Source organism: Passer montanus, unplaced genomic scaffold (genome assembly GCF_014805655.1).
Source record: "Passer montanus isolate IOZ18808 unplaced genomic scaffold, ASM1480565v1 scaffold6, whole genome shotgun sequence".
Lineage (NCBI taxonomy): Eukaryota > Metazoa > Chordata > Aves > Passeriformes > Passeridae > Passer > Passer montanus.
This window is the reverse complement of record NW_024371037.1, coordinates 14,826,802-14,898,709: the sequence shown is the minus strand read 5'-3', so window position 1 is coordinate 14,898,709 and position 71,908 is coordinate 14,826,802. Positions and strand designations below refer to the sequence as shown.

The 71,908-nt window shown below is 42.4% G+C and overlaps 1 protein-coding gene across 3 annotated transcripts; it reads left to right on the top strand.

Moving 5' to 3' along the window:
- The first annotated feature begins 16,064 nt into the window (after nt 1-16,064).
- Nucleotides 16,065-58,832, top strand: SLC38A1 (solute carrier family 38 member 1). Of its 3 annotated transcripts, XR_005629568.1 has the most exons (18): nt 16,065-16,277; nt 24,963-25,168; nt 33,035-33,110; nt 33,675-33,790; nt 38,684-38,757; nt 40,370-40,462; nt 40,770-40,851; nt 42,032-42,114; nt 43,014-43,072; nt 43,785-43,904; nt 46,083-46,162; nt 47,322-47,422; nt 50,578-50,696; nt 51,251-51,392; nt 51,502-51,599; nt 52,640-52,827; nt 55,952-56,701; nt 56,743-58,832. XR_005629568.1 is itself a non-coding variant. In XM_039726849.1 (16 exons), exons 2-16 carry the CDS (start codon nt 25,050-25,052, stop codon nt 52,739-52,741), a joined length of 1,464 nt encoding a protein of 487 aa, XP_039582783.1. In that variant the 5' UTR covers nt 16,065-16,277; nt 24,963-25,049; the 3' UTR covers nt 52,742-58,832. The 3 variants fall into 3 exon arrangements, 1 of the variants encoding a protein (XP_039582783.1); XR_005629567.1 differs by having other exon boundaries at nt 52,640-56,701; XM_039726849.1 differs by having other exon boundaries at nt 52,640-58,832.
- The last annotated feature ends 13,076 nt before the right edge of the window (nt 58,833-71,908 follow it).

Genomic DNA, 71,908 nt, shown 5'->3' with positions numbered 1-71,908 from the left:
AGAGGTGATCAGGCCACAGAGCTGGCTGCTGCCCAAAAGAGAAAGGTGTCCAAGACAAAAAACTCAAGTGTGTACTACCGAAAGGGCTGCTTGATCATGGTGGTTGAAGGGTGGGACGAGAGCTGCCAGCAGCCAGTTATCCCACACAGGCAAAAGATCTGCCACCATTCACCAAGTGCCCATCACAGTGGGGTCTGCTGGTCCCTCAGGTCTTCTTCTCACCCTCCCCAGCATGTTCACAGTCAGGTCAGTGCCACTGAGGGCTCCCACAAGCAGGAGTGAAAATGTAGACAACAACTGCATTTTTGGAGTTGGCAACGGGAGTCACTGAAGCACAAGTCACAGGGGAGGAAACCAAGCCAGAAGAAACACAGGAGAGAAAAGAGGCCTGGAGAGAAACAGAAAAGGAGAATGATTTCATAATGGTGAAGAAGACAGAAAGTAGACTAACTAACAAATGACAAAGGAGATGAGAAGAATGCCTGTGCAAAATATCAGAAAGATTTAATGGTTATTTGTTTGTGTCCTTGCCTTCCTTGAACAGAAAGGGGAATAGGACTTTGTGGACATAATCCTGGAAAAGGTACATATAACAGAAAGTGTGAAAAACTGAAAATCAGGCACCCCAGCCTGTAAAGCAGCTCAGTTAATAAGTATTCATAATAATTTGGAATTATTTCGAAACCATGTGAAAAAAATAGTGGAGAAAACTGTATGTGTTGACAGTCTCCAAGGGCAACCTGAATCATTACTTAACTGTTGTTACTTTGTGCCCACAAGGCTATCTTCTATCCCACTGGCACATTAACATAAGCAATAAAATAAATCACTGTAAGCCAGAACCTTTCCTGCTGACTGTGAGCAATTACCAGTATTTATATGCTCAGTGAAATCAAGGGGGTAGCTTATTGGAGTAGCATGGAGGTCCACATCACCATTTAAGCACAGATTCTTAGGGTAGATAACTCACAAATAAGCCAAAAATTGCTGACTAAGTTTTTTCAGACTTTACTCGTTTCTAACTGTTAGACAAATAATACATAAACCTTTTCCTGTCCTGGTTTTCAAGATGGCAATGAGGAAACCAATCCTGGAAAACAAAGAAGCACTGGTTCCTGGCACAGCCAGGTGTCTCAGGGTGGACAAGATGTGCTGGGCAGCAACAGCTGGTGGGTGCAGCCCCAAAACAGCCCTACAAGCAAACTGCAGGCAGAGCATTCCTCCTTCTCCTAAGCAGCTGCAGTGCAAATACACGGCCATGTGTGTGCCTCCCTCCAGAAAAGGGCTCTCTCGCTTTGTAAAAAGCTTTTATACTGCTGAGTTTTGGTGCTAGAAACATTAAATGTATTTTCCCTGGGGAAATATTGAGCCTGATCCATATATTTGAGGGATCCTAGGATTGTCACTCTGTACCAAAACATACCAGTGATGCTGCAGGCTTTTCTACTCACAGTCAATTACAATATTTTGAATCACAAGGATGTCATAAAAATTGCAAAGTCGTAAACAAGGTTCTGGCCTTGAGTTAGAAACGTCACTTCCTGAAGTTGTTTTTTTTTAATGGTAGAAATGATGCAATTTTCCAGGAACCAGATAGGAAGGAAAAGAGAGTAAGTATTTTTTCTGGCCAAAAGATTGATGGTGATACTCACATTTGAAGGGAGGAATTTGCCTTTCCTGACTCATAGGAAATTATCTTTGTTCTTGGGGATTTAAAAACAGCCTTTGTGGAACAAAACAGATGGCCTGAACTATGCCTGCGTTTTGAGGAAGGATAACTTTGCCTATTGAAAAGAATAACAAGGTGAAGAAGTATGTTAATGGAATGTGAGGCCATTTTCATTTTTCTTTATAGCTGGCTGCATCAAAGGCACATGACAGCGGTGAATTATTTTAAAGATCATAGCAACAGAGAAATTGCAAGAAGTTTAGATTTTTAATAATTAATTTGGATCATGTTGTTGTTGCCAAATTGTACACTTACCTGGAAGACACAAAAAATGGATAAATTCTTTGCTTTGAAGAGATTTATAGTTTTAACAATGGTGATCTCATGTGGTGTTGGTACTTGCTATGACACATTTACCTTCATTTTTTTTTTAAACCAACCACAAAGTTAACAAGGATTAATTGAGGCACAAGCAGAAAGAGAGCTGCAAATCCACTCCAAAATCCAGTGAAGGTCTTTACTTATCATCTAACCAAATTTTCTACACAGAAGAATGACTGGAAATTATTGAAACCATCTTCAAACCTGACAGCATCATTATTACAGTCCTAAGGTTGCTTTTATTGCAGGATCACAAGCAGCTGTACTCCACATCCAACAGTGCTGCTGGAGGAGAGAAGCAGCACTTTCTCCAGCCTTGCCTGAACATAAAGACAAAGTTGGTCTTCCCTGCACGGTGCCTGGGGCCCTGGGGACCCAAATTAAGTATATGCTTTAAGTAGCTGGAACGGTCTCACTTACTAATGCTTATTTTAAAGAAGGTTTGGACTCAAGCCTAAAACAAGATATTTTTTTTTCTCAAGACCTCCTATACAGAATTAATTTGGAAACTAAAGAAAGAAATTGGAGCTCAAACTTTGCACTGAAACAAAGAAGTAACTGGGACATGTGCTGAGAAAGGTGACAGGGAGAATCCCTGCAGCATGGGAATAGTTACCCCAGCTCCCGGGCCTGCTGTGGATACCTAATCCTGTTACAAAGTCTGCTGAACCCTTACCAAAACTGTTCTCATGATATTTTCCAGTCTGAAATACCTGGGTGTGTTTCATCAGACATGGCACCCCTAAGAGAGGGTATGGCATCAGCATGGCCAGGAAGGCCCAGCATGGCAACAACAAACTGTGCCACTGGGATGCATTTTCCAGCCATCTGGCCTTTGAAGACACCGTTTTTTTCAGCTTAATGAGCTCTTACAAATATTCCCAGACATTCCTTCAGCTGCACCAGTCAAGGAATTTCTCACAGATGTCCTTCAGAGTACATGTTTCAAGGAACTTCTCAGCTAATGGACCTGAAGGTGTTTCGGGGAAGCCATGGCCACTTTTTGGAAGGAGACTTCTCAGCAGGAGAATTAGGCAGATGACGATAGCCGGATCAAGGTGGCTGCTGTTGGAATGCTGTGTTGCTGTGGGAATGCTGTGCTGCTGCGGTGGGAATGCTGTGCTGCTGCGGTGGGAATGCTGTGCTGCTGTGGGAATGCTGTGTTGCTGTGGGAATGCTGTGTTGCTGCGGTGGGAATGCTGTGCTGCGGTGGGAATGCTGTGCTGCTGCGGTGGGAATGCTGTGCAGCCGCCCGTGCTGCGCTGCCGGAGCGGCGCTGGAGCAGAGGGCAGCGGCGATGCTGCGGACGCCGGAGCTTCCCCCGGCCCCTCAGGCGGGCGGGCAAAGCCGCCGTTTTCCGCTGGGCTGAGTCATATGAGAGCACACAGAACAATATTGCTGTGTTTCCTTCCCACTGACTGCTTAGGGACCCACACTTCGGGGGAAATTAGGAAAACTCCTGCCTGCTGCTGTTAAGTAGCAGAGTTATGAAAAAGCAACTATTTCCTTTAAATTCACTTCTCATTCTCTTCTTGTTACAATTATTTATTTATTTATTTTTCATTCTGATGTAATACAAGACCTTTTAACCTTATGTTCTGTCTCTTAAGTTTCCTGCATAGGAAGCGCCATCCTGATGTATTGTATCAATACTTAAAGAGGATCAAAGGAATAAAGATAAAAATACTCAAATTTGGAGATTATTAGGATCCTCTTAAGGATGATTTTCTTGTTTTCCATTTCCTGTCAGAATTTGATTTTGCAAATGAAGCTGACATACTCAAACTCTGATCACATCTCGCTATTAGTTTTATATTTAGATTTATGAGCTCGATTCAGATTTAGCTGGGGATTATCAGAATTTCAGCTGCTCATTTCTTTAACACAGAAAACAGTTCTGCAAGGAAAGCACATCTGAGGATAACAGCATGATAGATCAATAAGAGCATTTTATGTAATACCATATTTCTATCAAAGATAAATCACTTCCCACTTGTCTGAAAGGTGCACACCTATCTCCTGGAACAGCAAAAGAGAAAAGAGACAAATCTATATATCCAAAACCAAATACAGGGGAAACAGAAGTAATCTGAAGACTGTTCAATTTAGATGTCAAAGAAGTAACATTGAAATCTTTCTGTACATTGCAAACAGGACTGTGGAAAAACTGCAATGTAGCCAAGGAACACATATTCTCAGCAAAGTCCATTTTAAAATCATAGGAATCACAATTTAATTTTGTGACTTCACTCCATAAACCTTTTCACAAGAATATAATGTCTCCTTTGAATGATGTAAAATGAATTATGAGAATATGCTGCTATATATATCAAAATAAGTTGTATTCGATACATATTTGTATCAAAAAGACGTAGCATCAGTGTAGCCAAAAGGCATAAGAAATAAACAAGACAGGTTTGGTAAGTAGGGATTACATCTTTTGTTAGATGAATTGGTGTAATTAAAAAAAATTAGAAATAAAAAAGCTGGCATGAACACAAGCTCTTGTATAGATCTGAAATAGAAGCAGCAAACCAAAGTTTGCTATGAAACAAAGTTTCACTGCACATCACTGACTGCTCCTTTCCCATTCTCACATCTGGCAGGTGATACATTACCCTTCCCCACACTTCAAGGGATAAACTCAGCAAATCTTTCCATTTTGCTGAGCAAGTACCAGCTACCTTTTCTGCTGTGTGGCCAAACTTGCGTACACCCAATTTGTCTTAGAGCTGCTTCCCTCTACTTCTGCCAAGCTTTGAAGTTTACTTCTATGTCCTACCAGAGATGGCCATGCATACTCAAAAGTTTGCCTTACTCAGTGTGCAAACCTCCTCTTGCCAGAGTGTGTTAGTGCACCCCATCTCCATGAATTGTGTCCTGGTTTGTTGCCATCTCTCATGATGTGCTAACACAGAATAATCCAGATGAGAAGAAAAACAAGGGCAAGTTTTACTGCAGCAGCATGACGACGACATAAACACTTCAAGCACTAGCGTCATTGGCATAGGAGAAAATAAACACTTCCACAGCAAGAAATAAATTCTTAGAGAAAATTATAGACTCACTAATGAAATATGAGTGAATTCTGTATGACAGAGTATTTTTAGACCAGATGAATGCAGGGAGATGGCAGTCACTTTTGTTAGTAGATGAATATTTTCCAAGAACAGTTCAACACTAGATGTTATTTATAACTATATATATAAATAGTTATATAAATAAATAATTAAATAGTTATATATAAAAAATTATATATCTAATTATTTTTTAAATTTTAATTTCATTATCCAAATATGCAGTGTGGACTCCAAAAATTTAGGAGAGCATGCAATAAGTATCCATACTCAAAAAGCCCCAGACAGACCACCTAGATTTTGCATATTATCACAAAAATGAGGGAAGGTACAGGGTGTGCTTACTGTCCCTGTGTCCATGGGACATGCTGGGATGAGGTCTGGATCAGCATATGGGGCAATTCAGGTAAGCTGGAAGTGTGGTCTTTTAATTAGCAAAGAGATATGGACTGAAGGTATTGAAATAGGGAAAGTTCTGTCTGTCCCTAATTAATGACATTGGTTCTCCACCTTTCTCATTATGTAATATGCCATAATATTATTTATGGTGCAAGTTAGCCTAAATAAAAGGAGACAGGGTAAAGAAAAGGGCAGGGGGAAAAACATAAATTTCAATTAAAAAATTTTCCAAGCATGAGATTAAAATGATGAGGAAAAAATCCATCCACTTTTAGAAGTCCCAACACAGCACTGCTGTGTGCAAAAGGCCTGAAGAAGGCAGCCCTTGGTTGTGTTACCCTCGTTTTCACATTACACAGGTCATCAACTCTGTTGTCACAACATTTTCAGGCAATTGATTACCTGGTTAGAAAGCACAACTTAATGAGTCAGGAGCAGAAAGGTTTGTTGTGAGTGGCACATGGTTGTTTAATCCACATGAGAAATTAAATATTTGTTTAATCCATGTGAGAAATTACATTAAAAGCCTCAGTAGCCATTTCAAACTAGATGAACGTCAGAGAAGAGCAAATAATTTTGTATTTCTAATACTACACGTTGGCACCAAACCCTTCTTCTGACAGAAAACCAAAAGGCAAACAATGAGCCAGTGAGTGCTTGTGCCCATAGAGGCCACGTGTGTCGCCAGCAACAGCTAGCCGTGAAATTGAAAGCAAATATTTGTTCTGCTTAAAAAATGCTCAGACTGTAATAACTGCATAGTGCTGTAAGCTTCGAGAGCTTCTTGATCATTTACGGACACTGCCTCTCTGCCTGCAGAATATTTACTGAGCACGGGGTGAGGTTCTCAGCAACTGACAATCAGTCACTCCCCTGGTTAAACCCAAAACATTTTCAAACAGAATTATGCACGTGAGTCAAGTTCTGATATACCATATTTTTAGTTTCCTGGTTCCCTGTAATACAGGCTGCTGGTTGTGTTTGGGGCAGGGGCATGCCTCAAAGTCCAACCCCTCTTTCATTTAAGGTCCTGATTTGGGTCTCTTAAAATTGCAATCAAAATCTTGGCATTTCCTATGCCAGGCATGCTCTGAGCTCTAGGTGGCTTGGGGGGCAGTTGTGGGACTGGATTTGTCCTGTCTCAACCAAAAGGACAGAAGAGTTTGTGGCTGGGCTTGGCTACCTTTTTCTGTCATAAGTCTGTCTCTAGGCATCCAGATTTTCCCAATTCTTGACTTTGCACTAAGACACAGACTTTAATGAAAAAAAACCAAAAAGTGCAAAACCCAAGGAAAATTGCAGAACAGTGCCATTTACCTGGAATGCAGGAATAAACACAGTTTTATAACTCAGAGAGCTGTGTAGCTCCTGTAGGGCTGTGATTGCTGCTGCAGGGAGCTGCAGTGAGCTACCATGCTCCCTCCAGGTCAGCACACAGAGCATCCTTTCTGAGTCTTACCCAAGGCTATCATCACCAGCCTGTTCCCCCATGTTACGAGGCAGCCCTCACCAGGTCTGACAGCACTTTTCCCTGCTCTGATCCCAAGCACCCTGGTGCTGGCCCAGCCATGGTGTGCCCCCTGAGGCTGCCTGGGGCCCAGGGAGGGTCCTGCTCTGAGGAAGGGAAACAGCAGAGCAGTGGAGACTCCTAAACACCCAGTCTGGGAAGGGGACAGAAGAGGTGGGACTAAAAATCTCTTGTTTTAACTCTTCCAGTGGTAAGTCAGGTCCCAGACAGACAAGTTGTTGTGGACAGCTCTCATGAGTTACAAGTGCTAGCTCAGGCTTCAGGGAAGCAAAGATGCCTGTGCACCACCTGCCCATTTCTGCCTTTGCAATGGCTCTTCTGTGAACAGATCTGAGCTCAAGGCTCAGGATGATGTTGTTGCTGACAAGGATGTGTGCCCCAGCCTGGCTGGAAGGAAATGAGATGGCTCTGGAACCACAGCCTAGTAGGGAGGCAAGCTCCTGCACGGACTGCTCCCTGCCCCTGGGCCCTTGTAATTTCCGAGAAATTATTTACAGCATTACATCCTGGACTCCCCATTATGGACCAAATTTCAGAAAGTGCTTCAGCACAGCATTTGTTTTATGCATCTCCCTGCCTTCATTATCTTCAGGAAGCTTCTGGCCAGCCCTACCCCTAACTGAGATTGCCTAAGAGGCCACTTCTCACAGTCCCCCTGCCTATGCATAGAGGGGTGGTGGATCTGCAAAACTGGCACCACAGACTCTTTTTGAAAACAGCAGTTTTGGACTACAATCTTCTAGAAAACCATCCACAACCTGAACCAGGTAGCATTTGTGATGAACATGAATATTTCAGAACACATTTGCAAAATGCAGTTATGCCTTCCTTTTATATCTGCATTAAGCCATGATGATAATACTAAAAACACATTGGGCTTTGTACACTAGCCCATAACAATATTTCCAATGTGACTTCAGTACCTGAATGCACAAAATTTGCAGGATCAGGCTATGGCTTTCTGCCAAGGCAAGGCTTTAGGAAGACAGCATTTTCAAATGGCTGTTTTGAACTAGGTATACTTAGCAAACTACAGTCAAGCTTGGACATGAAATACAAATTCTAAACCCATACTCAGGATTTTTTTTAAAAATATATTTGCTATAAGAGCTATAGTAGCATCAGATAATATATGTTATACATTAGATACCTCTAAATTTTAGCTATAAAATAATAATATAAATTTATATATCCTACATACTGTAATATATCTTTTGTCTTCTGGTTACTCAGAACTTTATACACCAGATCTACTGGCAAAGCGTTTGTTGCACTCTGACCTTCTAAGAACTTTTTCTACTATCAGTTTCCCCAGGACACATTTTTTTAAACCAACATTTAGACTCTTACATGAGTCTTTGAAATTTTATTGCACTTTACCTCTGACACAGTCTTGTTGAAATGCTACTGCTACCTGTTTCCTTCATCTTCTGACTAAGCAACATGAAACAGATGGTGAAGCAGGAGGGACCTGTAGATGAGTGAAAGCAGTGGGAATCAAAACTACTGAATCCCTTTTCCAGTGTGAAGAGCCTCTGCCAAAGCTTGAGTTGTGTATGTTCCACTGACAATGATCATCTTGTTTCTGTAAGAGGGTACACACTTAGTTGTAAGCATTGCTAAGTGAACAGCATCTTCTGTGAGTACACATTTGTTGGAAGAGGCTGCAGGTAGTCTTCAGACAAATGAGGTAGACAAGGCAGGTAGTCTTCACTCAAATGTTCAACTTCTGGTCACACCAACTGTCCCACACAGGACACTGAGGGATGTAAGCCCAGTCAGGAGAGGGATTTAAGCCCACAGTGTTGAGATACATTTTAAGTGGGCAAATATACAGCTGCTGGAAGGCAATAAAACAGATGCTGGTAAGGACCAGGTTTAGTTTTCCATCCCAAAGATGTCAGGAGCTGGTATGAAGGCAGCCTTTCTGAGAGGCAAATATCAGTAATTAAGGCAGACATTTGAAGTCTTTTCTCTTGTAACACTGTGCTTCTATCATTAATACGACTCTATAGAAGTGTATGAAGAGTGGGGAACTGTTCTGGGAAATAAAAGTTGCTGGTGCTGTATCTAGCTGGAGTCTGTGAGCAGTCTCATTTTGTACCCAAAACCTATAGCACCAGGACCTGCACGGAAGATCCTTTTATCCAAAAGAAATGCAAGAAAAGGTCTCTTATATGCTCTTGAGGACATTAAAGAAAAGGGTATCTAGTCTTGAACTAGCTTGTCTTGCTGTAACATTTGATGGGAATCCTAAATGAATAATGTATTCTCCTTTTTTCCACCAAGTTTTCAATTTGCAATGGGACTAATAATACTTGCTCCTTGTAGCAAAATACTAAGAGATGCTGAGATGAAAAACACTGTGTAAGTTCAAAGTACTTAATGTAATCAATAATTCTACAATATGATAGACTCCTCACTTCAATCAAGTGCACTTTAAAAAAAAATTATGTGCTCTAAAGATAATTTCCCAAACACTATCCTTGAAATCAGAGGATTCAGATATAGAGTACTTAACTAGATTGCAGGAATGCATGCCATTTCTAGTCCTGTAATTAGGCAACAGAGCAGATCTAATCACTTCATTACTGTAATGACAGCTGCTACACGAAGCCCAAAACCAGAGAATAGGTTACCACACAGGTACCTCAGAATGCGTTTAAGCATGACTGCTAATAAAGCTGCATACTTTGACGTTTTTGTGTGCTATTTGCCTTTTCTGCTCATCTGCAGCTCGAGCTCAATAGCCTGTCTGTGAGCCACCACAGTGTTGCCCTGCTGCAGGGGAGGCTCAGGGGAAGCAGCCACACCAGCAAGACTTGAAACTTCCCTGTCTTGGGCAGATCAAGAAATCTTGCTATATTTATAACATGAAATTTCAGTGTGTTTAATTTTATTAGTTTAATGCTTTTTCTATGGAACTTTACTCCTCCATAAACACGTAATTAAAGACACACACACTTAAAAACCACTGAACATATATGCACATGGCATGCCCTTGGCCTATGGCACTGTCACAATCTAGGACTTGCATGGAATACGCAATACCCAAAGCCTTGTAAATGATGGGATAAATTCTGCTTTCACTGATTTAATTTATGTTTAATGAATATTGAATTTGTTTGTATTTTACAGAATTGCAAAAGGTAATGTAATTACCCAAAGAAGTCTGGGATGGGTCTTGAGTACCACATGAGGCATCTGTCTGGTCTTACAGATGTGTTAACAACATCAGATTTTAAACAAACTGACTACTTCTGCCAGATTCCAGCCACACTTCCTGAAATGCCCTCAGGCATGTCAATAGCTTTGTTTTGGTTTTTTCTTTTAAAAAATATTGGCCATCAAGGTGTTCTTAATGGACTTCATTTTAGCCTAGTCCTCTTCTCCCTGAGTCTGAATTTCTTGTGTGTAAATCTAAGCTTTATTTGTTGTTTGTTTACTGTGGTGATTTAAAGAATTCATCATTTTTCCACCATCCTGAAAATCTTACATCATCTTATTGCATAGGAATTGTCAAAAAAATTCTTTCTTTTTTTCCAAATTCTCCCATTTCATGATGTTTCATGATACCATGAGGTCAGCAGATCACATTATTGCAGGGTTACACTAAGATCAGTACGTACAACATGGATACTTACAAGTCAGCACCTAATTTCACACATAGTCGGGTAAATGAGCACTCTGCTTTCTAAAGAAACCGATTTCCCTCAATGCCCATGGATTTAAGCAGCAGTGAGATTTGCTCATCAACTTCAAAAGCTTTTTATTAATGTTATAGATTCAGATATATAATATTTGGTATCTAAATTCTCAACTATGTTTTCAATTTTTTCTTTCATATATATACATATATCTGTATCTATCTATCTATCTATCTACCTTTTAATCTATCTTCTTTAAAAGAGGAGAATTCAATTACTGGGCTCTGCACTAGCAGGCCAGTCCTAGATTAAACAAATTATATTTAGTATAATTTAATACAATACATAACTAAGTATTTTTAGTATAATTTAATTCGCAACAGTTATCAATTATCTCATGTTTCTACACACATCCCATTCTCAATAGCTATACTGTAGATGCTGCAATTTGCCAGGACATTTTCTGACAACATGACATCCCAGGTATCATCTCTCAAAATGCTAAGCAAGCCCCTGAAGTTACTCTATACAAATGGAATGGCAAACCCCTTTCTTTCCAGGGAAAAAGAAGAGAGAATATCATCTTTATGCTGTAACACAACTCAGCATTCTGGTCACCACAAAATCTGAATTTACTCATTTCAAAAAGATCAAAGTTTTATGGTCTATTCAGACCATATAAATTGGTCTATAGTGCTATAAACTGACGTCAAGAACCAACACCTTAAAGGCAAATAAATAAAAGAGCATCTTGTTACACCTAGTTTTAAAATGTGTTTAAATGAAACTTCTACTATCACTGCAGGCATCTATCATATCGTAAATCTCTTTTATTTTAGCCACTGCTATTTCCTTAGCCTCATGCAAGAAGTTTGAAAACTTCGTATTGCAGTAAAACATTTGTTCTGACCAAAAAAAAGAGTTAGAGCAGATGATCAGGAGTTAAGGAGAAAAAGCACAACTACCTGGTTCGTTGTGTGAATTCCTGAATCTAAAGAGGAAGAGCAGAGGACAACTCCTATTAAACCAGGATTACTCATCATCAGTCCTATACCATACTTTGGCCAGGAAACTAACGAGTGATAACATCTCACGGTCACAGCATTACAGACATGTATGCAAGATTCCACAGCCCTGGAAAACTGATTGTCTCAACATGCAGAGTTGGAGGCAGCTGAACACGTTTAAACACAGTTGATGCTATCAGTGTTCACGAAATCTGTGACAAGTGTGGGCAGCTCTTTTCAGAGTATCACACAAGACCAGTCATGTAGAGATCGTACATTATGCATCACAGTCAATGATGCTCTGCCTTGCCCAGCTGCTAGGCAAAATATCCTCCTCTGCTAATGTCACAGACTCAGTGTCAGGACCCTGCTAGCACCAGAAGGCTTTTAATATGGTGACAGATATCCCCAAAACCTATATTTTTGTTTGCTAGCAAATCCTGGCACAGCAGCTCTAGAGAATCCACAGATATTTGTTGAAACCTTTTGTTTATTTCCAAGAATAAACTTGTACTGTGAAGTCAATAGCTTACTGTTTCACCTTGAAAGCCTTCACGCACTTCAGCAAGCCCCATGGTGTGTTTGGGCTTGAACCACACCCTGCCCAAGTAGGTGCCGGTATTGTGTTTGTCCTTCCAGAACATCTCCAAGACTTTTCGAGCACACAGTCTCTGTGAAGCCTTGGTGAGAAAGGGATCTCCGTCTAATTACTTCCTTTAAGAGGACCAGTACTGCCCCCTCCTGTGAGCAGCCCCACGGCTAAGATGCTGTGTTATCAAACCTAAGCTTCTTGTCTTTCTGCAGAAAATGGACACAAATCCCTCTTTCCAAAAAAAAACAAAACAGTGGAAAAAAAAAAGTCACGAAATTCTATGTGCATTTTAGTTCAACTTGATTTAGATGTAGTACTGAGGTGCAAAAAATAGCCATTGCTTACATCCTTTGCTTCATCACTATTCTTGAACTGCAGTCAGAGACTTTAAAGAGGTTCAAGGTCACTTTCTGGCAGCAAGCACCTTCTCTGAAAAACACAGGATTTTCTCCTTCAGCTGGCTTTACACTTCTGATCTGTTCCCTTTTATTCTCCTCTCTTTCACACAAGCACTAACACATGAGTTCAAGCATGCCAATGTCGGATGTACTAAAATAGAGGTGAAGAGAACTCAGTAAGCACCTCCAGCTCCACCTGTCAGCCTCATCACATCAGCCGTGAATTTCTCTGCCCCAGGCACAGCCACCTCCAGCTCCAGCAACTCCATTCCCCTGGGCTGTAGCCACATATTGGCCTGAGGGTAAAATAGTTGAACGGATAATCATACAAAATTAATGATGCTCTGTCATCAGCTTTGTTTCAGGTGCAAGAATTGTGTCTGGAATGTCTGGTAGGCTTTGTTGCAATTTGGAAGCAAAAGACAACAAAGAAGCCAAACAAGCCCACTTTCAATGAAATGCATGCCAAATCAAACAGCATTCTGAAACTGCATGAAGAAAATTGCCAAATGTTCACAGATGCAATAATTTAGTCAACCAAAGAAGTATTTGGTGTCTTTTGATTTAAGATCACTTTTATTATGTAGATATGGTGTTTTGTTGCATACCAGCAGTTTTCTTTAGTAAGTATAAGTTAGTCAATAAGCATAAATTTTTGAAGGACAGTACAGAAGGGAATTTTCCAGACTCTGGAAGAACATTGCACTTCAGAGGGTAGTTCTGAAAATGAACATGGCTGTTGATTCATTTTAGGCAGGCAAAATATAATCTAAAGGATATTTGGAAGTTGCAAGTCTGAACAAAAGCAGAATGAGAATGGTGATACCACAAACAGAGAAAGGCTCAGGAAAGAAAAGAGGATCCATTTTGACTAGATAAAAGTGCATTGAAAGGCATCCAAGAAGAGATTTGAGATGGATTCCCATCTCATCGCAGTTTAATATGGGCAACATAAAGAAAAATATTACAGTAAATTCCTGAATCTTTGTGGTATATCTCTAAACCAGAAATAGGGACAAGATAATGAATGAAAAGAATAAAGAGAAAGATACAAGAGGAGTGAATAGGGTCAATAAGGAGTGACTGCCATGAAAATCTGTTGGAAAAAAGCTTACAAGAAACAATAAAACTAGAACTAGAAGATGCTTGCCACAAGCATCAAAGTTTCACAACATATCAAGGCAAGCAGAACCAACAGTGATTAAAAAAATAACCAAAAACAAAAACAAACAAAAAAAACACCCCAGAGAGATATTGAGAGGGAGATTGGAGAAATTTGGTATACTAAGGATGCAAAATAAAATAGTTTCCATTCCTGAGAAGTACTATAATTTTTTGGAGCTCGTAAAAATATATGAAAAAGACTTTCTTTGAAATTCTATGAAAAATAATTACCTCCATTCTAAGAAAGCACATGACAAGGTAAGAATCAAATAGCCTGCCTTTGTAACTATGAAAGGAAAGGAGGCAACAGAACACATCAAATGAATGATCATTCACCTGATAGCCTGATAGATATTTCATTTTAAAGAAACAAAGTATTTTCCTCCTATTCCCTACAGTAACATCACCTGACCTCATCCACTATATAACACACATTTTTATTCAGTAATCTGGGGGAGGGATTGATTTTCAGTTTACCATATATAAATCTAATTGAGTCAGAGTGAATTGCAAATACCCGCTTCTCTGCTTTCAGGCATGGTACCTTGCACCGAGGGCTGGGTGGGGAGTGAAGCCTCTGAAACAGTCCCACATGTTTTTTCAATCCTAAATTTCTCTGGAACTGTGTATGATTCTGAAGTGAGAGGTAAGTAAGAGGTAACCTCACATGAGTAAGGCTGAAAGATCAGCCCTTGCCTTAACGCCCTTGTTCAGCCAGCTCTTCCTCAGGCCTCACTCTCAATACTGGGATGACATGGCTCTTGTCCTAGCAGGGTGTCATAGGTGTTAATTAAATTACTGTTTGCACAGCACTTCACATTCAGGGAGCCCTGGGGTCCTCAGCACAGGAGACACACGGGGCTGTTTGAGCAGTAGGGTCATGGTGATGATCACGGGTATGGAGCCTCTCTCCTGTGAGAAAAGGGTGAAAGAGTTGGTGTTTTTCAGCCTGGGGAAAAGAAGGCTCCAAGGAGACCTTATTGTGGCCTTTCAGTACCTCAAGGGAGCCTATAAGACAGAGAGTGACAACCTTTTTAGCAGGGCCTGTTGCAATAGGACAAGGGTCTAAACTAAGGAAGGTCAATTTAGATTAGATATAAGGAAAATGAGAGTGGTGAAACACTGAACGAGGTTGCCCAAAGGGGTGGTGGATCCCTGAAAACATCCAAGGCTCGATGGGGCTCTGAGAACTTGATGTAGTTGAGGATGTCCCTGTTCATTGCTGGGGGTTGCACTAGATGACTTTTAAAGGTCCTTCCAACCAAACTGTTCTATGATTCTGTGAACTGCCCTACCGGAAAAAAAAAAAAAAAAAGTGATGAAAGCACCAAAACAGGAATCCAATTTATATATACAAACTCAGTAATTTCAAAACCACAGTTCTTCATGTGTGTCATCTGCCTTTTTGGCTTGACATTTAGGAGACCCAGTAGTGGAAATTCTAGAGCAAGCACCTAAAGAAGCTTCTGAAAGAGTGGCCATGAAAGCTTCCCAGAAGCTATCACCCTCCGTGGGTAGCCAGGCAAACTGCACCCAAGCCCACAGGCTCCATCACCCTTTCATTCTTTGCCTTGTGATATCCCATGCAAGTCATGTGTTCGGGGGTGGGGGGGGAAGCCAAGGACAGCTGCAATACCATCAGGTTCGTTCTTGAAAAGTTTTTTCCAAGCCAAAACCTCATGCAATGCTTTCTAGATATTAGGATGGAAATAACAAGCTACAGCAATTGAATTCCCCATTCATTTTGAGGAAGGTATCTTGCCCCAGCAGGAAATGCTCCAACCTCTTGCGCAAATTGCAGCATTTTCAGCATATATACCTTTGCATGACAGAACAGGAAATCGGCTAACACAATAGCGCCAGATCTTCCGATTTCAAGTCACAAAAATCCATCCTGCTTGCCAGGAGGGGGGTTCTCCTGTGGCGTGAAAAAAAATTATTGTCTGTTGTAAAAAGAGTAAAAAATTACTTGGGTTTTTTGGGTAGTTTTTTTTTGGTGTTCTGTTGGGTTTTTTTTTTTTCAAAGGAAAGGTGCTGAACGTCCATGCGGCCGGGAGCTGGGCGTGTCGGGGGCCGTGTGTCCCCCGCCCGGACACGTGGAGTCCCCGCAGCACCTGGTGGCGCGGCCCCGGCGCCGGGCGCGCGCGCCGAGCGCGCTCCCGCCATCCCGCCCACCTCCACATGCACACACCCGCGGCGGGAGCAGGAAGGACATCTTTCTCGTCGTTTTCCTTTCGCCAGTTTCATTTATCCCTCTTCTCGCCCCCCCCCTTTTTTTTTTTTTTCTTCTTCTTCTTCTAATTTTTTAATTACATTTTATTTTTATCACTGTAAATATTTGTCGGCGTTCTCCAGTCGGATCCCGGCGGAAAAGGTGGATCGCTTCGCGGAGGGTTCCCGCGGCTCCTGGGGAAGGTAGGCAGCAGCAGCAGCTACCGCAGGCGGAGGGATGGGGCCGCGGCTCCCCGCGCACCCTTTGTCTCGGCGCGGCGCGGGCCGGAGCCCGGAGCCCGCCGCCGCCGCCGCCCGCGCTTTGTCCCCGCCGTCTGCGCAGCCCTCCCCCCATCCCCCGCAAAACGTGTCTGCTCCCCCCGGTGCTGCCCAGCGCAAACCCTCAAAATGCTAGCAGCGAGCCGGGCGGGGCTGGGGACCCGGCGGGGCCGTGGGGACGGGGCGGCCATGCGGCATCTCCCGGGCTGGGGCGCGCTGCCGCGCCGGAGGCGGGAGGCGAGCATCGCCGGCTGCCGAGCCGGGCATGGAAAAAAACCACAAACTAACAAAACCCGCAGAAATAAAACAAAAACGTGGCAGTCTGCGGCTACGGGCTTCCGCTGGCAGCGAAAAAAATGTAGCAATAATAAATGAGTTTGCCCCTGCTGACGGCCGGGTCGCGGTGCCGCAGCCCCCGCGGGGTGCGCGGCCGCGGTGTAGCCGTGCTCGGGGAATGTTCCTGCCTTTCCCTTAAGCCCAGCACTGCCATGGGGTCAGTGCAAGTTTGACGGTATTCGGAAAATGCAGGCTGGGCCCGCGGCGCGCACGCGTGTGCGTGGTGCCCGTAAATACATAGTAACAGCTGAGGTGGTCGCTTTTCCTGAGCGAAGGCGAGAACAAAAAGAGGCCCGAGAATGCCCGGGGCTGCACTGGCTCACGTGTGTCCACGTCCAGCTCGCTGCTGTGGCAGGGGGCTTGTTCCATTGTTTTGCAGAGTTCGTAATGCAACCTGTAGCTAGGATGTGTCTGTTTCCTTGTGAGGGGGGAGACGGTGAGGTGTGTAAAGCCGTGCTTTGTTTATGTGACATTGCAAGAACTGAAATAAACCCTGGACCTGGCAGCTGGTTTTATGGAAGGAGAAGCTATAGTTTTCCTGTGCCACCAGCTGAACTCGCCTCGTGTCCGTAGGCTATTCAGTCCCAGACTGCTGTGGGGCATTTCTGCCAACCTCTAGTCCAATTTATAAATAGGAACCTGTGCTGTTCTTCGTTCACCTTCAGGTTTGTTTGGATTTTACTTGTGCTTGAAAGGCAAAATAACATAGAACAGACATTGTCCTAGAAGCAAAGTGTAACAAAAGATATGTGTTAATAAAATATATTTCAGGAATAAAAAAACAAAAGAAAGCAAAAATCCCCTACATTCTGAGACTAGCCTTCATAGATCAGAAGTAAAAACAGCTGCAGGGGGAGAAAGAAACAGCATCCTCCATTTAAATTTTACTTTATTTGCTACTAAAACACCAACTTTGTTAAAAATGCCTCTAAAAGGAAATACCATCTGTTGTTGAAAGCTATAGGTATCAATAACTGTCCTTTCCAGGCTAGGAGTCCCTGCCGAAATGGCGCTGAAATCCGCTTTGCAAAACCTGCGTGAAATCTCTGAACTGCCATATTGCTGGTGAGCAGAGGCCTTCTGCTGAGGCTCGGTGGAAATTCACTGACTAAAATGGGATCTGCTCCACTGTCATGCACAGTGACTCCTATTTGACTTTGCCTTTTCGGAAGGTCGGGTTTTTTCTTTTCAAGAGGCACCACAGAGAGAGCACTTCACTGAAGCACACTGCAGCATCCTCTGTCTTGTCACTTGAGACTATTTATGCTGTAGCTGGACCAACTGGGCTCTCCAGGCTGGGTGAGGATGGGAGACGGTTGTTGGCAGTGAGCGCCAAGCTGCACATACCCATGTGAAGAGGCTTATCCCCTGAGCTTGAGGCTTTCTGCAGACTGCTGTAAAACGTGGAGGATCAATTGTCCTTCGTGCCCAAATGCTGCTTTTTACAAGGGTTTTAGGGGAGGCAGTGCTCTCTCGGCCTTCCTGCTTGGAGGCTGCTCATCCTGGGTCTCTGTCCTACATTTTGTCTGTGTTTGCTGTTTTGGGAGCTTGTTCTTAACAGTGTAAGAGTGGTGACCGAGCAGAAATGGGACTCTCTCCTGTGCTCTTCTCTCTCTTTTTAGCATCTTGCTCATTTCTGTTGGGATCTGCATAGCAAGTAACATGATAATAACAACCATCACTCACAAGTTTGTATTGTGAAGACAAGTGGATGTTGTGGAAATATTTAAATAGCCTGAATTCAGTTTTCTTTTTTCTTTCACTGCTGTGACCTTAAAACAATCCAAGAAGTTTCAGCAGCTGCTCTTGGGAAAAATGGCAGCTTTTACATGTTTTGCAGTTAGCTTTTACATTATTTGCCCAAGCTTATCAGGTTGTTGCTTTGAGTCTTATAGTCAAGAAAACTGAGGCAGAGAAATTACTTGTAAACTGGGGCAGAGGAAAAGTGAGTTACACATTAATTTATACAAAGGGTTCTTCCTTCTGTAGTACAAAAGTTTATTTAAATGGGAATTTTAGAGCTGCTGTTTAACTCTTAGAAATACATCTGGATAGTGTATTTTGTTGCAGTGACCCATAAAGCCCCACTCATACAGCATTTCCACTTTCTGTGGAAGACAAGAGCGCATTTATTTGTGGCGGTGTGTTGTGGGATCTCTTCTGAAAACCAAGACTGTCGAGAGGATTTCACAAAGAAATATAATTAGGAAAAAATGTGACTATATTCCTCTGCCAAATGCCTTTCCTAATTTGACTGGGAAGGGCTCAAAACAAAAATGTACTTAAAACCATTTTCCTTTATGGCTCATCTTTAAGTGTTTTGCCTAAAGTAATGAATCACTTGGTGAATCAGACTGGGATTTTATGGTTTCTTATTTGCCTGCCTTTGATCAGCTGAGTAGCCTGTCGAGACTTAATTTGGGACTGTCTTCCCTTTCTTCATGGCAGCATGGAAGGGCAGTGTGGAGAGTGATGGGGCAGAGCAGGAACATTTTCCTGTTGCAGCACAAGGTCATGCACTGATGATCCACATTTGTTCTCATCTCTTCTGTTTTATGGCACTGCAGTGTGGAGAGTGATGGGGCAGAGCAGGAACATTTTCCTGTTGCAGCACAAGGTCATGCACTACCAAGAGAAAGGCTGATGATCCACATTTGTTCTCATCTCTTCTGTTTTATGGCAGAGCTTCCATAGGAAGCTTTTCTGAGCTTCCTTCCCAAGACTTCTGCCACTTGTTTTCCCACCCCCCATCTTATCTTGTAACTGTTTCCATCCTGCATGCCGTGGGGCTGTGAGAGAGAGGAGCCTGGGGATGAGAGGTGGTGGCTTGCAGACACCAAGCAAGTGGCTGCAGCAGCGCCAAGGCCTTCTGGGCACCACGCTGCCCTCATTCTGGCACCGCCCCAGTGGGCAGGACAGGCGTGTGCCAGCATCCTGATGGTTCTCTGTGGCACCTGAGCCCAGCTGGGACACCACTGGGGCTAGGATGAATCCGCTTCCTTGCACTGCTCCTGTGGCTGCAGCCTGCTGCAGAGGGGCAGAGCTGAGGAGCTGGAGGCAATGACATTTCAAGCACTGCAGATGTTTGCTCAGTGGATGTGAGTCAGTCTAATTTCCAAGCTCTTTGTTATCTCAGTGGCTCTTCTCTAATCTCTCCATTTTGTCCTTTCTGTAGATGAGGAGCAAGTCTGGAGCTTTATGTTCCTCCTGTCAGGTGTCACCAATGCAGAACAAAAAGGTGATAGTTTCTTCCCTGCCTCCCAGTGTGATACTGTTACGTATAAAGCCTATTCTTGCTTTCTGTCATTTACGTGAATAGTCTGTACACAGAGTTTCAGTCTCCGTGTTTCATTATTTATATCCATGGTGTCTTACTGGTCACATTGCTCTTCTTTGAAAGAGCTTTCAAAAGTATGAGCAAAGAAAGATGTATCCTATCTCAGGCTTTGCAGGAATAAAAACAGCTTGTATGAAACTCAAGTGCAGAGTTCTAATGACTTATAACCAACCAAGTTTTTCTTGGCAAAACTCTCTTTGAGAAGAAAGTTGAGTCACATTTTCTCTTGTGAGCAAATTATCTTAATTTCCATAGTTAAAAGTGCTTAGTGTGTCTTGGATATTTACCAGCCCCAAGACCGTTTGACTGCGGGAAGTGCGCAGTGAATGAAGTGCCCAGTGAAAGGGCATATTGCAAAAAACAATACCCAGAGGTGGACTAGGTGTTGTCCAGATTGACCACTTGCCCAAATGCCTCTCACATACTGAGTCAGCTCTTGAGCAGCCATGTGCCTTAAGATGACACTTTTGGAACTGTGTCATTTATAGGATATGAAAAAAATATGGCACATGAATTAAGCCGTTGTGATTACTATCAGGAGTGATGGTGTTCTTTTTAGAAACACAGCTTCTGGCAAAGTGTTTTCTGAGATTATACATCTTCCATGTACGGCCTAGAAAGGATTCATGCATGAGCCAGAAGAAATAGATTTTCTGTGTTACCATATTTTTTTTCAAACATAAAGTTTTTGATCCCATTACTGCTCTTGTGGAATTTTAACAGTTCAGTAAACTGGAATTGCAGGGATTTATTTTTTTTTATGTTTCATAAGTCAGCAGAAAAAATTACTACAGTTCTTGGAATATGTTTGAATGGCTTGTGAAGGTCTCAGTGTCCTTGAAAATAATAAACTCATTTTATCTTCTTGTGTCATCTCATAGTCCTCCTCAAGTTGTGACCAGTTGTAATCTTTCCCATATTCTTCAAGGAGCACAAAACGAACAGATTATCTGTAATGGCTTTTACAAGACATGTAATGGGATATTTAAGGAGAAAGTTAAGCTGCTAGGCCAGAGCAATGCTTTTTCTACTAAGCAGAGGAGCTGGGTCAGCTACCAAACACAGATCCTTGAGATTTGTTTTGAAGAGTCTTTGCTGGTTTTCTCTTGGGGTGATGCCTTCTTTAAGAAGGAGTGCTTGCCCATCTGAATAGAAAAATTTGAAGCAAGAACAAAATTCTGATTTGTCCTTTATGATTTACTAAGTGTGTGTCTGGAAGGAGAGGTTTGATGGCACATCTCTGGAAGTTTTCCTTTTGAGAGGTTTAAGGCTGAGTAGTAGGACAGAGTAGCAGGCACAGTGACTGAGGTGATTGGAATTTTTACAGTGACTATTCGCATGATTATTTACTGTCTTTCAATGTGAATTGGGAGTAAAGCTCGGCCTAAGAACTCTCGCCAACATAGCATTTCTATTTGCGCATCTTTTAAGACATTTCTTGAATGAAAAGGCCGTAAAAGTACAAATATTACCCTGCTGCTTCCAATGTAGCTCAGTATCAACATATGGTGAATTTTTATTAGTTAAAGCAATTTGGGAGTTTTTTTTCTCACAGCACTAGTGGCACATACACCTGAGGTGGCAACTTGCTCAGCTATCCCAGCATTGATTCTCCTTTTGGGAGCAAGGCTATTGCAGTTGCAGGGAACAGCTCAGTGTGACTGCAGACCCTTCCCATGGGTCAGGGGATGTCCTCCAGCAGCACCAGGCTCTGCTGTAGAGGCCAAGTGACAGGTCTGGAGTGGACACTTGATTTGTAGGGAATTAAGCTATTTGACATGAACCCTAACCTTGTGGGATTTTAGATTTTATTTAGACTCTGTGATTTGTCACATGGGTGAACTTGAAGTTTAGTAGGTGATTTGGGGGTGAAATTCATGTGACCACCTATACTCCATTGACTGTGGAGAGTGCCCAGAGTAATTAGCAGTGACAAAAGGTTTTCTCTATATATCTCTGAGATAATGTTATCATTGCAAAAATTTTGTGATTTGCATAGTGTTTTTTTATTCCAGGTATCACACTTGTACTACCCTTTGTCTCTGAATCTTCAAGTACTTCACAAACTGAGTGTTAGTGTCCCTATTATCACCTTAATTTTATAGGTGGAGATGCAGAGGTCATGTTGGTTTTACTTTGCCAAAGATCTGTGATGAGTTCATGCCATGACAATGAAAACTTCAGTTCCCAGCCCCATCACTCTCTCCTCACCCACCTCATGTTTTGATGCTGAGATCAGGTTTTGGAAGTGCTATGCATTATGTCATTCCAAATTTTTTTTGTTTGTTTGTTTCAGGATTTTGTTTTGGTGTTTTTTTAATAAATCACTTCCCCTAGCAAGAGCCTGACCCATATTCAGAGGCGTGCCCACTGTCATGATGCTTCAGGAGCCACTTGTCTGTCTGAAACATGGAGTCTGCTGAAATAAGTGCTGGTGCTTCAGCTTGCCCTAAGATTTTGCTCTGTCCTATAGAATCATAGAAGGGCTTGGGTTGGAAAAGACCTTCAAGATCATCTTGTTCCAACCCCTCTGCCATGGGCAAGGACACCTTCCACTACACCGGGTTGTACAAAGCCCTATCCAACCTGACCTTGAACAGCTCCAGAGATGGGGCATCCACAGTTTCTCTGGGCAACCTGTTCCAGTGCCTCACCACCCTCACAATGAAGACCTGCTTCCTAATATCTAACTTAAACCTGTCTTCTTTCAGTTTAAAGCCATTCTCCCTTGTTTTGTCGCTACATGCCCTTGTGAAGAGTCTTTATTGAATTAGTTTTCTGTAGAAGCAGGGTTTTGGTTGGAACAGACAAAGCTTGTCACTTTTGTGCTGCAGATTCCTTGGGAATGAGCAGGGAGCTGTGTTCCTGCCAGTCTGGAGCTGTAGCGTTTCAGTGACAGAGGGACAGAGGGTGAAGCTGCAGCCACACATCAGTGAGCTGTGCAGCGGCTCTCCAGCGCGCTGCTTACCTCACACTGCTGCTAATTTCAGCACCTGCTTTTGAAACACTTAGTGGGGAATTTTTTAAGCACAATGTCAAGGCAGTTCTGAAAATCCTCCTGGGCATCATGATGCAAAACAGTGCCCAAAGGAAAAGCTTTTCTGCTTGAATCTCAGCTGAACCTTTACACATGCTTTGAAATGCCAGGGGACCCAGATCCTGATACAGAGGTTGCCAGGTCTCTTAAGAAATTGTTTATTTTAGGAACTCATGGTCACAAGAAACTTCAGAATTCAGTGGGCTTGGTCCTTGCTACCTCAGCAGTCGCTGTCTCCTGTGGCTTTATCCTTTTATAAAAAGATTGTGCTTCTCTTCCAAAATAGGTAGACTGTTTTATCCCTGCAGCCTCCGGGAAGACTGTTCCAGAATGCTAAAACCACCCTCTGCTTGCCAGTCTGCATTTATTTATCAGCAGCCTAAATCAATTTTTTTTTTTTTTTTATATTTTATTGTGCCAACATTTACTGAGCAGTTTTCTCCTGGTATCTGTAGTGGAAATCTCTTTTGCAGAGGAGTTGAAAAGTACCCAGCTCACACACCCCAAATTCTACCCTTGCACCAGGCAGTGTTTACCACTGTAATCACATGCTTAGCTGCTGCTTCAGTTGAAGAGAAGGGATCCTGCTGTTAGCTTCGAGGGTAGCTTTTAAACTTGGCACCTGAACTTTGGACAGGGTGGGCTCTTGAGGAATTGAAAATGGCATTTCTGAGAAAGTATTTACAGGGAAAAAACTGCTCATTTGCAAAGCTATCTTCTGTGTGGTGGGGATGTGGTATAAAACAGAAGTACTGGCTTCTGTAAACTTAATTTGAAACAGGCAGATGTCATAACTGAACAAGTGAACTACATCCTCCTGTCTCGCCCTACAAGAGCCTGGGGATGCTCGTGCCTCTTTGGTTGCATGCAGTTTGGTGGCTTTGAGGTAGCCCTGAGAATTTTAAAACATCCCCAAATTAATCTGGTGTCTGAGGGTTCGCCACGTACCCCAGGCTGAATAGTTATTTGGCAATACTGCAGGAAATTCATTCACAAAATGGGAATTGAGAGAGCTGTGGTGCAGGGGCTTGTTTGTGAGTAACATACTGTTGCCTCACTACCACGCTGGAGTTGTAGCTCAGCCGGGAGTGGTTGGACTCCGGAAAATATTGGTGTTTCAGTTGATTTGCATTGCTGATAAGGAAGTATGGCACTGTAGCAGACTTCTCTGATCTGCCTTTGGTGTTCCTCTCTGTGCTTTTATGGAACACATCTATCGGAAGAGAGATCACCTGGTCTCCAGATAGTAACTGCTTGACACAAGGTATACGTGGCTCTTTCTTTCTGTGATGCATGAGCTTAGGGATTTTGGTTTGTTCTGTTTCTTTCCTGGTTTATAACAAGTTTAACCATCCAAAAATTTAAACAAAGTATCCACTGCACCTGTGCTTTCCCAAAAATCTTTAACAGGTTGGAATATATGTATTAGTAGAACGGAGTACTGGGATAACTATCCCTCTTTGTATCCCACTTATATCAGCATGGACATGTATTTTATATTTTTAAGTAAGAATGGAGACCATACAGAAGACAAACACCAGATATTGAATTAGGACTTGGATAAGCAAATAGTTTTTATTCCTTAATTTGAGGTCAATCTTTTTTCCTGAAACAAACAGGCTGGGTTTGCTCACAAGTTTAAAAAAAATTACTGTCTTCAGCAATAGATTGCAGGACAGGGTAAATTTATAAGGTTAGTGAGGTTGATCTCAATACGACATACAAGGTTACTACTGTTCTGCAGTGTATTTATATTTAGATAATAACCTGAGGTCCATCTAACAGTACAAAATTGGTTGGTATGGATGTCCCTGCTGTACAGGTTTCTCTGGTTTCTCCTGGTGATGTTGCCTGCTGTTGGTGGTATACATCTTGGATTTTTTCCTTTTGTTTTATTTAGGCACTGTGGCTGCAGTTTACTCACAAGATACCAACCAAACACTAGTATTTGAAGAACCCCTTGGATAGGCACAGCTCCTCACCCAGCATGCCTTTCAAAGCTGGATTAGAACTGACCGAATTGCAAAATATGACTGTCCCTGAAGATGATAACATCAGCAATGATTCAAATGATTTCACAGAGGTGGAAAATGGCCAGATAAATAGGTGAGTATTTTTCCACTGACGTTGCCTCTGCTAAGAAACACACTGTTTAAAAACAGCATTCTAATTTTCAGTATGTATCTTGAATTATTCATTACCAAGTCATGCTCCATTTGAAGATGTAATTTGAATTTCATACATTACATCTGTTGGGCATAGGCTGCAGTAGCAGATAAAGCAAACGGAGTAGCAATTTAGTCATCATTTTGAATCCTGCAAATTAGTCTAATGAAATCCATAAACATATAATGCAGCAAAAAGCCAAAATTTTTAGAAGTCTGCTTCCACACAGCAAAGAAGTAATAACAATACAGTGGCATAATTTTGGGGAAGTCTCTTAGTTGACTTTTAATCTCTGGTATGACAATTTTAGCTTGTCTGGCCACCTCCATGTATCCAAAGTTCTGGGGAGTTACAGCTGGCGTGGTTGGCAGCAGTTGTAGTTCCAGTCTGTATTTGCAATTTGACAAGATAAACTGGGCAGCGGTTTGCTCCCTTGAGGCAGAGATGGCAAGAAGATGGTAAAACAGTGTCTTACACCTAACTCAGATCAAGGTTAAAAAAATGCATCAATATTGTGGAAATTATTAGTTACAATTATTATCAATACAATTGTTAGGCTGTTGGGTTTTTCTATAAGCTTACAGTCATTTCTGAAGGGCTGCCTTTTCTCCAGAGAGCAGCCCTTCTCCAGCCCTTCCTGCCAGCCTCCAACAGGTGCTGAGCCATCCAGTTTACAGCAAAGACCTGCTGACAGACCCTGTTTGTATTTTGTGAGCTGTAAAATAGGAAGCTCTGTTTTGATCAAACTTCCTGTTCAAATATTGCAAACCAAGGTGGAGCACAGGGCCAGTCAGTGCCTGCATAGGGATCCAGCCCTGCTGGGAAGCCTGTGCCAGCACATCTTGTGATCCCTTCTGCGGGGCTGCCACCACCTATTTTATGATCCTTAAAATCTTCTTCTCTTGCCTTTTCTTCCTGTTGGCAGCATCCTCTCCAGCTACGTGAGAAATTCACTTTCTAGTGTTAAAATGAAATTCAGAGCTGTTTTTTCCCAGGTGAGGTTAGAATCAGTTGTGAGACTCGCAACTGCATGGGTGGACAAGGATCTTGGTGACAGGTGTGGGAACAAGCACCCAGCATTGCCCACACCATTCAGATAGCAAAAGCAGCCAGCCGTACCGTGGGACAGAGCAGGGGCCCGGCTGGTGGCGGGGGTGGGGGCAGGAGGGTGCCAGCCCGTCCCTGCCACCAGCCCTGGGGAAGTCCTGGGGCCGTCACCAGCAGGGTGGGAGGTGCCGTGACCGCAGCGCAGCTGCGCTGATGAAGATTAGAGCTGGTCAGGAATTTTCTGATGCAACTGCTTTGATGGAAAGTGCCAAAACTAAACACAAACCACTTCTGTTACCAAAAAAAAAAAAAAAAAGGAAAAAAAAAAGAAAGAAAGGCAAGAGAAAGACAAAAAACCCTCCAAGTGTGCCAAAACAAAACAGTTCCAGTATGAACCTGCTTGCTTTCCTGCTGGTTCATGTTGTAAGGAGAGGAGCTTAGAGGCTGACAGTGGTAAATTCACTCCCTGGAGGCTGTTGAGGATTTATATCCTTGAGACAAGGAGTGGCTATACCGGACTGGCTGTGCCTCCCCAGCACTTTGGCTGATGCCATCAGTAACTGTTATGGGGAAAAACCCTGCTGGCGCTTCATTGTCAGTGGATGTTTATGGAGGGTGGGGAGGGAGCGTGCTGTATGTGCCTGGTCCTCTGTGGTCACAACGTGCTCTGTGGAGTTAGGGCATAGTAAGTGTGGCAAGATCTGGGCTGGGTCCAGACTGCCTGCAAAAGGAGGAAGAAAAGCTGAGTGAGGAAAGAGAGTCAGAAACTCAGAGGCAGAATTTCTGATTACTGTTCTGGCTCTTAGGGCAGGTTAACATATTTCACAATTTTCTTTTCCTTTCTGGAGAGCTTTCTTCTTCTGCTGAAGTAAGATCTATCATTTGGCTGTAGGATATAGCCTATTATAGTTCTCTTAGCCCTCTGCCTATGGGACAGCTACTTGCATCCCATGCATGACTATTTTGCCCTGTATATCCCAGTTTGTTCATGTCCAAACCAAGGGTTTCAAAGCAGCTTGCACTGACCAGAGCTTCCAGCGCAGCCCTGCCAGCATGCCCTGGGGCTGAGGCTGTCACTGAGCCACCCACAGCTGCTGCCCTGTGCAAGCACCACCATGCCATCCCCTGTGACGAGCAGGCAGGGATATCCTGCTCTGCACCCGTGCATCCTGAAAGGATGTGGTTAGTCCCTTCCTATAACTATTTTGGCAAACACCTTTTTTTCCATGGAGTAAGAGGTTAACAGGCATAGGGAACAACACATTTTGTGCTCCCTGGCACGTGATGTGAGGCCTTGTAAAATGCCCAAGTCCATCAAAATCAGTGGGACTTTTTCTGTTGATTTCACTTGAGCTTTAGATTAGATCTGTAATTTTCAACCAACTTACTTTTTTGTTGTTTCAACCTGTTTGATTTTGCACTCTGTATTTAATTTAATTTTATTTTTCTCTCAGGATGTAGTTTTGTCAAGCTCAATGTAGAGCAAATTTTAAGGGTCTTTTGGAGATGGTACACCAGGCACAAGCTGATTCCAAAGCTGGCTGTAAACTCCAAATATTTGTTGATCTTGGAAAAGAATCTTCTATGTTCCTTTAGCTTTCCAGCCTTTTCTGGGCCTAAATACATCTAGAGAGGGATGTTGATTTGAAGAGGCTGTACTAAGAGGGGTTTTTCTTTGTATGCAGATGTTGAATGGGAATGTCTTCTGAAAATGTCAGTTCAGAGATTTGCATGAAACCCAGACATGGATTTTGTGACTTTTAACTATGTCTTCTGGCTATAGAACTCTGCCATCTCTGCATATAATTGTAAATATAAAAAAAAAAAAGTAATTGTAAATAAAAAAAAATATTTAGATAACTTACTCCTTAACTGTAACTATGACAATGCTCTCAGGAAGCTGATGTCTGAATGACTGTCTTGGTTTACATCTGCTAGTAAGACATCAGCACCCCTTGTTCAGTTGTTGAGGTTGTTGGTAGGTAGGCTAAGATCTGGTCCAAGTTTCATAGTGTAAGTCAGATCAAACTTTCCTCTGCGTTTCTTGTTCATGCCTGCCCTGGAAATCTTTGCCACTGCTCAAGTTAGCAGTTAGCAGTTTAAGAAGCTGCCTAAGGATAAAGTTCTGTTATCTTGGCAAAACTAGCTTTCCTTAACAAATGTTTAAGGCATTGTAAAATACCATTTTAATTTAATTATGTTTAAACGTATCTGAGATGGCTAAATGGTTTTTGGCTAACTCTGCTTAGCCAAAGTGGTTAGCTTGGGGGTATCACCTTAATCAAACATTTCTCATTGAAGTCCTTAAATAAATTAAATTTGGAAACCGTAGTTAAACATCATCCTTTTTAAACCACGTTATCAATAAGGCTAAGTTTCTACTTTGCACTAAATCAAACCAGGAAAATAATTAGATTAAGATATTCTTTCCAGGCCAGCTGTGAGGCTTCATGCATCACGAGGAGAAGCTCATTATATCTTGGCCAGGATATTTCATTAATGTATCAGAAAAGTTTTGCATAGTCTGTTCATACTCACCTATGATACAGGAAACACAACAGGAAAGCAGAAATATGTAAGAACAAGTTATGTCTTTCAGTGGTGGGTAGAGCATTTGAAATGAAGACAGCAAAAGGATGCAAATGGATTTCATGCTTGTCAAGAGTCTCTAGGCTTTGATGGCACAGACAGTCCTACAGTGCATTGCCACAGCACCTCTCACAGCTGGCCTCTGATCCTTGGGAGGGCTGGGAGAGGCTGGCCTAAACAGGCATTTCACTTAATTTGTGTCATATTCGTAAAGGTCAAAAATACAACATTCTGTGACAATGAATGGCTTGTTTTCTAAGCACGTCTATTAAGCAGAGCGGATGCATGGCACAGTTTAACTAGAAATTCTGGTACTCCAGCATATGTTTCCTTTCATATGCTCTAAGGGAGAAAAACCACCCTGAAATTAAAAAAAAAAGTTTATAAAAAGCAATAACTTGATAAAATTTGTTTCTGCTGAATTCATTGGATTACCTTCCACCCTACTTTTTTTTTTTTCTTTCCTTTTTATTTAATCTAAGATCAGTAATATTTTTCCTTTGTGGAAAACGTGTCTGGCGTATGGTATGGCTGCACCAAGCGTTGTCCCAAGGCAGACCTCTGCTCTGGACTTGCAGGTTAAGTTGCCTGCAACAGCAAATACAGCACAGGCAGAGCCCCCAGCCTCCCGAGCTGCTTCACTGCTGGGCTGTCTGGGCAAGCCATCCTGGGGCAGGGGCTGGGGAGTCCCCCATAAGAAAGCTGGGCTCAGTGCTATGTTACCTCATGGTTTGGGTGCCAGTACCCTCATTCCCATGACTGACTGCTCTCCTGTACACATCACACAGCATAAATGGAAAAAAGTGCAGTGTGACGTGGGGAACGTGGGTTGGATGAGGAGCCCATCTGGGCAGCAAGCCAACTCCATTCTTACTCTGAAACTAACTCAGAAGAAAGTAGTTTGGATCAATTCATCAAATCAGACTAGTTCTCTCAAAGTCGCATTCAGAAGGAAATAACATGTTTGTTGCTGTGGAAGATACCAGCTTTGCAAAAGCTGTTTGTTCTGTCAGAAGTATTCTAATGGAAAGTCCCGTGGTCACTTTTATATTCAAGCAATGTTACTCAAGTGTTGTCTTTATCCCGTATTAGTTTTTTAACAATAATTTTCATGGAGGTTTAATACCAGAAGGGAACAATAATAGTGTGCACAAATCTGTTATTTTTGTAATTATTAAGGGGGAACTGGCTGCAGGGGGATGAGCAGAACTGGGGGGAGCAGACTAGTGACTTCTATCATAGCTCTTGACAAAATCTAAAATGACACATGGTCTCCATAAATGACAGAAGAAGGCAAAGTCCGCAGATGTTCCCAGCAGCAGTTACAAATCCAAAAGAGACAAAACTTTTCTCTGTGCTCCTGCCTGTACAAATTGCCTGCAGGGTGTTTCGAGAGAGAGCTGGAATTTCTTTTTCAAGCCGTTCACACTCTGCTGCCTGTGTTCAAGAGATGGGCTTTAAACAGACATGAAAGAGAAAGCACATGCTCTGAATCAGGTTGAGATTTTATTCCACAAGGATGAAATACCTGCAAGGTGAGCTTTGGAAAGTTAATTTCAGATCAGTCTATCTTAGAAGTGGTTGCTTTTCACTTCATAAAATGGTGGGGGAGGTTCAGACATCTATTCCAACTGTGTTAGACCTGCTAAATCTGACATTATGTCTATATTTTGCAGCAAATTAGTTGCTGAAGTTAGTATTTAGAAAATGCAGGAGAAGCCTATAGTTCTTTTTTATTGATTTAGAGGAAATCAAAGCAGACGAATGGGCAGGAGTCAAAATTGCAAAAAACCCAGTTAAAATAGTACTTACATTTTGCCATCTATGCCTGGATTTAAGGCATAAACACAGAATGTAAATGACACAAGGCCCCAGTGTGTCAGCTGTGGAAGCCAAGGCAGCATTATAGCTGCATGATTTTTGCATAGCCTTAGAAGCTGTGCTAGCATACATATCACTAGTAATTAGGCCACAACTGGGGCAGTAGGGAAGTTTGCTCAAGCTCCGTCTTTACAAGTTCATGGATTTATAACCAGCCTGGATAGTGCTGGATGTACTGAGATGGTGCAAAGTTTTGAGTCACAGTTTGAACTATACATCCCTAGCCAGTAGATATTTCCCACTGTGGGAAAGCACCAGCAGTGCTCTGTTTGTGTTCAGTGTTGTTTGTCTGCTTCAATTTAAGAAGAGCCAGCTTAATGTAGCTACAGCTAAAATGGGCTCTGACACTTGATGACAGCCCCTGGTTAGGTATGTGACGTGTACTATGGCTGAGGCATTAGCCAGTGCAGTCTAAGAACCATCTGTGGATTAGCAAAGATGCCAGGGACTTAATTGTGCATAAACCTTCAAAAGATGAAAAGCTGAAAGAATGCTTTATACAAACTAACATGTTTGCGGAAGAGAAGATCTGTGAGAAAATAACAGCACATCCAAATCAGAAGTGTCACAAATCTCAAGGATGCCAACACTGCCACAGGGGACAGTAAGTTCCTGAATGTGGCTACATCAAGGACATAGAACAAGTAAAGGGTAAAGAGAAAGAAAAGCTGTTTATTCTATGTTTCCCTGCACAGAAGTGTTTAATTTTGCAGTATAATGAACTCAGCATTGAGTTTTGAAAGACGCTTGCATGAAAATCCAGTGGCCCAGATCAGTGTACCAACAGAGCAGGTTGCCTGCTTCAGGATTGTCCAGCCAGCAGTGCCATGTGTGTCACATCTTCCTCCTCTTAACTCTAGCCATACCAGCCCTGCGTGGCAGTGTCCTGGGGTGTCTTTATGATGCTTGTATCCCCATTTGTCTGTTTAGCCCAGAAATAAGTTTTGCATCTTTAAGGCTGGTTCTGAGAGCAAAGGGCAGGAGAGAGAAGAAGCGCAGAGTTTGTTATCAAAAACTGCACTTGCTCCTCTGCATCCTTCTCCTGGACTGTATTGTCTGCAGATGGACAGACAGCATGACAGAGCTCTCCTTTGCTTTTAGTTAGTTTTTAGGTAGCTGAGGCAGAGAAGTTCCCTGGACTGTGATTTTTCTTTTTCTTGGACCTGTTTAAACCTGCTCTGGACTGAACACCCAGCAGAGCACCGGCAGCTCCAGGCTGGGCCTGGGCCATGGCATTTCCAGCACCAGAGGGATTGTAACAGACTGGGTGAGCTGAGCTACAGCCCATGAAAAGGACTTTCTGAGTTTGTAATCTTTTCAGATTGGCAAGAGGTTTTATTGTTTAATAATGTTAACTTTCTGTGCTGATGAATGCTTTGCCTGTTAAATAAACAGTTTCTTTAATAATGTTAATTTTCTGTGCTGGTGAATGTTTTGCCTGTTAAATAAACAGTTTTTTCACTTTCCTCCAAGAAAGTCTTTTCCTGAACCAGTTAGGGGAGGGCCCACATGAATTTGCTTTCTAGAGGCACCCCTTTGGAGGTTTTCTCCCAAATTTGCCCTAAACAAGGACAGGCAGCTTAAGGTTTCAGTGGCAGTGTAGGGTTTTGCAGTGCCACCTCAAAGTGAGGGAACAGGTGAAATCTTTTAGGGATCCTTGGCAGAATGATGATGGCAGTAATTCATAGTTATGATTAAAAGTTTCTTTTTTAGCAGGGTGTTGCGATTAGTGTAGTACAGAATTTATTATTAGAGTGGCACAGGATTTCAACAAGCAAAATCAATGAAGTGCAATCTATTAGTAACACAATTTGACTTACAGTTTCTAATCAACTGGGTCCTCAGCAGATAGGGTCTGATCTTAATCTATGGTTTGTTGTATCAGTACACAGTCATAATCTCGACTCAAAAATCACGTAAAAGAATATAAGCCTCTCCCAAAATCCATGGAGGAAGCAGAGGACAGGGGGTTGTCTCTGGCCAGTGGCAACTGTAGTCCCAAGTTCCCCACTTAGGACTAGTAACTGCTTGATTTTATACTCAGTGCCCAGGATGCTGTTATGCTTTCCTCTTCTGTGGAGGGGTCATCACCACTGCCTGCTGGGCCGTGTGCCTGGGACCTTCCAGCCTGGCAAGGCAGGAAGTAATTGAGCTGCTACCCAGGAGTCTTGAGGTTGATAGGCAGGGGAAGAAGAAGTCTGTTTGGTTTCTTGTTGTACTTGCTTCACAGGACCTTGTGTTCATATTTTCTAAGCACTTGCTGGAAATAAATCCTCTGACTTCTTTCAGCAAGTTTATTTCGGATCGAGAAAGCAGAAGAAGTCTCACAAACAGCCACCTCGAGAAGAAGAAATGTGATGAATATGTAAGTCTCTCTCACTGCTCTGTTCTCTGTCAAAAAGAACTGCATGTTGTATATACAAAAGGCCTTTAGACGTTGTCTTCTAAAGTGCTGGGCATGCACAACTGTAAACTAATTCAATTTCCAATAGGAACTGCCTGGGATCAGCACTTAAATAAAACCCAAAACAAAACCCCCAAGCATACTGGTTGAGTTGAGGCAAGGGAATCCCTCTGGCCTCTGTTGGGCAGGAAGTTGTGATGGTTCTTTATGGCTTTACCATATATAAATTGCACATCCAGGATCTTTCTCAGGTGTAGTGGAAGATGGGGTTTAAAACTGAAAGTGCAGTATGAGCTGTTGCCTGTATCATTTAGCTCAGCTTACAAAACCTATTGGGCAGCAAGCAGTGTAGCTGTGACAGAGTTCAGTGACACTTTCTCCTCTTTCAAACAATTTTTATTAAATTGTTTTCATAGCAGTAGTTGCTTACATCTGATACATCACAACATATGGGGTTTGAAGCAGAGGTGCATTTCCCTGCTCTGTTCCAAGCTGTCACTGACACATCTGTCTTTATTTCTCCAGATCCCAGGAACTACTTCACTGGGAATGTCTGTCTTCAACCTTAGCAATGCAATTATGGGCAGTGGGATTTTGGGTCTTGCTTTTGCCTTGGCCAACACAGGAATTCTCCTTTTTCTGTAAGTATTCATGTGGTGAGTAGCTGATCTCCATGGAATTTCACTGTGTTTAAAGAATGCATGCACTGCCAGCAAGTGGAGGGATTTATAGTCCACGGGTAATCAAGTATAGCATTCAAGCCTGAAAATATTAGCTACAAGTTTAAGACATCTTTTTTTCAGTCAAATGTTTTTTGGAAAAAAACACTACTGGTAGTGCTAGAGAAAATTAGGTCCAAGTTATTTACCACAGTCCTAGACAGGGATTTTTCCTGTGTTCTGCAAGCTACATAGACATCAAAAATATTCAGTAGTAATAGTTGCAATGAGTTAGTACCTTTTCTTACTTGTGTCACAAGATCTCCAGAGCTTTCTTCAAAGCATGGTGCAGAGAACATGTTTTTTAAACTAAGAATATTTATTTCCTTTATATGTTACATGTAATATTTTCATCACACTCTCACAGTTTCTTCAGTGAGAGTCCTTGAAAGCCAACATAAATATAGCCAAGATTTTAGTATAGAAAAGAACTGAGGTAGAGTACTATCTAACTCCAGCAAAAAAAAAAAAAAGGGTTTTTATAAAGGAGAATTTCATAGTTTAAAAATGAAGCAGTGCCATTGAATGACTAAGACAGTGTTATTCTGGATCTCAGTATGAGACGTTTCATTTTGAAAAGTGATTGTTAAGAAATCAGTTGGGGATTGTGTGCAGATTTCAATGATAAATGTTTGTTGAGGGAAGAAATACAATAATTTACAGTATTTGAGAACAATTCAACATAGTTATTGAGTTTACAGATTGCTCTAAAGAGATGTCATTTCTTGAATGTCAAATCTAAAAATATAGAACTTTTGTCATTTCTTAGGATTTTGGAAAATACTTAATTTGAGCCTTGTATAAAGCAGAGTAGATGGCCAAAGTGGTACATATAGCCATCTGCTCTGGAGTTTTGTGCCAGGATAGCCAGATCCCTGCTGCTAGCTTAGAGTTTGTTAGAGTTTGTGTGTAAAATCTAGGAGAAATCAAAGGAGTTAATCCATTTACTTTAAGAGTGTAGAACATTCCACTATTGTGTTGTCACTAAGCTAGGCTGGACTGTAATTTACATCATTCATTAGCAGAGTGACAGAGTTTATTTTATTTTTGCCCAGTGTTCTAAAATGTAGGTAATATTGCACCCATGCTCCATCTCTGAGAGTACAAACTGGTGGTTGCAATAACTGCTGTTGATGACTTAGGCCTCTGCTTTAAGGTAGTCCTGAAAAGACATCACTGTAAGGAGAGAAAAAGAAGTTGCATCTTTTCAGGCATGTCACCTGATGCAGGCTGATTAACAGGCTCTCAGCAGCAGCCTCAATTTGTCCTTACTGCTTTAGTTTTTTATAATCCTGTCCTCTTCTCATTCTTTCAGCAGTTTTTTATGAGAGTTAAGTGACGTGTTTTTTCTAAAGGATGTAAAAATGCAGTTTCTTTTAAGTGACATAGATCAGACAGGTGACCTGAACACCAGAGAAACATCTGGCAAGGTGTGTTGGTGACTCGAGTAGCAAGCATGTAGATCTGTACCAACACATTGTACAAAAAACTTCCAAACATGAATGTGGAGATCTCATTCAGTAAATGACAGCATTGTTCTCTATAGAATTAACTATGTGTGTTTAAAAGTGGATAATAGTTTTTGTTAGCTTTATGATGCCTTTACATCTGTTGGCCTTGAGCTAGAGCAGCCAGCTGAGATCAAAGGAAGTAAGTTAGCAGGACCCACCTGAGCAGGCTGTTAGAGCTTCCCTCTTTGAAACCTGGAGATGCAGGATCCTAACATGGTGTCTGTAGTTAGGCTTGAAAGTTGAACTGCTTTAAATGTTCTGCTCCCATGCCATAATCTCAGCATTAAACCTAGTCCATTAGTCATAGATTTTTTTCTTACACGCTAAATAATTTCATTTTTCCCATAAGTGTATAGTTCTGCTGTCATTGTCACAGGTAGATAATTTCTGCTTTGCAGGTGATTAGCATCCTAGCAATACTTTCACTGCTTTTTGCACATGAGAAAGATCTTAAATTCACTACTTTTGAGTAGCACAGTTCTGGAAAGTTTCTAGGTTGCTTTATCCAGTATTGGCATGCACCATCGCTGAAAATTCTGCAGATGCAGAAAAATTAAGGGAGCATTTTCAGCACTAACAAAGCAGACCCAGCCTGATGTCCACTCTCACAACTTTTGGGCTCTTGCAGTGTAAAATGTGTACTGCCATGAACATGTGGATCAACTCAGATCCGATATCCTAAGCAAAAGATGTGCAAAATAAACATAGCAATTACACATCTTATTTGCCTAACAGTGCCATAACAAAGCATTGTACTTTCTAGGCAAAATTACTGAGGGTGGGAACTCAGAGGAGCTTAATCCCAGTGTTATTGACAACTACTGCCTAGACCAAAAAAGAGCATCATTTCCAGTATGCAAAAGGAGAGAAAACTTTGCTGTGGAAAGATAACAGAATAAGTTTGGAGAGCTAGAGATGAGCTGGACTACCTGGGGATGGCAGGAACAGTTGTTGCTTGTGGTTTCATCCTGGGGAGCCAGGACCAAAGTGATGGCTCATGTTGCAGAGAAATAAGGGCTAGCCAAGCACAAGGTGTTCTCAACCTGTATTTAACACAGCACTGCACGTGACCTGAAACACCCTGATGAGGCAGAGGGGCTTGTTAGGTCGGGAATAGTACGAGACTGCAGCTGAAGTTTCACACTGCAGCCACTTCTGCTGGGTGTGTCTGGAAGGGGCCAGGAAGCTGCAGTGTCACTCCTGCAGTGTTTTAGGGCAGGCTGGCAGACCTGCAGGGAGGCTGTACGAGAGCAAACCCTGTGCTCTTCCATCCTCTGCACCTTTTGAGGGTTCAGAACTACTCAGTGAAATAATTCTTGTGACTCCATAAGCCTCACAGGTCTCCTGGCCCCAAAGCCCAGGACTTGACAGAGGGGAGGGACAGCACAGGTTTCAGTTTATCTGGTAAATGTGACATCTGGGGGAAGACAGCAGAAGGCATAGCAGAAGCACTTTGTTCTTCCCAACAGTGTATCAGTCCCCTAGCCTAAACTGTTTATTCTTTTTGGGGAACGTAACTTTTGTATCTGCTGTTGGCTTCTGTAGCTACCAGCACTTCTTTGAAAGCAGACAAAATAAAAAGTAGAGAAGTGCTTTTGGGACTGCAGTGCAAGCTCCCCTGCTTCTGTTTTGAATTTGTGCAGAGCAAGTGGCATGGACATTTTCATTCCTTTCCAAGGGGTGGTTCTGGCACAAATATTCCTGTCCATACCACAGTCCTAGCACAAACAAGTTTTTCATACAGTGCTAATGAAAATGCCAAGTGTCTGTAGGAACTCTATGGGGAGCTAAGGACAACAGATCAGATAAATACCTGGCTGCTTGGGAGTGTTATTTTTACCACTGCAAAGGCTCCATGAGCTCAGTGCCTGAAAAACAGAAGCTTTTAATATTAAGACAGACTGGATGCTGGCATGCAGAGCTGTAGCCATTTGGGGCTGGGAGTGAGTCAGCCCCGGCAGCTGAGCACTGGGGCTGAGCGCCGTGTCTGCAGGCAGACAGGGGCGGAACGGCTCGGCAGGGAACACGGGCTTAGCAAATCCATAAAAAATGGACCAGAGTGACCTCAGCTAGTTCAGTCTTCCTTTCCTTCTCCACCTTCTCAAGGAGAAACACCCTTAGGGCTGTACAAAGAGTGTGTTGTTACTGTCAACCATCTTTCTTTGCTGGCAAAAGGACAGTTCCTCCTATCACCTCTTCATGTTTCTCCCTGTTCCTCTGGCCCCAAGAAACTAGTCGGTCATCATTTGGCACAAAAATATTTCCAGTCTAAACTAATAAAAAAGTGGGAGGAGGAGGCTTCTCATTCTGTTCTTTCTATGTATTCCTATGAAAAAGATATGTTGCTGCCTATCTATGGCAGCAGTTTGTTTTCTCTTGAATTTTAGCCTTGTTTTTCTCGGTGTCCGGAGGGTAGTTGTCATAATGAAGGGAGGAATTGCCAACAGATTGTCTGAATGCTCTTCGCACACATCATGAAAACATCATCAGGTCTTTGTGTGTCAGAGTGTTGGAGGGGAAGGCACACATGGTACTTGGATTAAAGACATTGAGCAATGAGAAAATGTGCTTTTATGCACTTGGCCCCCGGCACTGACTAATTATCATCTGTGCCAGCAAGTTCCCTACACACAGTTTGGTCATTACTTCCTGCAATTCTTCTGTGTGAAGTTAAATTATGGATCATGTCTGACCAGGACTGACATAAATGAGGGAACATGAATCTCTACGTGGACAAAGTACAAGCCTTTGCTTGCAGCCTTTATTCCAAAGGGAAGCCAGTCTAGCCTTAACTCCCCCCATCTTCCTCCTCCTTGGGCAATGTGAGGTACAGAAAAAGCCATTTGAGCACCCTTTTGGTAGCATGTTTGGAAAAGATGTTTCCATTTGGTATTGAAGTCCTTCAATAAAGGACTTTGCTTTAAATTTTCACTCTGTGTCCATAAAAAAAAAGTGCCTTAAAATGGATTTTGAGTGACATATCTGGCTTGTCTGTGCTCTGATAAATCTTCATTCCTATCTGATAAAACATCTTTATTCTTGCTTTTTTCAATATGAGGAGATGTAACTCTGCAGCTCTGCTAAGTCTTATTTGGTTGTATCCCTCTACATGCACAATTTTCTACCTCCTTGGTAGAACTGCAAGCAGGATGTGAATCACATGTATTTTAGGGCTTATTGCATTGTCAGGAGAATAAAAAATTTTCTCAGAGTCAATAGGAACATAGGAACATGACCTGACATGAAATACTGCAATGTCAGCCCTCATCTCATACGGTAAACTTTATTTTCCATTCTTTTTTAGGCTGCTTTTGGTTTCTGTCACACTGCTGTCTATTTATTCAATACATCTCCTGTTGGTGTGTTCAAAGGAAACAGGTAATTTAAGATGCTACACCATTCAGTAGAATGTAAAAATCAAGAGGTGACAAGCGTTCAAATGAGGCCAGGTGCTTTGTGTAAGATGGGAGTTTCTATCATTTTGCTGACACAATAGGAAGGCCTGACACACTTTGGGTCTGAAGCCTGGAACTAACAAGAATTTATGGTATGGCAATGGAGAACAACATCACTGTAAAGAGAAATATTTATGACAAAGAATTAATTCTGCTGCCCAGAAATGTTATCTTCAGTGAGCTAGAACAAACATATCATATAGTTTCTTTGCATTACAAATCAAATTGCAAATGAAATATAATGAATCTTTGCCTATGGTGAAGCTTACCTGGAAATACAGTTTGTCCTTAGTGGTTAGTGTGAAACTCCTGATAATCTTTGTGGTGGAGTTTTCTTAGAATAAAATAAAAGGGAACAGTTCCTTCACAGAGAGAAGTGTAACTGTAACACAGATACACTATCTAAAAAAAAATTAGAAATTGCCTACAGTATTATGTCAAATTACACTGTGTTCTGAAGTCCAAGAGCCTCTTTCCTTGTTAACAATGTCTAAAGCCATGTTTAAAAAATAATCTGTGCCTAAGAATACTCTAATATTTAAATATCCAATTTGGACACACGTGATTACTGTTATAGTATGTATAATGTCAGCAACCGCCTCTTTCAACTAGGTACAGCTTCCTCAATGTGAGGAGGAATTTGAGCCACATTACTCTCAAAATCTAAATCCTGTTTTCTTTGTTGCTGGTATATTTAAGCTCAAACTTACTTTTTACACAAACTTTAAAGCAGAAATGTCTTCTGTAAGGTAATACAGAGAAAACCAGATAATGGGATACATTTTAAAAATAATTTGCCCAGTACAAGATCTGCAGTATTTCTCTTTCTGTTCCTGTGTATCTCACAATGCCCACTCTTTTTATCAGCCTACATCACAGCAAAGTGGAAAAAAAAAAGTAACATAAAAACAAACCAATTAATAGAGGAGTTTCACAAGTTTGACAGATATTTGAAAATAAATTTTAGTTATCTTTTACACCTTTGCCTGCTTTACCAAAAGCATACTATACTGAGAATTCACAAGTTGAGGCTTTGTCATTGGAAGCCATAAATGATCCTCTAAACCAGTGGCTGTCCTCACTTGATCATTCAGTCAAGGCAAGCAGAACTGCAGAATGGCAGTAGTGTGTGTCCAGGCTGCCAGAGCTGACTTGTGGATCCTGCTGTGCTGGGTTTCTCCTGGAGAGGAACCTTTCTGCATTACTCTCATTGCAGGTGCAAAACTTAATATGCTGTGATGAGGATACCAGAACTTAACATGTCACTATAGACAGACTCATTAAAGGCGTGTCATACTCTCATTAAGAGCTCCCATTTCAGAAGTGACTGGTAGCCAACAATAACATTCTGGAAGTCAGGAAAATATACATACATAGTTTTCAGCCCTAGAAATTACAAGAGAGCTCCCTATTTACTTGGAAATGGCAGGTTTGGCTGCATTGATAGGCGCTTGGCTGAAAAGGAATTGTAAATGCTTTGACTCAACAGCTTTCAGTAGTGTGTTTGTTACCTTTCTCCTCTTCTTCTCATGCAGGCTGCATGGTGTATGAAAAGCTTGGTGAGCAGATCTTTGGTACCCCAGGGAAAATGATTGTCTTTGGATCTACATCTCTTCAGAATGTTGGAGGTAAAGGAAATAAGGAATATTGAAAAACATAGCCCAGGAATATCTCAATAATTTTACAGCTGCAAACAAGCCAGGTTCCTTCTCTCCATGACATCCAGGGACCTTCATTCTCCTCAATATAGTGGCCTCAATATATGTGGCTATCACTTTGCATGCAGCCCTTTAAAAATACTGCATTACTGAGTGATCAGTAATTTGTAGTCAGCCATAGTGTAGGGTCTTCTATCGTCACACACTGATATGGGAAAAGGTTAAGTTCCACAAACTACTTCAACCATTTTCTAAAATTATCTTCTTCTTTTTCCAGCAATGTTGAGCTATCTGTTCATAGTGAAAAATGAGCTGCCTTCTGCCATAAAGTTTCTAATGGGAAAAGAAGAAAATTTTTCGTAAGTTGAATTAGTTCTGGTACTTAGACTGTAGAATTTAACATTGTATAGTAAAGTTTAAGCTTGAATTTAAGCTTTTTTTAATATGTTTACAAAAGCTCTGAAGTATTGGATACCCTTTAGGTTTGTCAAAGAAGATTTTCACAGGAATATCTCAGGAGGTTAATAAAAGACAAGACAAATTTGGGAAGGAGAAGATGGATAGGAAAAGAAACTTTAGTTGCTCTTTTTGCACACCAGCTTCTCATGAAGAATTTTGTTATATACAAAACTTTTATCATAGAATCCAATATTTTGCAGTATTAGGCAACACTTGAAATATTGGGAACAATGCAAGTTAAAGATACTATGTGTTTCCCTGAGTTCTCAGCCTCTTACACGATTTTGCCCCTAAAACAATGTCCACAGAGTGAAATTCTTTGCTACTAGCATATGACCACTGCAGAATATTTATATAAATAAGATTTCTGCCCCTTATCTCTCTTTGGCATTTACCAGCTACTTTAGTAGAGGGGTGGCATTTTTTTATACCAGTAAATACGCCTTGCACTGGATTATATGGTGTGCTGCAGTGTAGGAGAAGGTCATAGACATTCCATTCTTAGCATTTCCTGCTATACTGGGCCAAGCAATGGAAATAGGTCACACAGAACATCACCAACACTGCCCCTTCTCCTCTTTCTTTCTTTACAGTAGGATGCAAAATGCTTTGGTAGAGGAGATGCAGACTTGGGCTAGCTAGTGCATGCCAGCCTGCTGGAGCCTGTTTGCTGCTCCAGTCACGTGCATGGGTGGTTTGGCAAATGACTCGTGGTGGCCCCCCAGCCCCACTGTGCTCTGTGGCCCATTGTGTGATCTTTCATCGTTGTGGCAGGGTGGCTTGTATCGGGTTGCAGAGGTGGTGGTTCTGTCTCTCAGACCCATGCACTGATCTCCATGGTAGGGTAATACTTTGGTGACTCTGGAAATCTGCCCTACCTGAGTCAGAGCAGGGCCACAGATACCTAATGAGTCTACAAAGCCAAGATATGATCCTTTCTCTCCTTTTGTAGGAACTTTTAGGGTAAGGAGACCAAAGATAGTTCTGTAAGTATAGCAATCAAAGAGGATGACTGAGTGAGGAAAGCCAGAAAATGTTTAGGATGTGCTCATGGTATGGTTTTTCTAATGTTTTATACAGGGAATGGTACGTGGATGGGCGGATTCTTGTTGTCACCGTGACGTTTTGTATAATCCTCCCTTTGTGTCTCCTGAAGAACTTAGGTAAGATGAAAATGCCATCACAAAAATCAAAAAGAGGAACCCAGATATTGTGCCACTGATAGCCAAACTGACAATTCAACTATATTAAGAAAAATATGCTCTCATTTTAAGCAGCTTCCCTGATCCAGAAATAATGCATTTTGAAAAAAGTAGGCCTAAATTATCACAGTGATTGAGCTCAGTATTAACCAGCTTTATCCATACAATTGTGAAAATTTATTTTACAAATTACAATTAAGAGGGTCTTCATTTCATAAGGTAATTCAAGTTTATGTGTGGCCCATAAAAACAAGTTCACAAATGGTGACATTACAAAAAATGTTACTTTTCTATCTGCATGAAAAGTTTTACTGGTGAGGTTAATTGGAAGAATTGGACTTTGAAGTAAGATATGTACAGAGAATTGCATTTTCAGATGTGTTTGAATCCAACTGCAATGCCAGTAGGTACACAGTGTATTTTTTTTAAACCATGCTGGTAACAACATTTGGCATCAAAGTCTGTTTGGGATCTTTCCTTTTTGAGACAAAAACCCAAGCTCATCTGATGTGACTCAAGGAACCTGGGTCACATTCAGATTTCAATTGCACACTTGCAGGTTTTTTTCAATTATCACAGCCTCTTTTAAAAGTAAAGTTAGTTAAACTGTTGTAAAGGTGACTCTGAGGAAGTCACAACAGGTCAGAGCAAGGCTTAGGCTTGCCCAAAAGCTAGGAGACTTGAAAGACTTTGGGAGACTCCCACACCAGCAGAACATGCTTTTGTCCTGCCCAGAAGTTCACAATACATATTAAATGTTTAATACATTTGAACTTTTCATGAAGGAGCAAAAAGCAATAAAAAGCAAGATAAGACTAATAAAATTATTCTGTATGAGACTTCCTCTTAATTTCTTTCAGGATACCTTGGTTATACCAGTGGGTTTTCATTAAGCTGCATGGTATTTTTCCTGGTAGTGGTAAGTTTAGCTTGCTTTCTTTGTTGGATGAATCACTTGGAATCAGAATTGTTAAGGTGTCAGCAATGAAGAGACTGGAAAAGTCCAACTGTCAACCGAGCACCTTGTTCACCAGTAAACTCTGTCCTCACGTGGAACATCCTCTTGTGTGTTTTTGAACACTTTTAGGGATAGTGACTCCACCAATTCCCTGGGCAGTCTTTCCAATGCTTCGCAACTATTTCCATTTAAAAAAAAATTCTTAATGTTGAGTTTGAATGCCTCTTGGGGCAACTTAAGGTCATTTCCTCTCGTCCTGTCACTTGTTACCTGGAAGAAGAGGCTGAGCTCCACCTGGCTACAGCCTCCTATCAGGCAGTTGTAGGGAGTAATAAAGTCCCTGCTTAGCCTCTTTTTCCAGGCTAAACATCCCCAGCTTCCTCAGCAGCTCCTCTTATGGCTCACTCTAGGCCCTTTACCAGCTGTGTTCCCCTTCTCTGGATATGCTGCAGCACCTCAATGTCCTTCTTGTTGTGAGAGGCCCAGAACTGGAAACAGCACTTGAGGGAAAGCCTCAGCAGTGCTGAGTACAGGGTAATGATCATTTCCCTAGTCCTGCTGGCCACACTAGTGCTGATACAGGCCAGGATGCCCATAATTCCACTGATATTTTAATTCTAATTTGCTTTTCATTATTATTTTAGCAATTAGCTATCTTCTCCTCTTATTCTAGGTTATTTACAAGAAGTTTCAAATTCCCTGTGATGGACAAGGGCTAAATGCAACATCATCTATCCTATCAAATAGCTCAGAACATACGTGTAAGCCAAAGTATGTTATCTTTAATTCCAAGGTATGTTTCTTTTTATAATACTTCCTTTTAATTCACATATTATATGCACCTACACCACATATTCTTATTGTGATCAGCACCACAAAGGGCCTGATTCTCCATGGTTCCACTCGTGATCCAGTGCTTAATGCACAATGGGTGTCCTTGCCCAGTCTTACAGAGATGCCGTGGTGCATGTGTCTCCTTGCAGTCTTGTCCTGCCCTGGCAGTGGATATGTGAAGGCTATGAGCCCAAGCTACCACTGGAAAAGGACTGCTCTCTTCAGGAGATTTTTCCTTTCCACTGCTGCTTGCTGTGCCTTTGGGCTGTTGCTCAGTAGAGGCTGAGTTGGCCACATCTGCATCCGAAGCCCATGACCTCTGTCCTCCTGCACACAAACCACTTCTGCCTAACAGGATACATGTTTCTGTAGCCATGTGGTGAGCTGGATTGTGAAAAGGATATGACTGAAAGATAATCCAGCAAAAATTTGGCTGCCTTTCAGCTGGATGCTTCCCTCCATCACCACACAGCTGCAGAAAACATTGGTCGAAGAGAATGTGAGAGGGCAGCTGTCTCTAACTGTAGGAGCAGGAGAATGGCTCCTGTCAGCTGTGCTGGGATGCAGTGCTCCCAGTGAAACAGCACCTTTTCCATCAGGGTGTGGTCCTCAGGGCCTTAAGTCACTTTCATAGGGAATGCACATTTATAGCAGAGGTGTGCAAAAAGTATTTTTAAAAAATGTTTAACCCACCAGCTTCAGTTGAAGATGCAAAGTGAAGCACTTTTCTTTGGTTGGGTGTAACCATCACCCCAGATCCATCATAATGGACCAAGAATATGTTAACTTGTGCCATGGCAGCTTAGGTGTAGGTATATTTCAGAAAGCATTGAAGAGTAGTCTTCTTCTGCAGTGAATATCAACATTTGCCTCAGAGCCAATAGAGGAACCTAGGAAGGGTCAGTCCCTCTGAATTAGGCAAACAGGAGCTGAACTCCAGAGGCTTGCCCTAAGGGCCAACAGTTTGCCAGTCATTTTAGCAACTTCAGTGTGTGAGAGGAGAGACAGGACAATTTCACAGAACAGAAGGATATCTGAGGTTGGCAGAGACCTGGAGACCACCTGGTCGAACCTCTGTGCTGAGGCAAGGCCCCCCAGCACTGTGTCCAGGCAACTTCTGAATATCCCTAAAGATGGGGACACCACAGCAGTACTGTGCTGTGAGTGAGGGAGGGGTGGCAAAGGCCTGGGCAAGGAAGGACCTCCGGAGAGCACCCAGCACATTTACTGAATCTGTCAGGCCTGGGGTGCACCAGGATGTCTTGTGTGGGAAGGGGATGCCTGTGACCAGCACAAGCAGATCTCAAGAGGGCAGGACAGAGCTGCATGTAGAATAGACTCATGTTGTCCTTAGAGGAGGACCTGTAATTACCTATAATTTCAGGTATGTGACCTCTGCTCATAGCTGTTCCCTCAGGAGAATGGAAGTGCCTGAGCACTGATACCATTTTTGAAGTTTGTCTGAGAACTGAAACCCACCCAAGTTCAGGGGCTGAGGTCCCACTTGGAGGTCTCCTGCCCTTTCTGGTGACATAATGGTCTTTCTCTTTCCCCAAGAAAAAGCATGCTCCCTCCACAGCCCTCCTAGTCCTTTTGTCGGCCTGGGAAATTAAGGGATTCAGTCTGGTACCTTGAAATATCCATTTCTTTGTAAGTTCTGCATTCCTGTTCTCTTTTCTTACAGTCTGGATACGGGCTTCCTCTTCAGGACCTCAGCCTTAGCACCATGGGTGCGCACCCCTCTCCATGCCAAGGCAGGGTAGCGTAGCGGTGACCCACCACACGTCCCTTTCACGCGTGACACTGTGCTAGTAACAGTGGCAGTAGCTGGCAGGCATCCCATCCCAGGGGGCAAAGCCAGCAGCAGCGTGGCTCCAGCTCTGTGCTCTGCGAGCACAGTCAGCGCTGCGCTCACGCCACCAGCGCAAGACTTTGTCCTCCTCTTGAAAGCGCACTGCTTTCCACATTTTGTTAAACACATGCTAATTGACAGGTCTTCTGCCTTCTCAGAAAGGCTCTCAGTAGTTGGTTGAAGAGTCCAGCGAGCTTGGAGCTGAAGTAGTTGAACACAGAACATTTCTTCAGACCACTGGGGAAAATACTTCTTAACTTATTTTCTGAAATTCTCTCTGAACAGACCGTGTACGCTTTGCCCACCATTGCTTTTGCATTTGTGTGCCACCCATCAGTCCTCCCGATCTACAGCGAACTTAAAGAGTAAGCCCTTCTTTTTTTTTTTGAGTAGTTTATTGTTTTGAACCGTTTTAGGTGGAAAGTGTTAGCTCAGAGGTGCTCTGAGTCATTTGTACCATTCAGAGGTGGGCCACTCATCAAGCGTGGCTCTCAGCTAGGAAATCTGGCCTCCCAGGCGTGCTGTGCCCCTGGAGCAGGGGCGAGGGAGGTGGAGAGTAATGCAATAGTTGGGAGCTTTCCCTGGAAGTACACAGCAGCCTGGGGAGAGCCAAGTTCTGCCGGATGATATTTGGCACAGGAGAGGTGTGTGTTCTGCTAGCAGTGTTTGTTCCACAGCATTAGTGCAACTAAAAGTCTGTTGCAGTACCAGGAAAGTAGAAGTGCTTTCAGCCTTACTGATACTAAAAGACCTTTGTTGGTACTGCTGTCTCACCGACACCGCCAGCTGGGATGGGCTGTGGGGAGCTGGAGACCAGCTCTGCTGTGACACTGCTGACAGCCCTGGGCAGCTACAATGGGGTCCTGGGCCATGGGGAAGCCCCAGGGGAGAGGTCAGGGTCAGTCAGACCCATGACTGCCTTCAGACACTTGCTGGGTGCTTTAAATTTCAAGTGACTTGAGCAGGTTCCCAGGTACCTGTTAGGGCAACCTTGTGTGGATTTAAAAGTCCGAGTTTAGGTATTGGAGTGTGAATATTTCAGAATAAATATCTAAACATTAAATGTTTACACTTAACCTATTTTACAGGTTAGCATAAATCCAGTATTTTCTACCCATGGAGACACAAATATTTCCCTGCAGTCATTTAGAACGTGTTGGGTTTTTTTTGCTCTCTGTATAATTTTATGCTTCCTTCATTTTGACCTTTTAATTTAATTTAATTATCAAGGTGTTTCAGGGTCATCCTCTCTCCACATGGCTTTACTGTTTAAGCAGGTACAGACATGGATCAGACCCACAGGTCACACTCGCTATTTTTTCACTCAAGCCCCAAGAAGGGTCCTTTTCCCCAGTCCTTTTCTTCCTTGTGCAGCTGTCAGTGAGGTTCTGTTTTAAAGGAAAATGTATTCATGAGTCTCCCCAGAATTACTGTGCTTATGCAAACACCTAATACGTTTTGAAACAGCTATGGAAAAATCTAGCCCAACCATTCTTATGTGTTCTTTTCTTGTTCTTTCTCCAGCCGTTCACAGAAAAAAATGCAGTTGGTTTCAAATATCTCATTTTTTGCCATGTTTCTGATGTACTTTATGACTGCCATATTTGGCTATTTGACTTTCTACGGTAAGTATGCAGTTCTTTACTGATTGGAGTAGAAAGGGGATACATGCAAAATCAATAGTGTATCCCAGCTGGAAAGGAAGGTCCCATCCACTTATATTAAAATACTTTTCCAAATAATTTTCCTTGTAGTTCTCATATTGAAGGTATAAATCCTTTCCTCCTTTTCCCCTGTGGATGAAAAGCACAGAAAGAAAGTATTATTTGCAAAAGGCATTTTCAAAATATGAGGGAGAGATTTGTTTTACAGAATTGGGGTTAGCTGGGCCCCACTAAGATTTTATTTCAAGGTCCTCACCTGAATGATGTGTGCATTGGTAATGGCTGAAGCATGCATATTTGCAAAAAATTGAGACAGATTTGAGAGTAGGTCCTAGGAAATGAGTAACAAATTGGCCATCACAGCTTTTTCACTTTCTTAGCAACACTTTCATCATAGTGGCAACAGACCAAATGTTTTCCCTGTGTCCCTAGAGCTGACCTCTTTAGGTCTTGGTTAAACAAACTGGCAGTGAAGATGGGGAAGCTTTGAGTGTTGTGCCAGCTCAGACACCAAAGAATGATTATCTCAGTGTTTGAGACTCCCACCCTGTCTCTTTCCATGCACATCAATTCAGTTAACAAACAAATGGTGTTGTATCACTAAAGGATGCAATATGTATGCCCTAAAGGCACAATTGTTAAGTAAAGTAGGATAAAATATGAATGTTGCCCAGGAACTCCTGGGAATGTTGCTCATGGAACTCCCATATTCCAGTATCATGTTGAAAAGTAGTGTCTTTTTCCATGGACTGTTAAGGGGTTACAAAACAGGTGACAAAGCTGATGTTTGCCTTTTACCTCAGGGTCACCATCAGTCTTCACCACCCTATTCTAAGTGACATTTTTGTTACAACCTCCTCATTCATGATAATGTCCCTTGTGAGCCACCAAATGCAAGAGAGAAAAAAAAAAGTAAATATGAAATGTGGCTTTTTTTTCCCCAAAGGTGTACCTATCTCATATTTGCTTTCTCAAATTCTCATTCTAATTATGAGGCCTTGAGTATACATGTGTTGAAGTAACTTGAGGTCATCTGTTCTAATTTTCCCAATAAACCCACAAATAGGCTGCAAGTGACAACAGCATCAGCCGTTCTCATCCAGCTGCTCCCATCTAACACATTTTCGTAGAGATGCATCAAATTAGCAGCCCCAGGGAGCAAGTGGGTGTAAATCAGCATGGACCCCTTCGCTTTGGCAGGGAGGAGATTCTGATGTGATTGCCCCAGGGATCTGAGGAGGCAGATCTGTGGCGCTCCTCTCTGGGAATCTCCCACATCCCTCAAGGACGAGGGTCTGGAGTCCATGGAGGAGGTAGGGGCTGCGTCCTTCTGGCCCTCCTGAGGGGGAATGGCGGAGGAATCCCTGGGGTGTCTTGTGTGCCTCTCCCCACATTAGGCATCCCTGCTCTCCAGCACTGACAGCCCACAGGTGGGAGCTGTGGAGAGCTCTGCTGGGGCTTCTGCAGTGTCAGTGCAGTGACAGGCTGCAAAAAAGACACTGAGGGAATATAGAATTCCTCCATAAAATTCCTTCATTCTTCCCCTTGAGACCGAAAAGACCTTACGTTTCATATGTTCACTTACAGTGTTCTAACCCTCTTGTCTACCCTTACCTGGGTAAGAACAGTATTTTTATTGTGACCATTTCTTCTTTACACCAATAGTACTTGTCTGTTTGCTGTGTTCTCAAAAGTGTTGCAGTGATGACTATATTTACATTGCAGAATTACAGAAAAGAGGTGTTTTTCTTCCCCTAAAAGGTCACAGTGTGGTTGGGCTCTGTGGTGTATCTAGCTGAAAGGAAAACAGACCTTCAACTGTAAGCCTTGCCCTTCACTTCCTACCTGGCTGCAGCCCGTGAGCGGTACAGAAGTTGCAGTCTGTGCTTGCAGGAGCAGAGTAAGCTCTGTGTTGCAGAAGCTGTGCATGTGCCCGGCTTGAAAACCCCACTCCTGATCTGCAGGGAGGTGGGAGAGTGTTTTCTTTCTCCTGGTGGGGATTCAGACACTGTGTAGGTGGTGTTGACCTGTGGTCTCTACCCAGAAGGGCACCCTGGGGGGAGTATAGGCATTTTGCCACAGGACAGATCCCTCTGCCTCCAGGAATACATGAGGTTTTCCCAAGTGCCAAAGACGGTAAATTAGACGTGGCCACTGAGTTCCCTGTAAGAGCTGTTATGTTTTACCACCAGCTTTCTGAGATTAGCAGGCAGAAACAAAGCATGGGCCTAAAAAGGGGCAGCAAGTGTGTTTGGTGGCATGCTTAACAGCCACCCCTTTAGGTTATTGCTCCTGGATATTTAAAAATTACAAAGCAAACATGTAGGTCCCTCAGCAACTTGGTTTTCGTGCTGGTTAGTACACGCAGACCTGCTCTGCAGTATTTATCACAGCTTCAAGGAAACATTTGGGCAGGAGGTTGTATTAAAATATTGCCAGCACCTCCCTGTTAAGCACCCCTGTGATTTGTCTTGGCTGCTGGGGCTGCTGGCCAGCGTGGAGCTGAGCTGCAGGCTCTGCTGGCAGCCCTCAGAGGAGCTGCTGAAGGATTTGAGTGTAAATGTCAGAGCGTCCTGCTGAGAGCTGACCCAAGATAGGCTTTGTTCTCAGTTGAGAACAGGGGCACTGCTTTTTGCTAGAAGTTTATTTGCTGTTTAGATGAATTTAACTCAAGACCTTGCAGTTTATATTAAGTTCAGCCATTGCAGTGCATTGTGTTTATTTTTATATCATTTGGAAATTCAAAAAAAGTCCACAGAACCAATTAAAAATAGCTGATTTCACTTTACCTATTTTTGTATAAATGTATACATGTAAGCAAGCTTTTGTGTATGTCTCACTGTTGTCTTTTCTACAGTGAAAATTACCTTAGACTTAGGCATGTGCTGTCATGAATTAAGATGCATTCCTAAATCAGGCCTCCAAAGGATTAATCTGGAATAATGGGATCATTGGGATTTTGTTCAAAGTGCTGTTTTAACTCAAGGATGTTTCATTCCATACTCTTTTGTTTACAGATAAATCACTTGTTGTTCAAGAAGGCTGTTGTTAAGCAATGATTTTTGTGGACTAATTGCCTTTTTGCCAGAACACTTACCTTACTGTCTTTCCCATAGAGAATGTGCAGTCAGATCTGCTTCACAAATACCAGAGCAAAGATGACATCCTGATCCTGACCGTGCGCTTGGCTGTGATCGTGGCGGTGATTCTCACCGTGCCAGTGCTCTTTTTCACTGTAAGTAAAAAGGTCTGCGTGGTTTGGAAGTTGATAACAGCTGTGCACAGCACATTTCTTCAAACCACAGTCCAGTGGTGGCTGAGACTACAGCGTTGTAGCTTCAAATGGAGCTTGAGCTTGGATTAGTCTTTTCTCATGCCAGGTGCCTACTAACTTCTGGAGAAGTTCTCTATACAGTAAATAAATAAATAAAACACTTTTGATCTTAAATCTGTTTTAAATTGAATCCACAAGGGTCCTCTCTTACATCATATCACTTTACTGGAGCAGGCTCAGAGGTGAAATTCCTTTTAAAGTGCAGAAGGATTCAAAAAATCATGTTGAAAAGAGAGGAATGTCCTACTGCACATGCATATGTACCTACAGTTCTGAAATAACAAATTCATTTTAAGGAGTATTTCAAAGAACATTACTTCAGGCAACCCAGAATTTCTGACAGATCTATGCAGCACTTGTCAAATGAAGAACCAATTAAAATAAACATGGGAAGCTTTGAATTGGCTCACAGACTTTCTTGACAGAAAACTGCCTCTCTCTCTCTCCCCCTACAGGTGCGTTCATCATTATTCGAGATGGCCAGAAAAACGAAATTTGACTTATGCCGTCATGTTGTGGTTACTTTTGTTCTTTTGGTTATCATCAACCTGTTAGTCATTTTTATCCCATCCATGAAGGATATTTTTGGAGTTGTAGGTAGAGTATCCTGGTTTTGTACTACTAATAAAGGAACAGTTGCTAATCAGCAATGCAATAATTAGCTGTTGCTGACAGTTAACAAAACTCTTTCATTTGAATTTTGCAGGGGTCACTTCTGCCAATATGCTGATCTTCATTCTTCCTTCATCGTTGTATTTAAAAATTACGCAGCAGGATGGATCAAAGTTGACTCAGAGGATTTGGGTATGCATTCCATTCCCATCAATGCAACTCCTCCATCTTGTCATTCTCTTTAATGTGCTGGGTGCAAAGCAGACCTAATCTAAACATATGTGTGAGCTCCTTTACATTACATTCCCTCTGTACTTCAGTCAGCTGGCAGCTGTGCTTGCCCTTCTCCTTTGCTTACCCTGGGAGTCCCCTGGTGGAGGGGCCAAGCCATGCACAGCATCTTGTGTTCTGGGGAGGCCCTTCTCTGTGGGATGAGGTACTTCCCTGACTGGCAAGCAGCAGCAGCTGTCAGCAGGGTGCAGGAGCTCCTCCAGCCCACTTCAACATGCCTTTCAGCACAGCAAGCTCTCTGCTTCTGTGTGTTGATCCAGAAAGCACGCAAAGTGCTCCGTTTGCAGTATTCCTTATGGTTTTAATGGACCTGAGTCAGACTTGGGGTGGTTCCACACGAAGCAGCCAGCTGAAGTGTTATGTTAGCCATTTGGCATGCCTGAGCAAATAGGAATGGGCCTTAGAAAGATTTCCTTTGAGCCCCAGAGAGTGCTGCAGCTGAAAAGATGCAACACTCCTGTGTATTCCCTGTCTAATGGGGCATGCACTGGAAGCATTGTACAGTTAGACCTTTCTTCTCTGAGCAGACAGATAGAAAACATGTTTCACTTTGGTTGCATCCACAGGTCCCATGATGAAAGGGCTGAACTTAGATGACACATAACCAATGGGAAGAATATACTGATTTCTGTGAGGCTTTGGAAAGAGCAGAGCTGATCAGTCCTAAAAACAGACTCGCTTAATCATCTTTAGAGAAGATCAGGGTTTAAGAAGTGAATTGAAAGGAAAAAAAATAGTTTGGTGTTCAGCAAGTAATTATTAATGACACTAATCTGTTTAATTATCTGTTGGTCTTGTCTTTACCAGAAGTGCTAGCAGCTCATTTTAGCTGATAACTTTAATGCATCACCTTGCACAGCTCCTTAAGAGAAGTTAACATACTTGAAATAATCGTCTTTTCTTTTTATTTGTTAATTTTCTCTCCCTTTTTTTTGTTTCAGGCTTCTCTTTTTTTGGCACTGGGGATATTGTTTTCCCTAGTGAGCATTCCCTTGGTCATCTATGACTGGGTACAATCAGGAGGCAGTGCTGAAGGCCACTGAAGTTCACCTTCTTCTCAAAAGAAGATACCCCTGTTTGCTACACACCAAAATCGCAACCATCCGTTCTGTTGTCTATTCCACCTTTTGTGAGTTTACTCAATCAAATCCAAATAATGATTATCCAGTACTGAAAATACTGTCATGTATTTTCTTGCAGAAAACAAACCCATTCTTCCAGCAGGTGTATCAGTCTCTGATCAGCAAAAAGTCTGTGTTTATTGTCCATGAGGCTATATAGAACATCACTTATAGAAATTCATCATAATTAGTTTCCCCTCTTCCACCCATGAATTGCATTGTTCCATTATTTTCCTTAGCCCTCCAGCCACAAGCTCTGCTCCTTTAAGGCAGCAGTGCCTGTTGCTGTCAATTCCAACTGGAGTGTTGTCCGTTCACATCCTTCCCCTCTCTTTTAGCCAAAACTCTGCTCTCTAATTGTATACATCTGGTTTGTTGGTTTGTTTGTTTGTTCTGTTGCTGTTCCAGGCACCATTTGCCTCACTGGGTTAAATGTAGCATTCTGGATACAGGCATGAAAAGCACCACGAGAGCATAGCTGAGTGCTGTGTAAGCGTAGGTTCTAAATCCGGTGCTTCTCTCTGATGTTTTGGGGGACAAACCAGGCCCAGGGCTTGGCCCATTCATGGCTCTGGGGAACAGACTGTGTGTGTCTGTGTGTGTGTCTTTGCGATGCAGAGCAGGGAGCAGGAGAAGGACAGCCACCACCACCAGCCACTATTCCTCTGGCACACTTGAGTTGGAGGTTGACCAGAACTTGACCCCAAACCATGAGTACTTGAGTCTGAAGAGAAGCAGACATTTGGAGATTTCCATAAGAAGTCTGCATTTTCTTCAGCATTAAACTGTTTAGTAATGCCCCATTGGTCTCAGAAAAAAAAAATACCAAGCTCCAGTTTTATCAAAACCTACGCATTTAATCATACCTCGTGCCTTTTCCATACCTTGTAGGGACTGGCTCCTCTCTTGTGTCTTATCCTCCTCCCACTGAAGTCAGTGGGGTCTTTGACAGCAGTGGGAGCAGGATTTGACTCACTCTGCCAAAACTACTAGATTTCTAATGGAAATTGAAATCTGCCACATTTCTTTAAATGAACAGAAATACTTTGTATATTTAAAAGATTTCATTTACATTTTTCATTTGTTCTGCATAACAATTACAAGATATTCTACTCGCAGAAACACTGTAACTTGCAACAGTTGTCCACAGAATAAGCATTTGCCTAATGCCTTATAGCTGGTGTAGAGAACCACATTTAGAGACTCAAAAGCTAGGCAGGTGATCACTCACCGTCCTGAGCAGGGATCTTCTGTTAGTGCACTGCCAGGAGCATAAACGTGTTCACTTTATGTCATTCACCATGTGAGCTAAAGAGCGTCTCAGAATGTGAACATGGCTCCCACTGAAAGAACTGATGGCTAGAGGGAGCCCTGCTTCATGCCCAAGGGCTGTGATGCCTTTGGTATGCTCGAGCCACACCTGTCAGTATGCAGTGACCCTCTCATTGACAGCTCCCTTTCTAACTGTGGAAGCAGACCGTCATCAGCTCTGAGGAACCTGTTATTGCAACTTACTCTTTTTAAGGTTAGGGATAGAGTATTTGGGATCTTGGGATTTCTGTGAGCTATTGAATTGCCTCAGTTGCCATTACCTTGTAATGTAACACCTTACCATTGCTTGAAGTCACTGAGAGTTGAGATCATAGAACACATCTCAGGACCCTGAAAGTTGGTTTCTAAAGATAACATCCAGAGAGGTTAGTCTGGGGCCTTCCTAGAAATTTGGGCATGGAGATGCAGATTGTTCATGCTGCAGAAACTAAACCTACTAAGCCCAGACTGCCAGATCTGTACCTTAGCATTGACAGTGAGGTGCTTGCCTCTGATGCTACTTCACTGTGATCCAGAAATAAGGCAGAGTGGATTCAAAGTACTTGGAGTAGCCCAGCAGCACGAACAAAACTGGAAACCTCCCAGCAAGGTCTCTGGTGCATGTCCTTTCTCCCAAGCACCCCCTAGCCCAGCCTTTAACATACAAACTGCTGAGCTACCTGGGACCCCTGCACTAAGGTCCCTTGTACTTTCCTGTGGGTGGTCTCAGACCCTTATCTGTGATGGTGCAGGTCACCCGTTCCTTCTGCGCTGTCCCCTTATGGGACTGATCCCTGCCCTTATTCACAGAGAAGTCCATACCATAGCCTACAAGACCAGGTGTTAGGCAAGCTCTGGGGAGAAGAGCTTGTGCTTTGTTCCTATCTCTTTGCACCTCATTCCACGCATCTTTTCAGCTTGGGATGTAAATTTGTGGTTTTCCTTTTGCAGGCACCCAACCCTCAGTGGTCACTGCAGCAGAAGCCCAGCATCTCACTCCATTCTCTGACTCAGCTTGCTGAGGTTCCATTTCAGGTTTTGAGGTGCCTTATAATCTCTCTGGATCTTATCTTAAAAACCTAACTCAGACCTGAGAATGCTGTGCAGTGTTATCCTTAAGATGCTACCAGGCTCTCCTTCTTTCCTCCCCCTTTATCTTTCTTCTACTACTGATTAATGAGCAGCACAGCGCTGTGCACTGGGGGGTTGTGAGAGACAAGATCCTGGGAAAGATTCTCAAGTATCCAGGTATGAGCTAGAGGTCTGATCTGCTGCACAGGATTCCAGCAAGGTCACATATGTGATGTCTCCCTCCTCCTTCCTCCCCCTCCCTCCCAAACAGTCTGTAGTCTGCTGTTTGAAATACGAACCATTGAGTTTTGGCACCCAACTTCCTTCAGCTTGAAGGGCTGTTGGGTCACTGGTTGTTCATCTTACTAAATCTCCTCCATCACTATTCCTCTCTCTCCTCTTTGCTGTTCTGCCTTCTCCTTTTCCCCAGTTTATTTGTATACTGGAGTTTTACTGAATAAATAGGGAGAATGAGCTGAGTGTGTATAGAAGTGAAATTACCCAAGGTACTGAACCACCAAAGCATGTCTTATATACTGAAAAATAGATACCCAAAATATTAAGTCTTTAAACAGACTTTGTTTCTGGGTCTCATAAAAATAAAAAAAAATAAAAAAAAAAGAAAGAGGGAATTTTGCTTAGATTGATTTACTGGCATCATATTTATAGATATTTATGGACAGGAATCATGTGTTTTTTGATGTCTGTGGTAATGAACGTGAAATAACGTGCTTTTTGTTTTCTCATCAGGTTTATACATTCTTAACAGAATGCAATAGACCCTGCTGTAACTGTCAACATCAGTGATGGATGACAATATTTGTATGAGGTTATCTGTAAAATGTACTGCTGTTATTCAGTTCATTTGGAATAGTGAACCTGTAGTCACGACTGTATAAGTCCCACATTTTAGTTAGGATTTTAAGAGCACAGTGAAATGCTGTAGGAGTTTCTCTGTTGTAAAATTAATAGGATCCAGAGTACCATATCTACTTAGTAGGTGATAGCATGCTTTCTTTTCATAGAGAGTTTATCACTATTGTGAGCACTGCAAGTGTCATAGACTGGATGCAAAATTGCTCCTAATAACTGCAACAAAAAACTTTTAAATTCTCATTTTTGTAGTAGCAACAATTGAGTGGTGAGGGACAAGGAAGGACTAATTAGAAGCAGGGATTACTAATAAGATTGTAAGAGTTAATCCTACACTTAAAAGACAGCCTTGCTTCCTCTCCTAGTCCACAGTACATTGCAAAGAAAATAGTTATGGGCTTACAGCAACTGTGATACAGCTGCCCTTCTCTGTCCAATGGCAAGCATGCCTAGGCAGTAAAACACAGTAAATTGTTATTTGGGAACAGTATCTCGGGGCAGTGACCTCTCTGGGTGATGAGTGCTCCTGGTCAGAAGGCCAATGCCAAATCTGTGCACCAGCACGGACCAAGGGGTGCCTGGCACTTGTGCAAGCCTAGGGCACAAGAGCTGGTGTCATCCTGCGAGGTCAGGGATGGGGATGCTCATCCACTCCAAGGGCCTGCGAGGTCAGGGATGGGGATGCTCATCCACTCCGAGGGCTGCTCCTCTGAGCCACATATGAACCCAAAGCCTGTGCTCCACCTGTAGTAGGTCACACATGCAAGTGTGGGTTGGATGGTGTGTGGTTTTGTCTGTACATCTGCCTTACAATACATAAGCGCAACACAGCTCTCTGATACTGAGTTTTGAACAGTAACAATTAATGGTATGTCTAGTTTAACTTTAAATTTATACATTTCTTTGCTTGAACCTTACATTAAGGCTAAAGAGCACCTTGGTCAAAACAAAACTTTTCATGTGGTGGTGTCCCACCTCCAGTCCTACTGCCCCACCCCAGTGCCTGTAGGAGAAAGGCACCACAGAATGTACTCAGCTCCATCAGCAGCTCCATGAGATGGCTTTATCAGCTGGCGCCACGGTGCTTTCATTAACAAATCCCCAGAGCCCTTGGCGTCAGAAAATCCTTATTTCCTGTAACGTACAGCAAAGAATGTTTTATTTGTATCTAATGCAAGGATTTCTGTAACAAACTGTGAAAAAAAAAGATAATGAATTAATAAAAGGTACAGGGCTGGAAAGTCTAGAATTCACAAATTGTACACATACCTATGTTTCTGAAGACAAATCTATGCAGTTGTGTTGTATTGTAGGAAATTTCATTTTTATGTACATATATATTGTAAATAAATAGGATGCTGTATATTTTTGCAGGTGGTTATCCCCTATGAATAGAAGTGTTGAGATAGGCTCTGCATATTAAGAATAATTTTAATAGAAATACAAATACTTTAGCTTCTTAGCAAAATGTATATCCTTTTCTTTCTCCCAAGAGTTCCCAAGTTAAATCCTAAACTTGAAATTATAATTACATCCCTAAAGTAAAAAGAGAAATAAAAGGTCCAGTTAAATTGCTAGGATTAATTCCAGTGCATGACTCCCTGTTTTCTCAACAGCAAGTCTGCCAGTCTTCCTGTTGGGTAAAATATCTCCCTTGTTGAAGGGCCCCTTTGGTACCCAGATACCTCTCACCTTCTCAGCTGGGGTCAGTTGGGAGTGCAGTGCTGAGAAGGCTTCATGGAAGAAACCATGGCAAACTGCAGCCAGCAATTTGACCTAGCATTATGCCGTGTTGTATCCAGGCGTGTATTTACCCAACTTGTACAAACAGAAGTCAGAGCAGAGCTTCTGCATGTCCATTTTCAGCCATCAGAAATGCCAGTAGTTCAGAAAGAAAAAGTATGACAAGTCAGGGGTCAGCAGCAGCCAGAGCAATTGGTGCCATTTCCATCCCCCTCCCTTCCTGCAGAGTCGTGTGGCTGCTCTGCCTCAGACCCTGCTGCTCTCATACAACCAAAATGCTGGCACCTGAGGCTGCCAGGAGCTTCCCTGGCCAGGGACTGCTTGCACATCCCACTCTGTGAACAGGCAGAGGTCGTTGGATAGCTGTGTCCAGGGGTGAGGGCTGGGTATGTCCTGAGAGTGCATCCCTCAGAGGCCTTGCATAGACTTTCTCACTGGTAAAGCATGGAAACGTTTTTTCGGGACTGCTGAAAAATGGAGGTTAAGAAATGCATCTAAAAATAATTGTGGTTTTTTTCCATGTTTACTTTATGGGCTTGGATGAAAATGAAACTTGAAATAACATTTGCTTTTATCATGAGCACAAATTTGAGGGGAAAATCCTATATACAGTCAGTTCTACAGAGCTTTTCAAATTAATACCAGTGTATGTTTTGTTTTCAGTGTTATAGCCAACAAAATATAAACTGAAAAGGTATTTTTCCACTAGACTTGAACTTTACATTGTTAATAGAAACATGGTTTTAGTGTCCCAACATATGCTAAGGCTCACACAGATCCAGTATAAACAATGTTGTTTGAATGATGTATGCTTCATACAAGCTCATGTCTAATAGATTGTTGAAGTGAGTCATTGGTAATATTTTGCTCCTTTTAACATCACCTGTTAACTTTGTGCTGCTCATATCCAAATAAAAAACACAATTTTTCAGTTTGTGTAAATAAAATCTACCAAGTTCTATGATCTCTTTGTTACCTCTTAGTTTTTGAACATTAAAATTGGTATCTAAATTAATATTGGGACCATACTCATTCTTCCAAAGGGGTGAAGAAGTATCATTTTAATGGCTTGAACAGCACATGCTCTCTTACTCTTTATCCAAGCATTTTCACAGAATTTAGGGCATGCAGCTCTTTCAAAGCCAACTACATGAGATTTGGTGCAGTATATAGAACAAAGCATCAGCAAACAGCTATGGAACATTAAGATTAAGTTTCTGAAACAGTTTTAGAGGGACCTGAAGCTGGGACAGATGGTTGCTACAGCCTGCGGATGCTGAAGATGACAGCATTCCTCAAGGCCAGTACTTGTTTCTGCCTGCTTCTAGAAGATTGTCTGAGTGCTTGCCAGTCTGTTTCAAAGTCAAATCAGGCAATTTAACTTAAAGGGTTGCTGTTAAGTTGGGTTTAAGATGTCAACTGATGCCTGAAGTGACTAAACCCCTGCCAGACTTTTCTCAGCTGTGGAAGCAGAAGCCATTAGCAGATGTATGAGGAGCATACCTAAAAACAGCAATGTCTTAGGCAGCTGGTTTCTGCCAATGTACCTTTGTCAAACCTTCAAAGGGTTTGGAAAGTGCCACCTTTTTTGCCTTTGACCATTAATTTTACTAGTGTTCAGATTAGAGTGACCACCTATAAAAAGGCTTCTTGGCTAGAGTCCAAACAACCGAAGAGCATACCTGACTGCACGGGATGAGTACAGCTCCCCAGGCTCCTCTGCAGGAGGAGCAATGAGACCATTTGTGTATCAGAGGATCCTTGGAAGCCATTGTCTGGTCCCCAAGCCCAGGGATGTATCTTAAAGCCATAAACCTGGGAGCACAGGAACAAGCTTCTGCACTGGACTGGTCTAATAGTCTCTTTTGTTTGGCATACATTTGCACACACTTCTCTACCCAGCCAAACTTAATCCTCTCATAGCCATATCTTAAGACATAGGAACATAATTTATGGAGGAAAGCAAAAAAGAGAAACTACAGTTCTTTTTATTCCTTGGTTGCAGAGACTACCACAAATATCTGTTGCCTTCTGCAGTGCAGTCTGACAGCTTCACCTGAAGTTCACCTAAAACCACACAGCCAAAGTTAAAAACACCAATCTCCTTTCCAGCCACATGCTTCTACTTTTGGCTTGTATCCCCAAAGTCAGCCAGAACTCTTGGGTACATCTGACCAGTCTCTGTTTGTGAGTGGGGGAAAAAAAAAAGAATAATTACTACTTCCTAAGGCAAGCAATGCTTTTACCTGAAGGAAGGCATTCTTCCATATGGTTCAACTGGGGTCTTTGTTTGACTAAAATTCATGTAAAATTGCATTTAGTCTTCAAGCTGAAGCCCAAATTCAAGCCACTGTTAAGATGTCTCATTCTCCACTACACTTAAGAGCTGGGAGTAAAACTCATGCCAACTTGAGGGAGTGTGGAGAAAGTGGAGATGGTAGGAACAGGCACAAATGAGAAGTCCATTTCTAAGACTTTCTGACCACAGAATTAATATGGGTTTTGTTTCCTGTGAGGAAGCTTCCTTCCCTGTTCTCAGCCCCATGCAGGAGAGCAGCACCCTTTTTTTTTGCAGTCAGTTGTGTTAAGGATCTCTGGCTGAAATACTGACTTCCTAACACAAATCCCGGTGTGGTTAGACAGAATTTTCAAGAAACCCAGCATCATCTGCATTTTGCAAATTATAAGTGCTATGAATTTCTCTTTCAGCTTACAGTTATGGAAAATGGAGACTCTTAAAGCTGTCAGTGTTACTAAATATCATGGTACCGGCAAGGGATGGTGCTGCTGGCTTAGCATGCCTCAACCTTGTCACGGGTCACTGCCTGAAAAATGTGGTGTTATTGGTGTTGATCAGCTGAGGCTTAGACAATATGGCTGGGAAAGTAAACCATGAAGGCTGGGGTGGCACAGGCCAGCCCTGTCTGAGAAAAAATCTGCAGATAAAGCCACACTGGGAATTCCCTGAGCTATGGGCCCATGGAAGCTGCTGTTGTGGAAAAATGGAGGAATGTGTATCATCAGCATGAGTCAGAATGGACCCCGCAGACAAGAACCACATCCCTCCTTAAAAATGCTATCTGGCTTAAAATGTCAGGTCCTTTTCCCAGAGGTAACCAGATTCCCCTCCTCCTGCCTGCAACATTTTTTTTGTTAAAGACAATTTAAAGAAGTGGACACTCTAAAATGAGTGTCCCCTTAGTTCAAATCAATCCATTTCCACCAATAAAGAGCTAATACCAATAGATACAAGTGAAAAAAATGAGTTACTAACAAGTGAAACAGCAACAGGCAAAAAATAGCAGTGAATAATAACTAAATACAAAACTGCTAAATCGCACAAACTCCATAGGAGCAAAGAGACACCCAAATTGGCAGGGTACCACCCCCTTCCAAGATAGCAGCCCCCAATGCCAACTGCAAATAGGGAGACAGAGAGAAAACAGTGTCAGACCTGAACCTTTTAAAGGGATTCATGGCCCTGACCATCCCGCAGTTGCAGTTCTGGCAGTGCTGCTGGGCTGTAAACAGACAGTACTGATGTTTTGGACACAGATGGATGCAGAATACAATAGCATTTTGGGTTACCTAGGACACGTGTACCCTCAGGAGAATGTTTGCCCATTGAGCAGCAAACCTGAAGTACTGTCCCCTTGCCAGCTATGAAAAGCTGGTGAAATTCACCTAGTTTTTGATGGAGATCATCCCTTCAGACTAAACTCCTTAAACATACTGAGTACTGACCATGCCCTTGACAAGCTCCCATGTGGTCTTCCTTCCTGGACACGTTTTGGGACTCATGCTCAGGTAAGTTCCCAAAAATTATTCTTTTTCCAAACCCCCCTATTCTCCCAGCAGTGCTCATTTTAAGCTTTGGAACAGCTGGACCATCCTTGTTACTGCCTGCTACAGACCTGCCCCACAGTCCCAGCACACCTGCCAGCTCCCCTCACCTTTCTTAGGAGGGGTTTGCTTAACCATTCCCCTTGCACAGCACTGGGTGGCAACAACCCTTGCACAGAGTTGTTTGACAGTGATTACAGGGTTGAAAACCAAGTATCAGACGTGGGAGTATCTGCAGCTGCCATTTCTCCTCTTCAGGCTCATGTCATGAGCTCATCCTGGTAAGCAGCTGACGGGATGAGAGAGGAGGGTCTGCTGCCCAGATGTCTCCCTGGCCACTGGTTCCAGCCCATTGGAGCTGGATGTGCAGTCTGTTACAGAGATGGGGTGAGCGTGGTGCTCAGGAGCACCACTGCAGGAGCCAAGGGCATTGAGGATAAAAAAACTGTTGTTCTACCCCAGGTAATTATAAGGGAACATAGCAGAGTCAGGCGTCAAGGTATTGGAAAGTGTTGGGATAACAAAGAAATGCATGAAGAGGGTGGAGAAATTTTTATGATGTGGGATCAGATTAATGACCTGTACAATGGCTGCAGTAAAAACAGCAGCATACAGATGCTACAACATTTGTAGAACACATTTCTTCAAACCATAACCAAAGCCTGTAATTTACTAGGATGATGAAAAAAAAAAAAGGAAAAAAAAGAAAAAGAAAATTATATGTTCACTGACACAGCCAGTTCTTGCTGAAGTCTTCTTGGGCTTAGTGCAGGCAGCAGTTCCCTGTAGCACTTCTTACATAATAGCTGGATTTCCTATTAATTTTCAGATACCGTCTGTAGATAATCAGAGAAGTACCAGACGCTGGAGAAACAACTTCCCTGACATAACAAGGAATTATATATCTCTTGCAATTAGATCATCACAAAATGAAAGGAAAGCAGGCATCAGTCTGCCATTCCTGCATCCAGTGGCACTTAAACAATGAGCACAGTTTCTGTTACTATTGCTGGCAGCCCTCCAGCAGCACTTTGAAAAGGCAGCGTGGCCTCCCTGTAAACTGATAAACAACCTTGTAAAGCGACAGGCACAGGAACATTCAAGTCTTTGTTGAATTTTTACTTGAGTAGAGAACTAATTGGCATCTTTCTGTGCAGAACAAGCAGGGTCAACTTCTCCATTTCCAGAGGCAGATTATTTTAACCAGAATCTACATTCCCTGTAGTTAATGGAATAAACCCTAGGAATGTGGGTACTGGGAGATGCAGAAATTTTTTTCTCAAAGAGCTCTGGTTATCAAACAATTAAACTCAGTTGACAAAAAAAGACAAAATAAATGAGTCTTAGCTGTGTTGATGGCTTCAAAACACATTCATTATCACTACAAAAGCAGATGTGTCATCCTCTGATGCTGATGTTCTAAAGCAGCATGTGATTACTGGCTGTATCATTCAGACCAGTCTCACCCAGAGAGAGGATGATATTCTCACCCCTGATCTGGGCCAAAGAATAAAAATTGGCCTGAAATTGTTTGTAAAAAGCTGCCAGTGCCCACCAAGATACAGAGTGCTCTCTAAGGAGTGGGAAATGTGCTCAGATAAATGTATGCCACCTAATTATAGTCCTTCATGTAGTGTTCTGGCATGTCCCTGCCTGCTACAAATTACACCAGGGCAAGTTCAGCTCTTGGTAGGACTCATGCTCTAGACAACTGGGAGGAGAAAGCTTGTCCCTGTGGATGACCAGAGTATGAGTTTAGACAAACCATGATGAGTAGGCATACCAGAGCAGATGTACCCCGTGCAGTCTGCAAACCCCACACAAGCAGCTAAAGCACTGAGGAAGTGAGTCTCCATCTCAGCACTTCAGGCAAGCACATCACCAACACCTTAACCTCTCTGGGGACAATTTCACTATCCTAAAAGAGAGCACAGTAATAAATCAGTTCATTCAAGCAAGAACATTTCTATATTTACATTATAACCTCTGTCAAGCACAAGAGACCACTAGTTCTGTTTACTGCAGAAATAAGCGATACTTCCTCTCAGGCAGCTGAATACCACTCGGAGGGCTCAAAACAGTTGTCTAAAATTGGAAAGCATCTTTTTTGGGGTATTTTTTATTTTACTCACATCTGGACAAACAGTCCAGATACAATAAACAAAATAGGTCAAAACTAATAGCTAGAGAAAAAGTCTTGCAACACGCTCTTTACCTACCTACTTACCCTTGAGGAAACAACGTGGTTAGCACAGTTGAGACAGGAAAAAAACACCCACAAAGAGCAGGATTCATCAAAGCTCTGAGAGGTACTTTTCATAATGGAACAGACAGGAAGAGAGCATTTACCTACAAGAACAGGCAGTGTTTCCAGCCCCATGCCTTTATAGGTGCAGCATCAGCGGACCTCCAGCAAAGGCAGCATTGTCCCAACACAGCTGGTAACACCTCTGCTGCCTTGCTGGGGAAGTACCAACTTTGGGATGTTCCATAGCTCAAAGCCACAAAAGAGATTTCACCTATCCTTCCTATGGGTCACCTCAGCAAATTTTCAATCCCAGAGGCCTTTCAGGAAAATCTGGATGAGTCCAAGACAGAATGCCCACAGTCTAGTTACAAAAGGCCAGATTAGCTATATAGCACCCATATACCAATGCTGTGCATTTTTTAAAGAATTAGTTAATGCCTCACAAGAATTTCAAGTGCCAAGTTTTATGAGCAAAGAAATCTGGCCACAAACTTCTTGAGTTGATACAGAGCTTATTTCACAAAAGGTACTAGCAAGCACTACTAAGTGGTAGGCACACCAGGCTAATTTGCTAATTAGATAGCTATTTCCAGGCACTATTTCCACAGATTTTCCAAGGTTCACACCCTGCTGTGAAATGGTTGAGGTCCACTGCAATCAATGGAATCAGCTTTAGATTTATATAACCTGATAAAATGTCTTACACTTCTGAAGAACTGCCTTAATGGATTCCTACTAAGTTATATATTAATTGCTTTGAGGAGTTGAAGTGGATAGGAGAAATGCTAAATAGGCTTCAAGCCTTTGTATCTTTTAGTGCTGATAAAGGCTTTATATTTTATTTGTTTCAACCTTGGTAAGAAATGAAAAAGTATCTAAACTGACTCTAAACAATGCAGAGGGTCAAAAAAAACCCAGGAAAACAGACAGTACTACTGAGGAAAATATCTTTAGGAATGAAAATTCACTGGAGTTGCATGAACTCCAGGTCTCTCAGGACAATATTACTTCAAATCTCTACTGAGAATAAAAAAAAAAAAATCAAAGTTAAGTGCAAGCATGGTAATAGAGCTCAGTGAAACACCATCTAATGCACAAGGCCCAAGCTATGAGGAGATAATCAACACTAATGGCTAGTGATGGCTACTGAGAATTGCACAACTAGGCACCAAAATCCTCTCTGTTCTTGTGGCAAACATTATTTTGCATATACACTTATATTTATAAATCTGTCCTTAGCTATTGATGCTATTTTTAACTCATCTCCACAGTCAGCAGAGCAAAACCATCACTGCCTATAGGATTTGTCATTGCAGGCTACACATGAAGACTAATCCCTAACACAAATTTGTCATTCTTATCCAAGTCAGGAGGCAAATAAGCACAGACACCAGCAGTTTAGCATTTCACCACTTTGCAGCAATACTGCTTGCTATAGAAAATACATCTATCTGTTCTCAGCTCCAGGGAAACTGGGTCATCAAAAGTATTTCCTCCTTCACCATTGTTTTACATCTGAACACACAGAAACTGAAGTGTGTGTGTAAACTCCAGTGCTCAAGCTTCTGATGACCCATGAAACAAATCCACCTCACGCAACCAAGTTAATGAAGAGCAAACACAAGCCTCACTGGGAATAATTTTTCAAACCATTAGAGCTGGGATAAGACAGTCACATGTTTTGCTTCAACAGCTGGAAAAAGAAATAGCCATATCACTGCATTAATATGTGCATGTCATTTAGCAGCCCAGTTGACATTGCTTGTGACAGCCTTAACTTCTCTGCAAGACACTGTATGCCTACTGCTTTTTCTGTTTCAAGTCAGAAGATAGCAATTTTAGAAGGGCTATCTTTTTTAGAAAAACTGACTTACAGCCAGTTTACAGAGTTAACTAAACTTACAAGAAGTTTGGTTAACTCTGTAAAGAATTTAGTTCAATGTACTCTGAAGAGAGGCAGAAAACACACTGCAATGGAAGAAAGTGCCTCCAAGAGACTCAACATCTCGTCAGAGTTGGCCAGGCAAGGAGATGTTGGCCCGAAGATTTTTTTGACTGTGGTCCTGTGTTTGACAGCCTTGAGAAGGACTGGGAAAGAGAACAAGGCAAAACACTTTATAAATAATTCCCTTTTTAATGCTTCTGTCCTTTTCTGTCTGACTCAGTCTCTGCCCCATAGATGGAATTCCCATGTCAAAAAACCACAAGCCATTTGAGTGAATTTTAGTAATATTGATCCGTATATTATTCATAATATTGTTACATTATTAAGATAACTATAATAATTCAGAAAGTGCACATTGTTTGTATTTTTAAATGTTCATTCCATTTGCTTTTTTAAAAAAATTATATTTTTCTTGCATTTTTATAAAGATCCTGACTATTTTCAGGTGTCTTCCCTCTCCCCCTTGCCCAGGCAGTGTAGCCACAGTTGGATTTTCATGGGGCCAGTTGAGACCTGAGACTTCCTTTCCTCCTGCACAGAGGTGATCCTCGATCTCTGCTTGCCTGCTCTCAGAGGCTGGGCAGGAAGGGCAGAGACAGCTTCTTGGCCCCTAGATGAGTTCACAAACCATGGGAGAGCAAAAGTAACTCACTGCATGTGCCAGACCGGCTCACTGAACTGTTCCCAACTCATGGGGTGGGTGCTAGGACTGCTGTCCTGCCTGTCATTCTTTTCTTGCCATAACAAACCCTTAGCTTTTGGTCACTGCCCTTGTGCTTTCAAGGGACTGCCAGCAGCCTAGTTCCTGTAACACTGAATGGGGCAAAGCATGGGACAACATGCTCACCCCCACAACCAACTACGCCGCTCTTGTGCAGGTACTGAGCCACCCTCTCCCTGCGGAGCCAGCAACCCATTTAAGGGTTCACATTGCTGCACCACAACCCAAGTGACATCAATAATGCTCCCACTTGGCACCTGTACTTATGGTATCCCAACATTATGATAGCAATGACATAAACCAGATCTCTGCAGCTTTCACAGTAATAACTGAGACCTAACACAAATATTACTATGACATCATCCAAGCAAAGTCACAGTAAGTTTTGGACCTTTATGGAAAATATTTTAATAGATTAGGTCTGCATCAGTTTTCTTATGGTTTTACAGAAATAACCTTGTTCAAAACATTTTAATTTTAGTAGAGTCAATTAGTGATACCCAGTGTGTTTCATAGATTTAGCAAAAATCAGAGCAATTTAAATCGAGTGTGTTCACTGGGTAGGCATATGCAAGAGAAACCGCAGAGGGTTGTTAGTCACAAGCATGTAGAAGATAACCAATATAGCTTTCCTGGTATATTGCTGGAGCAAATGACAACACAAAAGTGATGCTAGGTAGAAGACCAGCAGATCTGCAAACATCAAGAAGGAGTTGGCTCTCTACAGTTGTCTTAACTGGGCCTCCTGCAGTTTGTTATAACATCACTCGCACATGGAAGCAGATGGTTTCCTACATATCAATTTACTATGCCTCTCTTTCACTGATTTTTTTTCAGCTCCGTCTGTGCATTTTTATTCAAAAGGGGACCATATGGTCCCTCTGAGGTAGTTTCTAAATAATTGTATATTTACAGTAGCAATTGAAACCAGAGTCACATGCTTGCCTTCAGAAAAGCAGCTGAAAGTAGCTGGGTACTATAGGTTTGGAATTATTTTCTCAGTACAGCATAGAAATATGCAATGAATAATTCAATAAAATTGATTTCACATGGCCTTCCTGATTGCATTTGTTCTGCTACTGCTGCAAAACACAAGGTTCCCAATCAGAACTGGTCGAAGAGAGATGGGTCATGTGCGCTCTGACAGCATTGCTTCTGTCCGTCATTCGCAGGCTGGAGCGATGGTCCTGTGTCCCTGCTTTGTCAAAGGCTGGATTCAGCTTTCAGTGAAAGAGGGCCTAGGAAATATGGTGCTGTGTCTCCAGGAGACCCTACTTTACTTCATCTTTGAGGGCTGCTTTGAACACCTGGTTCAGCCCTTCCCCATCAGGATAGTATTCCAGATGCAGATTGTTGGACAGCCAATATTTAGCTAGCACTACTTCCTCAGCCACTGAGGATTAGAGGCTCCTGTGAATGACTGCCACCCTAGTGCTTCTCCTGCTCACCCTTCCCCTTCCTCCCTGTGGGCCTGTTTGGCCATATCCTTCTTCAATCTCAGCAAATTACTCTAAGAAAAAAGCCCAACTGTCTGAAGAAACAAGACCAAAGTTACCCATACAACTTGGTGACTGAGGTGACTGAATTAGGGGCAGCCTTGCCTCACCCTCCTCTCCTGCCCCATATTTTCAGCACTCTCCTTGTTTTTGCACAAAAGAATGAAAGAAAAACCTGCACCTCCCCAGTACCAAGGCAGGGTGCACAAGGTCAGATGTCTCAGATATTTTTTCTTCCCACTGGGAAAAAATTGTAAGAAGAGTTCATCTCCTGCTTAGATCAATAAATAAGAGCATATTTTTAAGTGACTCACATTGATATTATTGGCCAAGATATGTGAGTGAGAGTGCTATTCTGGAAGGCTCAATATCTCTGTAAATCCTGCCTATTTACTTGAAGGCTTAACTGGGGACACTGGAATAAGCATGGCCCCTGACCCACTAATCCCACACCTTCAGCCTGAAATCTGGGCTCCTCTAAAATAGAAAATCCTGTACTCTGATTCCTACCTCATTTACCACGCCCCTGGCACAATGCATTTGTGTATCTGAGAACTAATACCTGATAAAAATGAAGACAAAACAGATTCCACTGAGGTGGCAGCATTATAATTCTCTTTACTTTCCTTTGTCTGTACACTGCTGATGGCTAATGAGATTTGCTTTTCATCATGATCCTCGAGGCTGATGCCTAAGAAGAGCACTGCAAGCTGTGATTTACCAAGCTATGAGGCAGGATTAGGTGGGTTATGTAAGCAAGACAACAAAATCAATCATGAATGAAATCTAGACTCATTCCAGTGTTCTGTTGAACCCTGCCTTATTGCCTTCAGCTCGAGGAGAAAAATTGCATAGATCTGTACAATGATTTGAGAAGTGGCTGTGAAGCACTGTCCCTTCTACTCCTTTGCATCTTGGCTGTTCACAGTGCCAGATGCTGCCAGCATCTTCTGCCTTAGTTACCCAGCACATTCACCAGTACCACATGCAGTAATATGTGCTGATTTATTTCTCTCAAGCAAGTGTGAAAGAAAAGTAGTATAACATATACTTGCAGCCACAGCTGATTAAATCTGCTGTTCATTCAGTTGTCAGTAAATATGGTCAGGAGTAAGGTGATGGTTTGCCCACCAAGAATGTGGTGACCATGGGGACAAGAACTGCCAGCCCTAAGCTTCCTCAGGTGAAACAACGGGGATGGCATGTGGTGGGCAGACTGGGTTTGCAGTGTTACAGAACACCTCCTTCAGAGATGTCAGGTCTCTGTGGTGCTTCAATTCTTTGCCTTAAGAAAGCTAGAAGATGCATTGCCTGGAATTGCTGCTTTTTTTGCCCGTTTGTGGTTCTTGCAGTGAGAGGGTGGGGAGGGCTGCCCACCCATATCCCCACTGCAGCTGCTGACTGTCCTGCACCGTGGGTAGGTTACCCTGCAAAAGCATCTGCAGGAGCATGAGCTTCTAAGTGGAAAGCCATTTGCCTACTGTTATCTTCTGTATTGCTGGATGGAACATTTTAGCCCTCTTTCCTTATTTTAAGAGCAAAAAAGAAGTTTTGGTTTTCACTGTTTTTCTTTCTAAGCTTGACAACCAGACCGTTCACAGCAACAGAGCAAGGTGCACATTAATGTGTTTCCATTAGCAGGACCTCTGACTCCACAAAGTTATTTAGGCTCCTAATAATAAACACAAGCACCAGGCTTGCCCTGGATTACCCAACTGAAATACCTCTGCAGATCTGAATTTAAGTGGCCATATCAGCAAACCTATGAAACTAATTTTACACAGACAGCCATCAAATCCATAGACTAATCAGCTAAAATATAGCAATTGCTTTTTGCTAATGGCTTTCATTAATAATTATTCTGCTGTTATTGGTAATAATAGTTTAAACTCTTTTTCTACTGATAGAATCCCCTTAAAAATCCCAATGCCATGCTTGATACAAACACAGTGTATCAGTTCTGTGCTTCTGCAAAAGCTCCAGATGGTAAAACTGACATAAAAATGAGAAATATAATTTTTTCTCTAACCTAGTTCACTGTAATGAAAGGAGTAAGCAAAATACCTGAGAAACATGAATTTTTAAGGTGTTACTGTTTCATATACTGTTATTGGTTAGCAATCCTACCTTTAAAGGTATAGACCCATTTTAAATATACTAGACCAGATATAGCCCTGATGCAAATAATTATTTCATTGATTTAATCAAACCAGATTTAACTTTTGTTAAGTAACAACTAGATCCAATAGTATCTGTACTCTATTTATAGCTTTACTCCAGAATTCCACATTGTCCCTCACATATCAAAATGACACCTTCTACAAAGGCAAGAAATCCACTGACTTCATATTCTAAACAAACCATTGTTAACATAAATGGAAGTCTCTTAACTCTTAACAATAGTGAGTCAGATGGATCTGACCTCTGTGGGTGGTACTTTAATTATGCCCACTATGTCTAAGAAAGTACAGTAGTGTAATAATATTATTCATTGCATTCCAAGAGTTCCATCAAAGGCTTGACAATCCTAGGAAATGATGCACATCCTCACTTACAGTACTGCTGAATTGCTAGATATATCCGGTCATATAAAACCTGATCCTGTGAAGTTTTGGCATTGCCACTTAACAGTAACTAATAATATTTTTAGTTATCCCTTTCCCTAAGTGAGTTATTGTCCTCAATCACAGATTTTAGCCCTCTCTAAGGACAAGCAGAATAAAACTCCAGCAAAACTCAGTGGTATGAGTGCTGTGCAATGAATTGTTTGTGATGGGTGGAAGGAAGAGGGTGAATAAGTGGTTATCCAGCAGGGAAAGCCAGGGATGGGTAATGTATAGAGGCCAGGAGGGCTGCTGTAGCGAGGGAGATTGCAACGTGACATAAAAATGGTGTCTCCACTGAGTCTGTGGTTTCTTTTCACCAGCACAGTTATGAGTCAGAACTGCCCAGCACCAGGCTGCCCTCCTGCAGAGTGCCATGGTGCCCCCTACAGCTTCTTCTCCTGGCTGCTGGGAAACTCCATCAGAAGGGAGCAACTCCATATCTCCTTCAAATGGTGTGGTTAACTGAGACTTAACATGACAACTAATTTTGAACTGATTTCGTTGCAGTGAACAGAAACGTTGTCTGAAAGGAGTTGCTGCAGTAATCCTCTTCTTTTTTTTCTTTTTTTTTTTCCTGGAAATGCAGGATGCTACTGCACAGTTGAAACTCCCAGTCATAGCAGCAGTGTCCACAGAAACAACTGCAGCCTTATTCCGAGTCATAGGCTGTGGTTTAGATCCTGATTAAATATGGCTTCTTGGTGGAAATTAATCATGATATTCAACATCTAGAAAATTAAATTCTTCCCCTAATTTTATGTTTCCATTGCAGCAGTTAGGTGTGTAGCTGGGGTCCTGGGCTTGCTGGCACACCATCTCACTATTTAGTTTTGCTGAAAGGCTTGCTAAACCTCTTCCCTGTTGACAATTCCTTTTTCTCTGTGTGTTTGCTCTCTCTTTGAAAGCCTACTGATCATATATGTCTGGAAGACAACAAACAGGAAACCTGCCAGCACTCTGGGAGGCAGCACCTCTCCTCCCAAGCCAGAAGGAGCATCTCGTGGGATGTTTTGGCCCCCGTCTCCTCAAACCTAGCTCCACCATGCGGCTGGTTGTGTTAATGGGCATCTTCTGCATCCGCAGGCGTACAATAGCTGCTTGCTTCAATAGCTTTTCAGGAGCTGCCCCAGGAAGCTTCTCTGATGGGGATTTCCAACTGCTCATCCTGATGCTCACTGGGGAAGAGGTCCTCTTCAGAAAGGACTGTGCATCATTTCCCACGATTATCTAGG

Excerpts from the sequence above, each read along its gene's own strand:
- SLC38A1 (XM_039726849.1), top strand. The coding sequence starts at position 25,050 with ATGCCTTTCAAAGCTGGATTAGAACTGACCGAATTGCAAAATATGACT. Across the intron at positions 50,697-51,250 it reads TGCCAGTGCTCTTTTTCACT|GTGCGTTCATCATTATTCGA; the intron begins GTAAGTAAAAAG and ends CTCCCCCTACAG. Across the intron at positions 51,600-52,639 it reads AGTTGACTCAGAGGATTTGG|GCTTCTCTTTTTTTGGCACT; the intron begins GTATGCATTCCA and ends TTTTTGTTTCAG.